The sequence below is a fragment of the Mercenaria mercenaria genome, chromosome 4, assembly GCF_021730395.1.
Source record: "Mercenaria mercenaria strain notata chromosome 4, MADL_Memer_1, whole genome shotgun sequence".
In the NCBI taxonomy this organism is placed as follows: domain Eukaryota; kingdom Metazoa; phylum Mollusca; class Bivalvia; order Venerida; family Veneridae; genus Mercenaria; species Mercenaria mercenaria.
In genome coordinates this window covers 85,974,594-86,046,682 of record NC_069364.1, presented here as the reverse complement: position 1 = coordinate 86,046,682, position 72,089 = coordinate 85,974,594, and the positions used below count along the sequence as shown (strand labels likewise).

Here is a 72,089-nt window from a genome sequence, read left to right as displayed (position 1 = left end):
TAATGTTTGAATCCATTCTAGCACCGAGATTTTTCAAATAAATTGATGGTTTAATCTGAGAGGAATACCACCAGAGTATCCAACAGAAAAGATAAACAATTCAGTAATACCGCCGTATCCAACAGAAAATCAACTAAAACAATTCGGGAATACTGCCGTATCCAACTGAAAAAGCTATAAAACAATTCAGGAATACAACCGTATCCAACAGAAAAAAAAACAATTCAGGAATACCGCCGTATCCAACAGAAAATCAACTAAAACAATTCGGGAATACTGCCGTATCCAACTGAAAAAGCTATAAAACAATTCAGGAATACCACCGTATCCAACTGAAATAAAACTCAACTAAAACAATTTAGGAATACCACCGTATCCAACTGAAAAAATAAACAATTCAGGAATACCGCCGTATCCAACAGAATATCAACTAAAACAATTCAGGAATACCGCCGTATCCAACTGAAAACGCTATAAAACAATCCAGGAATACCGCCGCGTCCGACTGAAAAACAACAAAAAATTCAGGAAAACCGCCATATCGAACTGAAAAACAACTATAACACTACAGGAAAACCGCCATATTAAATTGAAAAAAAAACCTGAAACAATTAAGGAATACCGCCGTATCCAACTGAAAAACAACCAAAACAATTTAGGATTACCGCCGTATCTAACTGATAAACAATAAAACAATTCAGGAATACAACCGTATCCAACTGAATTCAGGAATACCGCTGTATCCAGCTGACAAATCATATATAACAATTTAAGAATATCGCTGTATCCAAATAAAATAAATACAAAACAATTAAGGAATGCCGCCGTATCCAACTGAAAACGAACTAAAACAATTCAGAAATACCGCCGTATCCAGTCGTAAAACAGCTAAAACAATGCTGGATTGCCGCCGTACCCAACTGTAAAAAAATAACTAAAACAAGGTGAAATAACTGTAAAACAGCTGACATAATGCAGGAATACCCTCGTTTGTTACAGAAAACGGCTAAAACTCGGAGTGAAATGCGAATTAACTAACAAATTGGAATCTACTTTTATCAGGAGAATATATAAAAACAAAGTGAAGTAGATTAAATATATTTTTATACATATTTCACATCTATCAGACACGTTTGAAATACAATGCTAGATAAACAATGAACATCATCGTTTTCGTGTTATTGATTTTGCAAGAAGAAATGTTCATGCTGAATGAAATATATAGAGAGTACTGTCTTAAAGTAATCGACTTATTGATCGTCACACACCTGACAGTAAATTTTGTATTGAAAGCATATCAAAGGTTCCAGTGAGCCATGAAGCGCAATATATAATTGATCTAAATGGGCGTCGTTTATCAGATGTGTAACATCTTGTCGTATATCATATTCGCAGGTTATCACTTAGGATCAATAAAGCCCTACAGTCGTTACTTTTAGATGTTCATATTTATTTTATGAACTTAAGGTAGTTCTGCACATTCGGATCATTTTTTTCTACAATGTAGAATTTGATTAAATAAAATAAAAAAAGTGGAAAACAACAAACCTTTTTTTCCTAAACTTCATAATATACTTAGAAAATTCAGCAGATAAAAAAGATAGGGACGTGTGCTTGATCTTTTGCTACACTGATTTTAAAAATTTGGACCTCATGCAAGTTTTCATAATGAGAGTCTATAGGAAAATTACAATTTTCATAACATTTACTAGAACAAAATTTTTTCTACAATATAGATATTAATGAAGCTTCTAAAAGTTGTAAATAAAAGATGCTGAAGTTGACGGCCTAGCGGTCCAGCAGGCTGAAGTTGGCGGCCTAGCGGCCCTAAGTTACCGGCTTAGTGGCCTGAAGTTAGCGGCCTGATATGCTAGTGTATTTCTTGTAGAAGAATGTTTTGTATGATAAGATAAATGTAACGAAAACTATCAATATTAACGTTAGGCCGCCAGCTTCAGCAACATCCTATAGTATAGTGAATTAAAATGTATAGGTCCGAGTCCTGGCACCAGATCAGAAAGAAAATGCCTCCGTATCCCTAGGTATTTTGTAAGAACCATGGTCATGAACGGGAAAATATACTAACCCATTTCAATCGCACATTTCATACCTAAAACGCGCAGTTCGTAAATGTGTACTATGGATATTGAACAAGTGGTAATTTATCTTTCATTATGTACCGGCCATATTTCTTCAATATTATTTATCTTAGTGAAACAACGCGTAGTATAGTGTTTTCAACGTTACAGAAAAAAACTTGGTTGAACTTCCCTAGTGATGTTCTGTCTAGATTATAAAACCACTCCGATTGGCTGATGTGAAACTGTATGTCAGTCGTCGTTTAACTACACGTGTACGCTATATTGCGTATATGTAGCATAAATGTGCAATATGAATTAAATAAACAGTATAGATGTATTCCAATGTATGACTTCAAATTCAAAATCATATCTAAAATGAATTTCATTCATCATTTCGAGTTTTATTGTAAAACTGTGAATATTTTGCATTCTGTTTTGTGTTTGTTTACATTTCGCCTAACATGTGTACATTGCTGTGACCTCTAGACCGGATGTTCATTAGGGAAGTTCACGCAAGTTTTTTTCTGTAACGTTGACGAAAGCATAAAATTTGTGGAGTATCTCAGCAATATGAAATATTGAGACAATGTGACTGGTGCACGATGGAACATAAATTACCGCTAGTTCAATATGCTGGGTACCCATTCACCGAACTGCGCGTTTTAGGTGAGAAATGTACGATTGAAATGAGTTAATGCACTTTTCCGTTCATGACCATGGTTCTTATAGAATACCTACGGGTAGGGTGTAACACATACGGAGGTATTTTCTTTCTGATCTGGTGCCAGTGGGTCCGTGTGCTTGATTTTTGTTTAGGTATTTGCCTATTAATAAAGTGATCCGCAAATTTCAAGCTGGTTTTAAGATATTATTTTGAATTACTTAACGTGTGAACTGTTTTAATATCATATTCTAACTTTAGAAAAATATTGTAGTAAATTTACTCACGGGTTTCCATTCATTCAAAAATGATTTTTATTTCCGTACTCCGAATTCAGGCTTCATTCTACGTTATCCGGATATAGAACGTTACGCCATAACTTCCGGTTTATCAATAGTGCAGAACTACCTTAGATACAGTACATGCCTCTACTTTAATAGGTATAAATAGTTAAAACATCCAGCGCTTGCATTCTGTATAAAATAATAAAAGCATTGAAACCTTGCAAAGCTATAACAGCAACTGGTTCCTGTTATGATCATTTTGTATGACTTGTCGTTGTATTCATAACAAAACAAACATGAAACATATGACATGGATCAAATGATTTCAAAATTATATTTAGCACAGAATCGGCTGCTTAAAGTATGTGGTAATTAATGGAAAAGACCAATGACAGTGTATTTATGATTGCATATTGCTTATGAGTTGTTTTTGTTTCCTTACAAACGATCAAACGAAAGTATGTAACGCTTCTTCCAAAGAATTTATGAAGACTGTAGCATTCAGTTTTCATCAGAAATAAATAATATATATATAAATCAATAACTTTTTCAAAGAAGACATTTCAATACATTCCACAGTTTTAAATAGTTCACACTTCACAGAACGTATTCCATGTAATATATGACTAAATACCCTTTTCGGTCTTTTTATAAGTTTTTCTCCTTTTCTTAAATGAAAAAAAAAAACTATTTAATTTTCTTATCACAACTTTAGCTCACATTTAGGTAGATACAAACCTTGTTAACTATGTAGTATGTTCATCATGCAGGGGCGCCAAAGTGGGGACAAATATTGCTGGTGGAAAGATCGCGTTTCACTAGTATAAACTATTACGTTATTTGTAGTCCGGAATACAAGTAAAGCTCGAGCTAAAAACACATCATCATTTTTTTCATTTCAAACTTGTGTTCAGAATTATAGAAAAGATTGTTATATTTTTAGCTTGTCTGATTCTTGTTAAACGGCTACAGGTATTGTCGTCATTTGATCGTCAGCATCGGCATTGGTTAAAGTATTGTTAAGGTCCATCTTTTCTCAAAAACTATGAGAAACAGCTACAGCTTTGAAACTTTACACACTTGTTTAGCATTAGTAGATGACTGTGTAGACCAAGAACCATAACTCTGAATAATGACCCTTTTTCTACTTAGAAAATTTGATTTTCTTGGTTAAATGTTTTGTTTAGGTCTACTTTTTCAACAAAAAAAACAACATAAGAACCACAGCTTTGAAACTTTGCACATTTGTTTATAATCATACGGTGAGTAAGACCATGAATCATAACTCTAACCTGCGTGTTGTCATAATTATGGCCCTTTTTGAACTGAGACAATCATTATTTCTTGGTTTTTTTTTATACTTCAATTCATTTTTCTTGTATACTTTCTATAGCTTTGAGTTAGAAGGCCAAGAACTATGTCACAAACTGACATACGGGCCTGCAAGTATCTTTAGTAGAATTGTTGAGATACTGAGGTAAATGGGTAAATGTCGGATTTCTCGTTTAGAATTCCATGCGTGATTTTTGCATTTGACAACTTCGATGTCCATATAAATTACATCAAATTCGGTTCAGTTATAAGGTTTTAATTTTGAAACTTAAGCAATTTATATTTTTATCCCCAAAACCACTGTAACGGGCCTGAAAGTGTACAATTTACTTTCGCGGATGATTAGTCAATTTTACGGCTCTATTGTGATTCACGTGCAAAATCAATATTTTGCGGGATAAAAACATACATATTGACAAGTCTGGATATGCATATCGCACACCGAATTACCGACTGACAGAATGTCACTTAAAATTATTCTTTGCAGAAATTGTTTTGCTCGACTGAGGCAAGAAGTTTACTACTTAGTTTTTGGTATATGTTTGGATTGTGATTTCGTGTAGTAATTTTTTGTTTATTATAAAAACTTTTGTGAAGGTTTACTTTTCTGCAAGCTATTACATGTTGTAGCTGGTTTCGAGTTGTCAGGCTAATTGAATCAAATTTTTCTGACTTTTGTAAATTATTTATTTCAAAAGAGGAATTTAGGAGGTTTCACTTGTATAAGGTGTCATATTGAAAGTTACGGAATCCTGTTCGTGCCACTTAAATTGTCGCCTCGCCAACACGCGACAACGCGATAATTATCGCGTTGTCGCCTTGTCCGAAAACATACTTACATGCGAGATTTAACAATCCTCGCGAGGTTAAGAGGGCGACAATTATCGTCTTAATTGTCGCTTGTCTTTTTTAAACCTCGCATCGTGAAATTGAAATCCAGTAGACATAGTTGCGAGAATTAGTAAAATCTCGCATTGTCGCTTTGTCGCCCGGTGATAGGGATTATTTCTTACTACAGCACCGTTGGTGAAATTTTCTGCTACACCGTTGACAAAGGGAAACTACGGAATCCGGTTAGTGTCCCATTGAATGCCGACGAAATATTGACTAAAAACGAGTATGAAAACAATTTTCTACACGCCATCGGAAAAATTTGCTGAACTTTGCAATTTTTGCTTAAAATATTAGCCGTACAATAAGGAAAAAGTGCTTATGAAATATTTATTTGGGGTAAGTAACTGCAAATAAAACTTTTTTTATAGAAAATGACACTATCTGAAAGTCTGTGTCAAAAAGACAATATTATCTGTTCCTTCGTCTGTACGTAATTTAGGATATCAGCTGTATTTCCGTACTTTTCCGTGCGGAAAAAGTCCGTGTTTTTCAATAACCTTTAACCTGCTGGACAAGATTGATTCTGCCTTTACGATCAGTGTAGATCATGATCAGCCTGCATATCCGTGCAATTTGATCATGATCTGCACTGTTCGCCATTCAGTAAGTATCTTTTTGGATAGCACCCTTTGTAACAGTTAATGGTACTGTCCAAATTGAAGGATGGACAAGTTCATTATAGAAATTTAGCAGGGTAAGTGTTAACTTCAAATAATTCTAAAATGTCCAAACACGAGATATTTTTATGAAATAACTTCTTACATTAAATGAAAATTGCTAAACAGACAAAAATTTGTATATTTTGACAAACAGGGTTTTTCGTCGGGGGACGTCTAAACATGTACCTTTTTTCGTAAAATAGCAACTTTTTAAAATTATTAAATATGGGGTTGCCTTTGTCAAAAGGAGTAAATTCTTCATAACCTGAGTCCTATTTTAAATAAATAAATGATACCTTAATGAAAAGGGGCAAGCCATACCTAGAGAAAACAGCCAAATTTGGGTTCAAATCCGGTCGGCTAGGTGTCAAGGTCAAGGTTAAATTTGGGGGTAATAATTTCAAAATAGAACTTTTTAGAGAAAGGCGGGAACAAATTTCACTGATCCAACGACCCCATTGGGCAATTCTCACGGCCTCCCCGGTTGGACCAGCTTAAGTCTTTCCCAACCCTACCGCTTTATAACAAAGTTTGTCTTTACTGATATGTCCGAGCTCTGATGGCATTATATGGATTTGTAATAGCTTAAATGTAAAGCTTAGATCCCACCAACTTTTCATATAAGGAAAGGGTAATACCCGGGTTTAAGAGCTCGAACAGGGGTTCAAAGTCTAACCAGTTCATTAACAATCCGTCCTCCATGTACTCCTCCCCTGACACTAGGCTTACCCAAGTATTTTAACGGGTCTCAATAAATGGATTAAACTTGATTTCCTGAAAAAAAATCGGAAAAATTTTTTTTATATTAAGTGTACCTTAGATATGTCGAAAAAAATTTTTTTTGTTCCGATTTTTGTTATTGTTCTTTTTTTCTTGCAAAAAAAAAAACGAGTTTAATCTATTTCACGAGGGAACTGCCTTCAAAAATAAAATTTCTTACCCTAAACTAATTTTCTGGGGAGGGGGGGGGATGGTAATGTTTTATAGGGGGGGTATTTAAAAAACCTTTGAAAAAACAAAAAAAATAAATTTGGGAAATAAAAAAAATTTTAGTGATGCTGGGCCAAACTTTAAAAAAAAATGAGTGTAAATAAATTTAGCCCCAACGAAGTGACCTTACCTGTTTAATATATAAAAAAAACAAGGGGAAAAATCAAATTCTGGTCGGTTTTATTTTTTTTAATCCAGTCTGCAACATTCATTATAATTACAATATAATGTAAATAAAGTCGTAGCTACAAAAAAAGAACATAACACAAAATGAGGCACAGGAAAAATTACAGTTTAGCACCCTAGCTGCCTACAGCGTGAAGTTGGGGGTCTACACCCGGCGCTAGCACGGAAGTTAGCGGCCTGCAGCCTATACATTTTTTTTACACTTTTGAAGTCATTCACGCAAGATAATAAGCAAACATAGACTTAAATCAACTGCACGGCGTTTATCCCAGCGTTCCCAAATCGCCCATCGAATAATCGCCAAAACGATTTTTAAAATGCAGTATAAGTTCAAATCGGTATAAATAAATAAAATTTTTAAAGCCCTAGCGCTCAACAATTTAATTTCTGCCCTTAGTAAATCATACAATAACCCAGGAACGCTTACTTAAAAATAGGAAATTTCCCCGTTAGGCCATCCCCTTTTGAAGGGGTTTGATCTGAAAACGATACTTGGTAAACGTTTAAAACGCAAATCACCAAACCATAAAAGAAAACGCGACAAAAGTATGATAACGGATAATACGTACTACGTGGGGATACGCTTTTTTCACCACGACCGTCGCGTTTTCACCATTTCCGTTACGATATCGCTTTTAGGTCATCGGTTGTCGGTTTTCGTTACGTACCCGCGTATAGCGGGGAGAACTTTCCTTAATACGTCGGGGTTTTCCTCTGGAATAGAATGGCCCGGGGAAGCGTTTTTTAATTTTAAAATGCCCAAAAAATGTGCAATTTATAATATTACTTGCCTACAAAGGGAAAATAAAATATAATGTAAAATAAGAAATAAAATTTTTTTTTTCGGTGTTCAGCAAAATGAACGACAGAATAGGAAGGCAAATCCTTTTTAAATTTTGCCGATCTATTCTGTCGTTCATTTCGTATGAACACCAAAAAAAAATAGTATCATTTCTTATTTTTACTTTATATTTCTTTTCCTTTTGTAATAATACAAAAAGAAATGTCAAAAAAACAAAAAAAGGGAAATGTCGAAAAAGACATCGCAGCAAACACTGAACCGTAAAATGCCTCCCAAGAATACCCGGACACGCCCGGAGAAAGGCAGAAAAACGAACCGTGATTAAAAGGGGAGATAATATTTTTTTGGCTCGACATAAAAAAAATAAAATTTGGATATTAAAAGCATGTACTAAGTTTTGAAAATCAATTCGGGATACTCCCAAAAAGACTAAATTAAGATGAGAAGGTTAATGGGGGGTTTTTAAAAAAACAAGTTGCATCTTTTGATAACATACTAAAAACAGAAAAGGGTTGATCTTCCCCCGAGACAATTTTATTGAAAAGGTCAAATGCCATTTTTTACCAAATGACGTCAAACTAAAAAATCTTACAAATTTTTTTTACAAAAAATGAGCAAACAAAATGGGGTCACCGACTTCTTTTCGCAGTATTGTCAAAAATTTTTCCCCCTACCCCCCTTTTTTTTTGCATTTTCTGACAACAAAATCAAAGAAAATCTTTTGACAAATAAATGAAATACACTTTTCCAAAAATTTTTTAGCCCATGGGCGCAGATTGCCACGTTTTGAACTGAAAATTTGAATTACCCGAAAATAAAGTTGTAGCCATAATTTTAGCATGTTTGTTCCAAATCTGAACTCTCGGAAGTGACTTTCTTTGTATAATTTGGGGACATCTTGATTGGTCCATAGATTAAAAAAAAAATACACAATTATTTAAAAAGGGCTTTTTTTCGCAAAAACAAATAAAGCCTTGACTACCGACTTTTTTTGCGACCGAAGTCTCAAAAAAAAATGTAAAGTCCAAAGGGCGATAGGGAGGGCTTTTGGCGTTGCGCATTTTCCCGTTTTTTTCTGACTTTACGCAAACCCCTTTTTACTAAAACGCGAACTGTTTGAAAATAATTTTTTAGCCATACCGCTTTATAAAATTAATACTTCTAAAACATACTTTCTTTTTGAATTTACAAATCATTACATTTCATTTTGTCTTTTCACTGAATAATGTGGATTTTTTAAAAGTTACTTACTTAGAAGATTGGGGCTTTTCCGCGTAAATAAAAGCCGTAATTTTATTCTCTCGCAGAAATTTTAGGACATATTTTAAAAAGTGTTTAAAAAGTATAATTTAAGGTGCAACTGGGGGTAACTGATTTTTTTTGCATAAGAATTTTAAATATAAATGATTTCTTTTTATGTGCACCCCCCCCCCCCTTCCTCCATGTTTTGTGGTTTGGGGGGAAAATTTATTTTGCCCGCCCACCCTCCGTCTGTCCGTCACTGAATTATGTGGGGCAATCTCAAAAAGAAATTGACCAAGAGTCATCAAACCCCGGGATTGTTATCACACTTCCTTTTTTGGTATATAAATTTCGCCTGGGATGACATTCTGCCCTGGGTTTAATACAGCGGGGTCAAATGCCCTGTCATCATTTTCGCTGGTCACTATAAAAAAGGTTAAAAATGTTTTTGAATCAAAATTCTTTCTGGGGTAAGGGGTTTTTACATTGTAAAAAAAGAGAGGAAAGGGAAATTTTTTTTGATAGTCAAAATAGTCTTTCCCGGGTAAGGGGTTTTTACATTGTAGACAAAAGAGAGGTATAAAAAAAATTTTTTAATTTGATCCACACAGTCAGACCATGTTATGGCCCTTGACTAGTCGAAATAACATAAAAGTTTGTGTCACAGTACCTTTAAGGCTTCAAGTTTTGTTGCTATATCTTAAAAATAGTATTTGCATGTGAAGTTGAACATTTCGGGTTGAGCTACCCCCCCAAATACTTTTTTTGATAATTTATCTTTTAAACACGCATCAAAACCCAAACTCAAAGATTTAAGAAAGATTAAACCATCAACAAAAAGTTTTCGTTTTTGAACACGGAAAAACGGAAGACCCGCTTTTGTTACTTGTTGAGATGTTGTCAGAAACAAATGTTGACAAGTAATACCGGGTAGGGATTTTCCAAACTTGGGAAACAATCAGTTAAATTTATATATAATTACTACCTACAATACAAAACAAACCAAAAACATCAAAGTTTTTCAAAATTTTTTCATTTTTAATTATGACAATGCGCTTGATAACTTCTAGGGTTGTATGTAATACACAATGTTATAAAAACGAATGAAAAATAAAATTATACACATCAGCTTCTTCAAAATAATATGAATTTTGAAATGCCTTTAAAAATTCTTAAATGTACCCATTGTCATATAGAAGAACTTCCCCACATAACAGCATATATGGGCTTAACCACCAAGATTTCCAGCCGAGAATAAAAAAAAAAATTCCGGTGTACGCCCTCCGCATCCCTTTTTCCCAACGCTTTATAGAACGAATGTCGGACGTTGCGATGCGTAACGTTTGCGTTCCCCCAAACTCGCTAAATTTACACCTTCTTACCTAACCCTAGTTATTTATGAAAAAAAGGGGGATATTAAATCAAATACATAAAATTTGGGCAAAAGGTAAGGTAGATGATAAAATTTAAAAAAAACAATGTACTTAGGAAAAACTACAAAACTTAAAAAAAGCAAAGCATTAGTGCACTAAATGGCACAAACATTGATAACATTAAATTTACTAACAACTTTTCAATTTTTTTTGTAAAAACGTATTGTTGTTTTATTTTCATTTTTGTTTTTAAAACTTTATATTTTTATTGTAGTGCATTTCCCCGATATAAAACACAGCGACTTATACAAAACAATCACATAACTAAATAAGAAACACTTTTGAAATAGAAACCTCAGATTTAAAAAAACAAAGATGACTTTTGTAAAAAAAACGAACATACAATAAGAATAAAGACATAACAAAAAATGTAATTTTAGAAATAAAGACACAAAATTGAAAAAACAATATCAAAGAACAAAAAGAATAACGAAAATAGAAACAATTGGCGTTTTTCCAAAGAAAATCGAACATACAAAAAAATAACGCATATAGAAAAACAATGGTAAGACTTCGAATATGAAACACGACATTTTAATAAAAAATATCAAAGATCAAAAATTACGAAAAATAGAATAACAATAATGACTTTTTGAATATAAAAGACAAGACATTTAATAACAATAACAAACAACAATAATAAAACAACTAATAATTTAACAACGTTTGACAGCCAAAGCGGACTTAAAAAAGTTTTAAAGTTTTAGTTAAAGTTTACGTCAAAAACTCATTGCGCAACTTTTTGACCCAAGGGCAACGCCACTACATTTGACCGATTAAATGAACCTCGGTAGAAACTTCCACCGTTTTTTTTCAGTATTGTATCTTTTTTTTCAAAATTTGAATAACGGAATATTTTAGCTGGATATAGAGCTAAATCCTGTCATTTCAAATTTTAGCTTGAAACAAATCCGGATGATATGAAGAAAATAGGTATAAATTGATAATCGGGCCGTTCCAAAATTTTTCGCAAAAAATTTGAATCCGGGGCTCCCCAAACGTGACCGCCGAGTCGTTTTTAAAAAACACTATAAAAACGGTAAGAATTTAGTAGAAAAACGGGGGTATTAACAATGAACTTTCACTTTTAACAGTTAACTCTAACTTAATTTTTCTTTATTTTATTATTTTAAACATATTCATTCCGTTTTTTTATATTATAAGATTTTTTCACTGGTATAGGGGCAGATGGGGAAAATCCGGGTCGAGGGGAAATGTTTCTGGGGATAACGAGGGTCTTTCCGAGTTACCGCTTAATCAGTTTTCCTAAGAGCCGGATATTTCCATCTTCACCTACCCCCTATTTAATCTTTTTCTTTCATGCTACACTCAACAAACTAGTAAAAATAAAATTTAAACAGATTTTTTATAGCACTTTTTTTTCTTTTAGTAGGTATTAACAAAGCCTGGAACTTTACGTCAAAAACAGAAATACGTCATACGTTCAACACAAAAAAACGTAATAGTTCCGATTTAGTTTTATCATCTGCAGTAAGACGTTATGTTTTTCCCCCAAAAACCCCATTTTTTTAAGGGAAAAAATGTTATAAGGAAAAACGAAAAACTATCAAGGTATTTGATTTTTTCGTAAAAAATTTTATTACTACACAAATCTTCTGTACATAAAAAAAAAGAGTTCTAAAAAATTCACCAAATTTTTTCCCTTTCATTTTTTTTTATCAGCTTCAGTGTCAGTTTAAAAGCTTTTTTAACATATTTTCACAGAAAACAAGAACTGCAAAAAAAACCCGTAAAAAACCTACTGCAAGTTCGGCTCTTTTCCTGTTTTTCACTGGACACCTAAGTTTTTCTCCGGGGAAAACACAAAAGGGCCTACTTTTTGGGTGGGTGAGCAGAGAGGGGCAATTGGACATTTGGTTTGAGTGGCGCGGGGCTGGGGTGTTTGTTTGTTTGGTCGGGGGGAAAGGGGCAAAAAGTCATGTGAGGAGATGGGTGGGGGTTTTACCTGCGCAAATCGTCTTTTATTACCTTCTTATCCGAATTAAAAGTCAATACCTGAATAGTTTTGAAATTGTGATCTGGAAACAAAATACATAGGACGCTTTTCCATTTGAACTAGTTTGGACATTGAACTTTGACCTACCAATCATGTTTATGGGCCCGTACATCATCTCTCCCCCCCATTCAATGCAGAGTTTAAGTCAATATTTTGAACGTTTTGAAGTTATGCCTGGGCTCGAAAAATAACAATCTCCCCCTTTGGGGGGTAACTCGTCCCTCGTTTTCTGCCCAGCGTAGGGGCCCTCGGGACGGATATTTCTACCGATTTGTAAACACTGACAGATATTTTTATTCCCGGTGATTTTATTCAAAAATACAATTTTTTTTCAAAAAGGGACAAAAATTTTGAGCCAAAATTTTAAAAACGAGGAATACCTGAATACAATACAATAAAAGGGATAGACATTTGCTTTCAAAGTTTTTGACTTTTGCCATAAACTCGCATTAAAAATGGGAGATACGGTCAAAATAGACTTGATAGAATGAAAGACGTTTTGAAATTTTCGGATCAAATGATTTGAGGATATTTTTACTTCATTCTGAAAAGTAAAAAGTAAAAATGTTCGAAAAAGAATATTATAAATATTTTTGATCGTCCTAGTGTTTTAAACTTTTGAATTGTTTTTATCAAAGAAGTCAGACCTTTAAAAAGATTAGCTTGTTTTATAACTGCTTTAAAAAAAGAATAACATTTGTGAACTCTTTAAATCATAATTACGGTTTTAAAAATAAATTTTAGACCCGATGTTGAACACAACCCGATCATTTTATATATATAATATAAATTTTAGCTTTCATTTGTTTGTGTACTTTTTATATCGCACAACGATTTTTCTTTTAAATTTTCAAATTCACTCCTTTAATCAATATCTTTGTATTTATGTTTGATAATATACATATGTATATGTGGACCTTGAAAAATAATATATATAAATAAATATAATAATATATATATATTATAATATATATAAAAAATTATAAAATTAATATAATTTGTTTAAGGATGGGAGCTAACTCAAGTCTTAAAATAAAAGATTTGTTCTGTTGTTCGTTGTTCTGTAATAATTTTTTACCCAAAATGATAACCCCCAAAAACGAAAATTGAAATATAATAGCTTACCCGTATCGTGAGATATACTCCTTTTTACTTAAAAGCAGGAACCCATTTTAGTCGAAATTAGCAATTTTTTGGCAATAAAATAACAAAACTATTTTTTTTTATCCACTTTTCAAATTTAATGTTTGGGAGACTAATAATTTGAAAATGTCTTAAAACAATTTTTTAAATTTTACTACAGAACAAAATTGAGGGTTTTTCTCCTTTCCCCGATCTAATCCTCATTTTCAAAAATGGCTTTCTTTAACTTTTGACTGTAATTTATAAAATGAAATTTAACTTTTTTTCGTTTTACTGAAATTTTCAATATGTTATAGAAAGCACGTTGTTTTAAAATTTTCGTAATTAAAAACAAACAAAATATCGTTTTTTGGGGGTTTTTAAAAATATTTTCCAAAATTTTAAACATAGCATAAGAAGATGTGTTATAATAAGTGTCTAACCCAAAACAAAAGTTAACTTTCCCAAATTTAAAGGCAAGCATTGTTATTCTGTTTTGTTTTTTTTTTCTCCATCATCTTCACCTTACCACTAACATATCCATGTAACAACTGAAGTTAAAAGTTAAAAGGGGCTTGATTGTAAAACTAAATACAGTATCAAAAAAACTATAATATCTTTTAGTTCTGTTCATTGTCCATATATCATTGATAAACTATGATCAAAATTTTCACAAACGATTTGGAATAAGGGGGTAAAGTAAATGGTACGCAGCGTTCTGCTTTCCTATGAATGTCACAAACTAAAAATTATGTAAATAAGGAAAAATCAACCTGTTATTCATAAATTTATGTTAGTTTTCATAGATATTTTCTTAAAAACATATTTTTATTACAAAAACTTCAAAAATCTATCAATGTGGTTTCGAAAGTAACCATAACTGATAACATTATGAAGCCAAAAGTATTATGGCACTATTATAAATTATCTCTTTTGGTGAGTGAGTCTCCAGTTATATGTGTTTAAATGTTAACGGGACAGTGAAATGGGACATAAAGAGCTTAACTAAAAGGTACAGGGGCCATGGGTTTGGCAGACAGACTCGAGCTGACTGTACGTCTGAGGGGCTTCCGGATTTAGATTGTTTTTTCATAGAAGAATTGAGAAGTACTAAGGGGCTTAAATTTTGAATTCCAATTATTTTGGATACATGACTAGGTTCAATTTTGATTTGTAAAATACGTAAGAGGGATGATTTAATACAGCATTTATCATTGGGAAACACTAATTCATTTTGCAGACATACCGTGTAACCACTTAAATTTTACTAGGTAGGACGGACCAAATGAATGTTAATTGTCTCCTTATTTTTCTTGACTTTTCTCCTAATGATATGGATATTATGCTTGCCTAATGTAGTGTTAAATATCGAAAACAATCACAAAACGGCATCGGTAATTATTCAATTCTGTGTAATGCAAGTTCAGTAAATTTGAATTTGGTAACGTATATATATGTGTCCTGTTACGGATGTAACAACAGGTCAAAACATGAGTTTACAGGGTTTAAACAAAGTTTCTTGTTAACTATCATTTTCATACTGCGCTTGTCTGTTCATTTTTTTTTCATTTTTAATTTAGAATGTTGTTGTTGGTGGTGATTCTGCTGTACCTATCTGTTTGTTACTATTAAATTGTTTTTCTTTTCTGTAACTAATTTTATTTCAAGTGCTTGTTATATACAAGAATATGATATTGCAAATACAACAGCACCTTTATCAGTTACTAAGCAATCAACTGAAATATACGCTGTCAGTAGTGTTATATGGTTCTGATGTTTCTATAAATAGGAAAATCCCAAGGATCTCCGAGCGAAAGTCATGTGATACTGTGAATGCCCATCTAATGAACAGCATAAGGCCACAGAACTTTGAATAAACCCCACTACAAAGATTTTCAATTTTTTGCAAGGTAAATAGTATTGACATTTGACGATGGCGGCCATTCGAATTTTCTTTAAAAAAAAAGTTTCCCCCCAAAAATGTCATCCGGTGGATTCTCATTTACTGAAGTCAAAGAACAGGAAACTGCAAAAATACCTTGTATAACCTATTACAAGGGTTTAGTTCAAGTTTTTACCGGACTATAGGTGGGTTGTGATTAGTCGAAGATTTTAAACAGTGCAACAATGCACGTAACCCTCAACCATACCCAACTTTTTCTTCTTTGGCGTCTTATCAAGCTATCCCCCAGCGGGTGCGAGAACAGCCGCCGCAGAGACTTTCTGATACAGACAGACCTGTCATTTACATTGAAATATAGAAAGGAAATAAATTTTGTTTTGACCATTTATTTCCTGCTTTGATATTTTAATTTATCACTGTCCTACCATAAAATCATTTTCTAATCTTTTTCCCCTGTGGGATTTTTTTTATGTAACACTATTTCCTTTTTCCCTTTCTTCCAAATTTTATTTGAAATCCCAAACCCTTTTAAATTTTTTTCCCTTTTGTAACCCATTTTAAAAAAAAAGCCAAAACCAAAACCCCGTTTTTTTCCCCCAACTTTAAAGGGGCAATTTTTTAAAATTTTTCTCCCTGAAACAAATTTTTATCACGTTATGACGTGAAAGGATAACAAACAAAAAAAGAATTTTATTAAAAAAAAAATATTTAAAAATAAAATTTAAATTTGGGATCCCATTTTGCAAATTTCTAAAAAAAAGGCTAAAATTTCATTTTTACCACTCTGTCCAAAATGTCCGAGTTATGTTCGGTTAGCTGATAAGAGTCTTGCTGTCTTGCTTGAAGTATTCCGTAGTAGAAGCAAAGATGTTAGAATTATTATAGCTGGAATAAATTGTATAGCTAACGTTTTTTTGACTGATTGTTTAAAATAAAGGTTTAAAATATTGCCTTTATCGCATTTTGCGTTACATATCGTTTATTTTATGTAAAAAAAATCTGGTGTCAAATATTACTGTGTATTGCGGTCAATGTCACAGCCAACATGTCATTGTTACGGTCAAAAATGTAAATTGTCGCAACCATGATGCACGTGTCACTGAAATATTCGGTCTTAGAATGTAACAGATTGTTACATGTGAAATGTCAAAAATCACATGTTTATAGTTTTGTAAAATTTAAACATCCGCGCTACACTGTGACTGACAGAATATATCGGTTGCATTTTTGTAAAAAGTGAAATAAATGAGATATTAGTGCATGCGAAATAAAAATAGTACAACGTTGAGATTCAGTATAGAGATTATAAACAAAATCAGAATTCTTATCGGCTTTTACAGGGTTTTCGCTTCACAGTTATTTATCGAATCGGATCAATGCATAACAGAATAAATCACAGCTATATGACACACAACTGTATTATTTTCACTGTTATTATATGTATTACAAGATTGCTATATGATATAATTGACTGATAGATAAATTTAACACTACTGAAAGTATATATAAAATTAATACTGACACATAGATTCGAGTACTTAATTTTATTATCATGTTTACGAACTTACAGTCTAACAAATAGTTGTCAAAACTATTCTAAGTCTAAACGTGAACATTGGACTGACATGATATATCATTTAACTTGGTATCTTTTAATTTAAAATGGATTTTTATATTACATTAATATTGATTACAATAAAATAGCATATAGCAGGTTGGCTGTTTTGCTTAGTATATAAGCGTGTAATTGTGTTTCTGATTAATAGCAAAGTGTCAAGTATGGTAGCTCGTCAGCATGAACATACCATAAAACTTCTGTAAACACAGCAGGTATCCGCGCCTGTATATGGGTCAGTTAGAAAAACCTTTATGATGAAAGAAATGAAAGAAAATGAACCAGATTTTAAATAAATCATCGAATTTCAATTCTAAAAATCTATCCTATAACGTTGACTTTTTCGGAAATAATTTTGTGAATACTTTTGATCACAGAAATGCGAATTTACATAACTGCATGCAGTGTGCGCTATCCATACTGATATACAACCAGATGTTCCTTTGCGCAACATATTATACTTAATTAACTAAGCAAAATGCAAATGAGATAGCGGTCAGATAAACCTAAAATTTTAATACTTAATTATTTGACTGGTTGTCTTTAATTGTTATTTCTTTCTGTACTATTACATATTGTAAATACATGTGTTTTTAATTGCTGCAAGTAAAAGTTTCCAACATGTCAGACTGCCTTAGTCCATTTCATAGCTTGTACTCAAAAAATGAATTTCATTTGATAACCAGGTATCTCCACATCGAAAGAAAGCCTAGAAGCAAAATGTTATTTTAACACTTAATGTTACAAATGGAGTTTAAAAAGCTGTTGATGAATCAAAATTATCTTATCTGGATATCTTTAATTCACAATTTGAATGTTTTCAATTAAAATTTCAATCACATATCACTGCTGAAAGTGATTTTTATGATTTTAATTTATATGATTATATTTACATCATAGCTATGTTTTCATAAGGTTGGTTATTGATTCTGTTCATATTTGAGGGGATCATGAAAATATTTTATCCAATATTCTTGCATTAAATATATATAAACGGACTCCCATTTCGTCCTTCCTATTCTTTTTAGATGATAATGACAACACTGTTTATTAGTGATCATTCTCGCATACCAGAGCTCTACCATGGTTCCCCGGTTCGTCTCGGGTACCATGTCGAACATCTGATGAATGAGAATGATTGGTGATAAGATAGTTATGTTACCTTACGGGTAGATAAGGGGAGAAACTCGCATATCTAATTTGTCTTATCAACGGTAATTACAGGGTATTGTCCCTTGATGAAGGAAGACTTTAGTTTGACATGATACAAATTAACCTCCCCATCCTGACCAATTACTTCAATTCTTGTGTCTTAGTCTTCCATCACCTCCGCCGTACCAACACCCAACCCAACCAACCGAGACATAACACACTCCGCCACCCCTCCTACACCCTTGACACACATCCGAAAATGTTTCTTAAATGTTACTTCTTCTTCCTCTTTAATCTAACGTATATTGCCCCGCTTTGCGGAGCTACGTATTTAATAACAAAATATAAAACAATAACATACTTAGTATATTATGTGGTGGCTTATTTTGCCATTTCGTTCTGTGACGTATGTAATGCAATAACATTTGATAGCGTCCCCGAGGTAACTTGATCATTGTTTCATCATAATTTAACCACTTAGCATCAAAGCGGAGCCAGGTTTATCAGTGAATTGAAAGAGTTAGCCCGAATGACCTGCTTAGAAGCCAACTTTACGGTAACGTGAATGTATTTCTACACAGTGATGAATTTGGGACATTCGCCGGAAGTTAGCAAGGCGCATTTAGCGGCTAGGAAGTAGTTTTCTTACAGTGAGGAGAGAACTTCATTCGACCGCTCAAATTGTATATATCGACTGTTATGGCACATTGATATGGTAAAAAACATGGTCGCTATGACTTATTTTCTCTAAATGCCTTGTCAAAACAATTTAACGAAAACGATATTTCAGGGAAACTGTTGACACTATGATTTGTAAAATGTGATGGCCGCTGGTGGCCGTGACTTGCTAGAAACTGTGTGTGTAGTAATATCTATCGAGCGGTGAAACTCAGGTGATCGATCTAGAGACCATCATGACCTATTTGTTTTCAGAAAAACATATCTCGAACGCTCGATATGGCACTGTTGCGCTCAAAACTATCTCGAGTGCACATCTTATTTCGATCGCACGACAGTTATCTCGAGAGCACGAATCTTTTCTCGAGCGCGCGAAATCTTATCTCGTGCGCACGACATTATTATGTCGAGTGCTCGAGATAACTTAATCTAAAAATGTGTCCTAAACATACCACCATATAAAAAGACATGTAAAGTGTTATTTTTCAACTTATACTAAGGGTTTCGTTTTTGTTCAGAACCCATCTTCATCTACATACGAGGGGTTGCAAGACACGCGAATTTCCTATTACCTGAACAGAACTCCGTAGTAAGGACCTTAAATAATTCAAGTTCTGTCGCGATACCGCGCGAGGTCACCGTAAATTTTCAACAAAAAGATGTATGTGTAGCACCTTAAAAAGCAACGTGGGTTCCAGAACAGATCCCTTTTTTTAAAAGTTTTAACGTTTAAAGGGTGGGCGAAATTAACGGGGCTCCCTTTTCATGTTTTTTTTTTTTAGAGGTATTCCTCAAATTCGATTTGTTAAAACCCCGTTTTGTGCAGCCAAATAGAATCTTTTGAGCATATATATAAATTTTACAGTTTTTGTAACATTTCTGGATGGAAAGTGTTTTGCACTATCCCCCCAGAACATTTTGAAAGTTTTGGGGGATATCCAATGGGCTAAAAATAAGTTTGGAAAAACAAAAAAAACAGAGAAACCCGACAACCTTTTATCTGTTGAAATCATCAGAATTACAATATCAGCCCTGTACCGCACTCCCCCCCCCCCCCACCCCCACCCAAAACCCTTCCCCCTGCAAAAAATTTACAAAAATGCTTAAAAAAAGGAAAAACACTTCTTGAATAAAAAAAAGGCAAGAAAAGTAAAGTGAAATAAAAAAAATTTATAACAAAACTTTTTAAATTTACATATTTTCCCTGAATTATCGAAAAAATGTGTGGATATATCTAGATATTGACAGTGAAAAATTCAAATGTAAAAAAAAAAAACAAAAAACCACTAAAGAAGTTCTAAGGGTGGGGCCCATTATAATTGGTTTCACAAGCAACCCTATACATGTTTTAAATAATTATTATTTGAAACTGATAACGGTGAGCCGATCTAAATCCAGAAGATTTTTTTAACTCTGAGCGCCAGTGATTTAATAAGTGGACAAGATAATGTTAGGTACTAGGCCAGATGCGGGCTGTAACTTCAGACGCCATGGGTAACGGGAAATGAAAAAATGGATGTCCGGAAAAAGGAAAATATTTTTTAAAAAGGGGCTATTTGATTGATATTTCTTTGATGAGAAGGCAAACAGCCCCTTTCAATAAATGGTATTTAATATTGTTTAAATAACTATCTACATTTTAAGGTAGGTTGAAGGTGCAAGGATCCCCCCAGAGGTCACAGGAGATGAAATATGAAACAACTACAGCAAAAAAAGATGAAACACAGTTTTTTTACCTAAACGAAAAGTTTTGCCCTTTTTCGAGCCTCTGTGATCACATATCCCCTTTTACATAGATTGACTTGTATGGATCATAGTACGTTCAAAAACCAATTTGGGGGTTTTTGGATACCCTCTGAGGTAGGACATATAATAAATTTGGGGAAGGGTTTGGAGTCAAAACGCATTTTTTTTATCAATATTTGGGCGGTTTTAACCCCCGGGTTTGGGTGCCTGGACCCCGGATAATACTATGTTTATATAAGATAGGTATAGGGCCTTGTTATCGAATAATTCAAGTTTGGTATTTGAATACCATAAAGGATGGCAGGTCCTTAAGGTCAGGGTTGGGTTTAAACTTAGGAAATACGCTTTTTCATGTCTGTACGGCTTTAGACCGGTTTGAACCCCTGGACCTGACTAGTAAATTATTATAATGTCTGTAGGCTGGTCCTAGCAAAGATTTAGACCCAGTTAGTACCTAGTGTAGCCGAAGAGTCGGGCAGGTTGTAGAAGGTCACCCAAACAGTGTTCGAAATTTTAAATTTCTTTTTTTGACCCGTCGGAAAGGTTTTCGATAAAATCCTGGCTATGATTTATGCCTGTCGAGTACCCCGGATGCCCTTGGGTTTGGGGGAGTTGAGTCTTAAATCCGGGTCTTTCCCCCACCCTATATGGTATGTTGGTAGATGTCTAAGCTACTTTTAAAATCAAAATGATGCATCAGGGGCTCAGGAAGGGATCAGAAAATTTCCAAACTTGTTATAGCAGAGGGGGCAGACCCAAAACTAACTGGCCGGCCGGGGGAGCCGAGAGAAATTTTTCCCAAAGGGGGTTTTTGAAATTGTGAAAATTTTATTTTGTTTTCAGGACTGCTTTGATGCTGTGAAAAATTTATATTTTGAGAAATTACCCCAATTTGACCTATGACTTTTGACCCCTAGCCGACCGGTTCGAACCGACTTGACCTGTTTCCCCGAGGTAAAGGCTTGCTTTTGCATTTTTTAAAAAACAGACTAAATTATAAGATATAGTTCTTGACGGGGCCCCCCCCTTATTTTTATATGAAGAATATGCATTTTCACCCAAAAATGGTACATTTTAAAGGTCCCCCGACCCCCGACGAAAAAACCCTTTTGGGGGTAAAAAAATTTAAATTTAAAAATTTTTTAGACATGTTTAGATTTATTTTATAAAAGAATTCATTAAAATATCTTTTGCTTGGGGAAAACATTTACAATTTTTTGAAAATTAATGAAAAAAAAGAACTTTTTTCCCCATTTTGGAAGTAAGAAATACGCTTTTTTTCCCCAAAATTTCGTAAATACGGGCGAACAGAGTTGTCTTTTTTTTCACAAAGCAGAATTATAATAGCGATAGTCTCTGAAAGTTGATATGCTGAAAAATTTTATATGTAGAAATGTCGAAAACTTTACTTTTGTGAAAAAAAGTACATCGGGTTTAGTGGGGTTTAGCCGCAGGACGTCATTAGAAATTTTTTTCGGGTTTTGATAAATAATACCCCGAAGAATTATATCGATCAGTTTGTCCAGAAAATTTTTCCCAAGCGACGTGCGACAATGCGAGATTTACAAAATTTTCGCAACTATGTCTATTGGATTTCAATTTCCCATGCGAGGTTTTTTAAAAAGCAAGCGACAAATTTAAAACGATAATTTTCGCCCTTAACTCGCGAGGGTTGTTTAAAACTCGCATGAAGTTGTTTCGGACAAGGGGATAATTATCGCGTTGTCGGTGTTGGCGAGGCGAAATTTAAGTGGCAGAAAGGGTTCCGTAGAAAAGGGGTATTGTAATGTTTAGTAAAGGGTTTTTCATACAATGATTTTTCATTTTTTTTTTTGAACCGGTCGCATTGTGGTTTTTTTATGTTTCGTAGATTCTTATTCCAGCACCGTAGTTTAAATAAAAGAAGGTTTGACTGTATGGTAAGTTTAAATTAATATTTTATTGCAATTTTAAAACCTTGTGTGATGTGTGGTGTAACCATGAAGTGTCCGTGTTCACATTGTAGTCGATGATTCAGTTATCGTTCCTTCAGGCTATTGCATTACGTTAGTTTGTTGTTGTGAATAATAGCCGCAGCAGTTAATTATCCTTTTGTCTATAAAAGGAATTTATACTTGTATGTTTTGTCATCATTATATTCTCACATCCGTATCATACTTTAACTTTAGTTAGACTAATAAGTAATTAACTAGAGAATTGATAGAAATACGAAGTGCCGTATTGTATTCAAGTGACGTATTAATTTAATAGAACGTTTACTTTGTTGTATTACTGCTAAGTATTATTTATGGGAGCCGGCAGAGGTATGGTGTACCCAACATAGCAGTTTTTGCTTTTATTTGTATTTGCTATGGTGCTTACCATATGTTATATATTTTATCTTCTTCCATCGGACGACATATTTTCGGGTAATGTCACAACCCGGAAGTGATATACCCATATCTCGTCTGAATATGATTTCCCAGAGCTGAGCATCTTAGTTTCATGGTTGTGCCTTATCCGCCCAGTTATTGATCTTTGTACCCGACGGAGATAGCTCAGTGATACAAACACCGGATAGCGGGAGCCGTAATGGGATCAACTTCTTCGCGATTTGATGGGACAGTATTTAAATTGTGTAATTCTTTTACGTAGATGTCAATGTGAAAACTTTTAGCAGAGATTTCGGACTGAAAAATCTGTAACTGTGAACTCTATGATAGGAAATGAGCTCGTCATTGATTTTTTTCGTTTCTTTATTAATTTATGTTTTTTCCATGCCCTTTGTAAGTAAATCTGTTCTTACATATTGTCAAGCACTTCCAGACGAGCGATTGCACCCGTAGTCGGTGCTTTTGTTTTATTTGACTCGTTACAGTTACATGCTATGGCAAAAACATGTTGTTTCAATAACGCACTTCAGGACTTTCATTCGAGTGGTAAAGATACCTTCTCGGCAGCAGGTAGCTGGTGAAACGGTTCGAAATAGACACAAGACCAAACTGGACCTCTTGTTAGAACTGTCTCGCACTGTTTATAATACTTACGGAGCCTTTAAGATAAGGCCGGGTATTGGATAAAAATATAAGCAACTGCTAATTTTGTGTACCCTTGAAACGTAAATAATTTGCTTGAACATGTTGTGTCTACGTTTAAGATGCAGACATTTTACATCTATCAAACTTTTAACAGGCTTTTGTGTTAATTTCGTCATACATTGCAGGATCCGGATAAGAGTTATTACACCATTCCAGTGTTCTTCATAGGATAATGTAGGAACGTATTCAATTTTAAAGATATTCTAAATAATATCAATTTCATGGTGTAAGATTCTGCTGACCCTTGAAAAATTATATATTTATACTGGAAAATGTTGCTTTAATTCTAACGGATATTTTGAAAGTTTTGTAACTGTCCACTAACAAATAAAGTCAAAACTGAAAATTTAAAACTGTTTTATGTTGAAATGGCTTAAATCAAACTTGTTTTTACGATAACATTTATAAAAGTCGCTGCAATCATCTTTTGAGATTCTGTTTATGATGTATAATATGAATGGTGCTGTCTTTTATCTGGAGCTAAGAGTATGCACTCCGTCATGGTCATTGATTTGAGTACTCGTTCGATAAGCTTAATAGGGACTGTCCAGATCTTCGGACCACATGGCCAAGCAAGCCGAGAAACTGTGGAGAAATTGGCTGTTACGAGGAGTGCACGCCATTTCCACGAGGAATTTCACGTCGATGTTTATACAGCTGGTTACCTCATTTCAATATCTACACAATGGTATATACATGTATCCATTCAATAACAATTTTACTGAGTTGTCGCCATTTTAATTTGGACAGCCGTTGACCACTGTAGCAAAAATGGTTGGAAAACGAATAACAAATGCTGAAGAAATTCGGTCAGATATAAAAGTTCACAGTAAATTCGGTTGTTCTTTTAAAGAGCTTTTTGCCGAAATAATCCGTGTTTATGGATCTAGTAATGTGTATTATGAGAAGGTTCGCAGGTGGAAAAAGAAATTTGATTGTGGTGTAGAGTCTGTTGAAAATGCCCCAAAATCAGGTCGGCAAAAGACATCAACGTATGACAACAATGTTTTAAAAAATCACAGAAATTCTTCAAAATGATGCTCGATATAGCACGCATTGTTGGCATTTCAACAGTTCATTTTATTTTAAGGAAAATCTTGAAAGTAAGAAAGATTGCTAAAAATGTTCCAATAATACGACAAAAAGGCTTTTGCAATTGTTGTTAGTGGTGATGAAACGTGGGTGCATTATTTTGAACCTGTCAGAAAGGCTGGGAACAAAATAAGTAAAAAAGAATAGAAGTGTGACTGGTAGGTACTACCGTGACGTTATCTTGAAAAAATAGAAGTACTACAAAAAACGTCGCTCAGTCACAGGTTTCAAACATGTTCGACTGTTGCATGACAATGCTCGAGCGCACACCTCTAGTACAGTAACACAGTTTTTGAAGTCGGAAAAAGTTACTGTGCTACCACATCTACCTTATTCCCCAGATCTGGCACCATGCGACTTCTTTCTGTTTCCAAAACTGAAAAACTTCTTTCTGGTCGTTGATATCGATCGCGACCAGCTCTCGATTCTGCTGTCCATCAGTAACTCCGTAGTATACAAAAGTTAGCCTACCGTGACGCTTTCCGGAAATGGACCCATAGACTAAAATTATGCATTTCTCACAACGGGGAATATTTTGAGGGTATGAAATGACAACATGCACGTTTATATCAGTTTTCAAGGTTTCAGACCACAATACGCAATACTTTCGAACACTCCTCGTACTTTCGAAGAACATTTATTTTTTTGTTTTGGTACAGAATCCAGGAACACTGGTCAGTTATCTGCCTGTCGTTTCATAACTGAAACATTACTGATAAACGGCTATAAACCCAAATCAAAAAAGTCATTTTATTGAAATCTATATTGCGACAGGAAAAGTGTCAAGTGCATATTATCTTGATGCAAGTCAAAGATCATATATAAAGAGATATCGTAAAGGGGTATCATATGAGCGCAGGTATCCTTCGTGAGGCAAATTCTGTTTCATGTGATAAACGTTATAGGAAAACCTGTATCGTTAGACAGAATGCTAAACCAGAGGCATCACGAAATTAATAAGGGACCTACTTCGTAGAGCAGCTAAGTTCGCTATCTTCGAATTGTTTGTCCCTCACTGATGTGGGTTCTAACCTTTGTTTGAGTGTAGTATAGAATTCATCAAGCCATGTTTGAGTGTAGTGTAGAATTCATCAAGCCATGCTTGAGTGTAGTGTAGAATTCATCAAGCCATGCTTGAGTGTAGTGTAGAATTCATCAAGCCATCCAGCTAGCTTAAGAAAGTTCGGCGGAACTTCTACCTAGGAACCAACAAATGCTTGAAGAGAGCCAAGAGCGACACTTGAGGTCTTCCTTCCTCCGCCATTAGCAGTTTGAAAAGTCGCCATGTTATCTAATTCTGTTGGTGTGACACTAATTTAAAACTGAGCAAAAGAAAACCAAACAGTTGATTATTAACTGGAAGAATAGTCTTAAAGTTTCTAAACGTTTTTATTGCTAAAATGACTGCATATCACTTGTATGTAGCTTTAATATGAACTGGTATTCATCAAAAAGTTTTGAAAAAGTGACAACTATTTTCGAGGGTTTACTCAGTCTTGAGAGTGGCGTGTATGTTTATTGATTATCGTTTTGATTTACTTGCTGGTTCTAATAGATTTATTTAATTTTTTCTACAGGGGTTAGACAATAACGACAATAACGACAATGTCCGGTTATAAGTGTTATATGGTCAGTGAATGTATGTTAGAAACATATGAAAAGAAGAGTTTGTCCTGTACTTAGCAAGAACTTAAGTGATAAAAGTGTTCTATCTGATGTAGCAAAACGTTCAACCGTTCAGGACATATATGGACACTTGTTACATAACATCTAAGTGAAACAGTAGAAGTAAGTCTGACAATATCCATTTAATTTGACTATAATATCGTTATCTTCAAATATTTCAGATAAAGCATGAACATTTTATTTAAAGATTAAACAATACCGATGACAACTGAGCGTGACAATAGCACAATTTCTTCCAAATCTGGGTTATATGCAAAGGTATTTAGAGATAATCGTTATCAGAGATTCATGTGTATCAAAGTTTCAGTGAATTACATGCGCGCTATCCTTCACACTTTATAATAGTTTAGGGTTTGCTATTATGCACAGTTTCTGTTTCATATAATTGTAGTGGAATTTTGACTGGGTAAGTTCGTTTTGATTACTTGTCGGGCACTAAATTACATTATTACAATTTAGATAATCTGGAGGTTTTTCTTATCTAATGGCTGAGGAAAAACCGGATGTACTTTTTGACATGACCTTAGACACAGGCGGACACCTTGGTAGCATTATCGACTGGATTGCTTACTTACATGAAAGACGTATTTACCCCAATCGAGATTTTGAGCTAACAGCAGTGCAAGGTGGTAAGTAGTCTTGAGCATACACCACGTCGCCATAGAGTTTTAGTGTGTAGATTCAACTTTGTTAGTTTCAATGCACATGTTACAACTATTGCACATCTGTTGGAATTTGTAAAGGATTTAGTCTTAACAAGAAACGAATAACAATAAAATTGTAAATGAGGAAACTTGCGTGACAAAAATGTCGCCATTTTACAAAAAAAAAAAACACAAAAAAACGGTAACATTCGCGACATTTTGTGCAAGCAGACAACTGTAAAATGGCCAGAGGTTTACCGTGATTTCTGAAAAATTCCCATGGCCTTTACATTAAGAATTAAAAATTCTACTCTGGGAACGCAAGCGACGAGATTTTAAAAGTTGCATTGGTCTTTAATTTTCGGCTTTGAAGTCAGTCCTAGCAAAATGGACTGAAAAACATGCATGGTACAAACTGAACTTGTAAAAAGAATCTGTGTGTAAGATATGAGAATCGGCAGTAACTAATGTTCGATAACTTTGTGGTTGAGCGCTTGCTTTGAGTTGGAGAGGTCGTGGGTTAGCTCTTATCCGCGTCATACCAAAGACGTGAATAAACGGGACACAAACAATATAAATCTAACACACTTGTTGTGTTATCAGTTAAATAAAATCATTATGTTAAGATATAGATCAGAAATAGAAATTTTGTATTTCTTTTAATTTGTTTATCTAACTGATCTGATCGGAGGTTAAGCCTTGCAATGTTTTAAAATTTCTGATGGTAACTCGAACAAACCTCGAAAATGGAAAGCATTACATAATTTCGGAGGACCATACTACAGCATACGATGGAACGGCCGAGTACAAAAAATGAACCTGAAGTTGATATTCAAGATTGCCTTAATTGCGTGTGAGAAATAAATTACGAAAAATAGACAATTAAAAATCTATGGAACCTGCTCTTGAACAAGACAATGAAGAAAAATGCAAGGAGCACTTGTAACTTTGGCAAAAAAGCCTATTGATAAAGTCTTAAGAAGACAAAACGCACTAAATTAAACTGCATAGAAACATCAAAAATCCAGAAACTGTTCTCCTTAATTCAGCCGCCTTGTTCTCATTTAAAGAGTTGTGGATTCAGATTAATGTTTTGCAAACTTGTGTTGCGTTTCTTAGAGCTTTCGAATTCCCTAATGTCACATGTACCACTTAAGCCTCTCGAAGTAAATGACAGCAATGCAGTTCAAATGATAACCTCGGGGAGAAAATGGCGTAAATTTGGTACTAACTTTTTGCTGAAGTAATTATAATAAAAGGAATCGAACTTTATGCATTGTTTATTCTCCTGAAATGAACAAATTAGACACTAAATACTCCCATGAAGCGGGAAATATTCTTTGAGTAATTAGTAATATGTAAGTGGTTAACATAAATCGAGTTCTTGCTACTATATTAAATTTCATTAAATCTTGTTTCAAATACCCTTTCAGTGATTGGGACATGTACATTTTCCTACCTGAGTAATCTGGTTAGAAGTTATTTGTCAGTTTTCTTCCTCCTTTCGCTTTCATTTCTGTGAAGCAAGATCAAAATAAACATTTTCATGTATCAGTAATTTTAAGGCTTAGTAAAGCGCGTTTATGAGTCTACGATGCAAGAAACCTTACGATATCTTCTTGTTTATTGAATTCAGTTTCGTATCTTTACATTTAGTGACACGAGCGTACGAACGGGAGATAAAAGTGATAATGTTACTACCTAAAATGATAATAACCTTGACTGATATGACTTCGTAAATTCATGGAATTGTAGCATATCTAAATAGCACATGACAGTACATGACTGATAATTTGACCTAAAGTTATGATAAAATCATAACGGAAAAAGCAATTTCTTATTACACAAATATAGGCACATGTTGACTATGTCAGTTTTGCTACTTATGTTCAACACAACTACATATTGATACGTCCTTTGCCAATATTTTTTCAGGCAGGTCAAGAAACTACATATTGGCAGACACATATTGCTATATTACATACCCACGATGCTAAATGTATACCAGTCTTCACTTCGTTAAACTTACATGTTTTAGTCGTTATTATGTTTTGCGGAACCGTGTGTGCGACACTCCCGACCAGTCAAATGAGATGAGTGTATTTCAGCAGGTTATATTTATAAAACCAGAATGAGATGACATAGTGTTCCAAACAGTCCTGTCCGACTACGTTACTACGTGAGTAAGATGCCCCGCTATTTAATCTAAAAAAAACAATCAAATACTAGGCTGGTAATGGAGCGTCTTCTATATCTTGCACAATCCTCCCATTTAAATTGATATATCATGCAATAAAAATCTCCAATTGCTTGATAAAAGCTTACATTTAAATAGGATAGTATAATAAATGAGATCCACGGCCACAATAAGATTAAACAAAGTCTTGGAAGACGGTTGCTATAAGTTAGCACTACAGTTCTAGATTGACACACGGTAGAACTTTAACGCCATTTCTTAAAAACCGTACTGTACCAGCACATTATATTTTGTAGTCGAACATTGATGAACTTAGTGATTAGTGTGTAGAATATTTGTATAAATACTGTGATTTCTATTTAAAACATATATTAAATATAGAATGAAATTAGGCTACATTGATGTAGAGACAATGTGTTTTGACTTGCGTCTTTTCAATCGTTAACGATTAGGTCCATGAACAGCAACAGATTATACAAGAAAAGAGTTGTTTTATATGGAAATTGAAAAGTATAAAAACATGTTTATCATTTTTAAACGATTGCCACTTGACTGATATAATGTGTTCATAGACGTATTTGGCCATATCAACATTTTATAAAAGATAAATTGATAATAGAGCTATCTTTCAAGGTACGCTCTAGACACTTTTGTAATTTTACTTGCAGTTGAAAATGATCATAAATTTAAGACGTAAAAAGTTCAGTCAGCCTTTAGTGCGCTACTTTGGTTATTTATGAAGTACGGGATCCGGTTTCCGATGTCGACATTTCAACCAGATAGATACGCGACAACTTGAAATTAAGCATATAATTTCAACTTGTCGCGCAATAAATTTTCCCACATAATGTCAAAATCTTGAAATCTTTAAGGCGACAATTGTCTCACAAATTTCAACTTCTCGGCCAACAATTTACACAAAAAGTAGCGCTAGTTTCAACTTATCGCGCTAAAATATGTCCCCGAAAAATTGAAATTTCGGAGTTTGAAACATGATAATTGTCGTGCAAACGGCAACTTGTTAACTGAATTGTAAGTCTTAACCTCTACTTTTCGTGCCAGTTCTTGTATCCGCGACAAAGCTATATAAGAACTCTTTTAAGTTGTTACAGCACCATTTATCTGGAATGTATCATAAAATGGCGGGCAAAGGAGATGATGCAGGTACGAAAGTTGAAAATCTAATATCGTCATCTAAAGACATTTCGACAATAAAAATCGGTGACAATATACATTTTTACCAAGACACCCATTACCGGTGTAGAGACTTCGAACCCCGATAAAAATCGTCCTGGAACGACAACGCGAAATTTAAGCGGTAATATCGACCAGAGTCGTAATCGGAATACTGAAGACAGTCCTCTTAATTCCAACTTTGATGTTTGCACGACCAACTCGTGATTTCAAGATTTCTAATTTTGCGTTTGAATCTAGGTAGACAAGTTGACGTACTTCAAGATTTCTACTTTTCGCGGTGAATGTAGAAATTAAATGCTTAATTTCAGGTTGTCGCGTATCTATTATGTCGAAACGTTGATGATGGAAACAGAATTCCGTAAAAAGCTCTAAATTGTATAGTGTGACGTCATATTCTACTTAAATGAGTACAGAAAGCGGACACGTTACTGATCATAAAGATACCAGTTGTGCTGAACTGCACATAACCTAAAATCTGTCTACGTACATGTATATGATGTATTCAGCGGTATTTTACATGTATGCTATCTTAAATCTGATATAAAGTACTGTTTATACGCACGAACATGTTGAATGCAAGTATATATAAACTGTGTAATAAGTGTTCATAATCTCAAAAATGACGGAACAAAAATTAGTTTTCACGTGACTGAAAGTAAATGCAAAGGTGAGTGTCTGATAAAACATAAAAACGCTGAAGTTAATCAGTTTTATCGGAAGTGGCTCTTGACCGATCCTTATTAGATAGATACAGGACAACGTTTCAGTACATTCAGGGTACATTTCTTCATGTATTATTCAGAGGTGCGATTTGAACATTTTACTCCGAAAAAAACAACAAAAAAGTACAGACACACAGAATGAGTTTATTTTATTATTTTTTTTTTTTTTTTTTTGGTTGGGTTTAACGTCGCACCGACACATTTTAGGTCATATGGCGACTTTCCAGCTCTGATGGTGGAGGAAGACCCCAGGTGCCCCTCCGTGCATTATTTCATCACGAGCGGGCACCTGGGTAGAACCACCGACCTTCCGTAAGCCAGCTGGATGGCTTCCTCACATGAAGAATTCAACGCCCCGAGTGAGGCTCGAACCCACATCGATGAGGGGCAAGTGATTTGAAGTCAGCGACCTTAACCACTCGGCCACGGAGGCCCCCAGAATGAGTTTATAGTTGAACAACTTCACACCCTTATTAAGGACAAAACACATTTCAACACACACGTAGGATGCGAAAGAGTGGATAGAAATCAAAACATTTATTATTTGATGCTTTCTGTTATATGTATGGAAGCTTTAACATTCCTTGCAGCCTGATCATGGTTTGCACTGTTCGCCATTCAATCAGTATCTTTTGGTAAGCAGCCCATATTACAGTTAATGTTACTGTCCACAAGTTTATTATAGAAATTAACAGGGTAAATTTTAATGTATCGGACTCGTAATGATACCCGGTAGTTCTCAATGATAATGTTTTCTCATTCGGCGATTAGGCATTCTATGTTAACGTGCACATAGCTTTCCATAAAAATTGTAAAAAATGCCAGAAAACACATAATATGCCGATTGCTATTACGAGTCCAACAAGATTCATTTCTTTTTAGTTTGGCCTAGCACTTCAAAGCAATAATGGACGATTATGAGGATTATTCACCGGAAGACTTTGGAGACGAGGTTGATATAATAGACACCGATGACGGTGGCCAAGATGTAGTGATGGAGGAAGCTCCCGACGGTGGCATGAGAGCTTGGCTTATCGTTCTTTCATGTTTTGGGATCAATCTTATTGTGCAAACTATGACGTCACTTATTGATATTGGTATTATGGACGAAAACGTGACGAAAGAGCTAGACTTAGAAAAAGCTGAAATTCTTAAAGCTAGCAATTATTTCAAGAGTCTGTCGGATCTTTATGGTATGGCTTTTCTTATTTATTACGCCGAACCATTCGAAAGCACATCTTGTAGTTTCTTTCTAATGAACAAATTTTCTTTTAACTTTTCTCAAATTTAAAATTACTTATATCAGATATCAAAAGTTAAAATGATAGTTTGCGATGCAATTTTTTTTAGATTTAAAAAAGAAATAACCCGCTTAAATATATGAATAAATAAATAATAATAAAAAAAAATCATCATTTTTTTTAATATTACCGTTTCATTAAATATTCAAGAAGTTTTCAATTGTGTTTAATTGAAGGTTAAGCTAAAACAAAAAGGGCAACTTTCTTTATAAAACCGATGTCATCGCAATAGACTTAACTTTTTTAAAAACAAGATAGATATGCAAGAAATGATGGGATTGACTCCATTCCAGTAGAAATTATTAAAAACTTATCACGTTATTATTGGACGGTAATTACGAAAGCAATACTTAAGAAGTAGTGCATCCAGGCGTCAAAATATTTGAAGTGGTTTTAATAGTTATAAGAAGTGAAATTAACAAAAATCTGTTAGTGGAAGAAAAAAATATATATAATCAGCTATTCTGTATAATATGTGAAATTGACTCAAGTACAGAATCGTCCTTAAATGTAAAATATAAGAGGCATACGTAGAGTATGATTTAAACCAGATTGTGTTATATGTAGTAAAGCTCTCCAAGAACGTCAGCCGTTACGCACATTGAATGTTATGTAAAATAGATTGAATTTAACAGTACTTTAGCTCATAGAATGAAAAAATAATATCCACATTACATATTTTATAATTTTATACAGTTTACAAACATTGTTTAGTTTATTAGGTGTGTTAAAAAATGGGTGTTCATCTTGAGGCATCCTGCTTTAATAATGTTCTTTTGCAAACCGAAACACATTGTGAGTCAAAACTCCTTTATTAGGTTACAAATTAATTTTAATACGATGTTGTTTTGCTCAACATTACGTAGAGGATGATATGATATATTTGATCTAACTACGTTTCAGCGCCTTTTGCCGTGCTGGTAATGATCAATTTCGGTTACAAGGTCACGGTTGTCGTTGGTTCGTTGATTTGTTGTTTCTCTTTCACTAACATGTCTATGTTGGGTGGTGGATCAGGTTGGTAAAATTTTGAAATTAACGACGCATACTTTTTTATGTGTATATTGTTACATTGTTTAATTTTCGAAACAACTTACGGTATGCAAATGAAGAGTCCTTACACAAAAGTAAGGAAGAAATAACATTGTCTATATGAGCCTTTGTCTTATAGTAATTTACCAAAAACACTTCTGGAATGGAATATATAAAATACGGAAATGTAATGTACAGAAAACATCAGAAACCTATTATACACCTATGTGATGTGAAGACCTGAAAAAAAGAGCATAAAGACAACTAAATAAGACAACAATATACCTTGAATAAAGAAAAATTGCTAAATAAATGTGAAGTAAAAAATACCTTCTCCAAAAGATAGTAGACTGGCTCAGTGTCTGCCAGTCTTACCACCCGTACTTCACTAGCTTCAATGTCAGAATTTGCCGTGAAATAGTATCTTTTTTGAGTAATGAAAACTAATCCTGAAGGTACCATTAATTTGCACATTATAAACAAACAAAGTGCGGCGTCTTTGATGACTTGCAAATTCAACAGTTCTCTTGTTTTAAATATTTTCTTTTAGAAAAAAGTATTGGGGGATACTGGCAATTTTGGCTCTGTGGACCAGCAGGTTTGTACTGACTGTTATGTACTTAAAGAACTTTATATCCCTTTAGGTTACGTGGATTGTGAAATTATATTAACTATTCTCGACACCTTATTCCTTGTGGTATTCATTGCCCACGAGAAGTCAGATTCCTTTTTAATGTCGAGTGTCAGTCAAGCTATTTGTAACATTATTCACATCTCTGATATGTCTGGGAGCGAACTCACGACCTGCAGCACGGAGAGCGGGTGCTCTACAACTATGCTATCGATGTAGTTTTATATATTGTTTTAATTGAAATTCGTACATTATCTTTGGGCTGTTCAATATATATAACAGGTAGGCATTCTACAGATTTCTTGCTAACATTTGAGGCATTTTAGAATAAAACAGTAAATCATTTTACAAATTCCCAAACATTTCAGGCACTTCACAAAGTGTGTAAATATAGTGAACGTTTGACACATGCGAGGGGTGATCGCAAATTTCGTATAAACATACTGTGATTTGTGTTCTATGCGTCACTCGGCGCACACCAAAAACCAAAAGTCATCGCACAAGGGTTCACATTTCTTTTGTTTGTTTTGGGTTTAACGCCGTTTTCCAACAGTATTTCAGTCATGTAACGGCGGGCAATTTACCTAACCAGTGTTCCTGGATTCTGTATCAGTACAAACCTGTTCTCCGCAAGTAACTGCCAACTTTCTCACATGAATCAGGGGTGAAGGACCAATGATTTCAGACACGATGTCGTTTATCAAATAGTCACGGAGAACTCACCCCCGCTCGAGGATTGAACTCACGACCCCGATATCCGTAGACCAACGCTCTAACCTACTAAGCTAAGCGGGCGGGCGGTGTACACATTTCTGATGTCTTGCAATCCATTTTGGTAAATGTTTCCCGGTACCAGTCTGTGTCAAGTTGTGAAACTTTTCGACAGGTTGCCAATGTCAAATCAGCAACGTCTTGGAAGGCTTGTCCACATAGGGAAGTCCTAATCTCGGGAAACGTTCTGAAATCCATGGGCGCTAAGTCAGAGCTGTACACAGGGTGTTCCGAGAGTTCAAATCCCAGTAAAGTAATCTCTAACTGGGTTGAGTTTGCCCTATGTTTCCTGTTCCGACACAAAATTTAATGACGCTCCTGAATTCAATGTCTCCTGTTGACGTCATGCCGCTAATACGGTTTCCTTGACTGTTCAAAGTTGGTTGTTATTTTCAAACCGATTGTAGTAAACAGTGTTGAATTTTACGGAATTGATGTTATCACGTTGCCGTTTAACGTGCAAGATTTGCGTGGATTTTCGCCGTGAAGAAAAATGTAAAAATGACATTTTGATAATGCAGTTTAAGGTATATTGGAATAAAATTAATAAGTTACAAGTTACCGTTATAGTATTGCGCAAGGTGTAGACTGCATATTTCTGAGCTCCTAAGTTTTTATTGTTTTCAAGTGTTTCTGCTTATGTAGAATATTGAAATTTGGCAGTTGTGAGCAGAAAATAGCTAGAATTGTGTGTTTGAGTTTACGTCTTGGATTCATTGTGTGCTTTTTGAGAAATTTAAATTTTAAGAGCAAATGTTGTATATATTGTGACATTTTATACATGTGCATTTTACCTACATCAATGATGAGTGAACACGTACCAGTGCGGATTAAATATGAAAGATCAACTTTATACAATATTGGAAAATCAGTGCCTGCCCAGGGTAGTCGACCTAATCCTATTGTCATAGAACAAACAAAGCAATTACGCATTCAGAAATACTAAAGAGGAAAGAGAGGTGGTCAAAATGGTGTGAGAAGGACATTGGATAATAATCAAGGAGTGAATGAAATAATTGGCAAACTTTACTACAAGAAATTCCCGCTGTGATTCAAACAAGACGCTTCTCAAACAGGAATAATAATAAATATAATATGAATAATATTAAAAAGACAAAATATGAATTTCTAAACAAAAAATGTCAGAAAACACTTAAAGTATGTTCTATAAGCCCAAGATCTGTAAAATAAAAGCAATAGCCCTTTATGATTTTATTCTTTCAAACTATTTCGACGTTGTTGCCATCACAGAGACATGTCTTGACAATACCGTGAAAAAAAACATGCAGTAGTGAGCTTGTCCCAGACGGGTATCGCATGAAGCAAGTCCCTCGTCCCGGGAAAATGCGCGGAGGCCGAGTCGCTAATATTTATAAGTCTAATATAGAATTTAAAATGCTGACATCTACCGATGATGGACACTTTTCAACATTTGAGCACATTGATTGTAACATTGCTACAAATAAGAACTCCTTGCGACTTTCAGTCGTATACAGACCACCACCATCACAAAAGAACGGTTTCAGTACTAATGAATTCCTTCAGCACGATTGGCCTCTGTTTCTTAGAAAATACGCAACCAATGACAAGCCAGTAGTTACTGTTGGCGGGTTAAACTTTCATTTAGACATACCTACGGATCGTGACGCTTCCAAGTTCAACAGCTGTCTAGAAACATTTGGTATGGAACAATATTTCCCTACGACAACACATGATGCAGGACATACTTTGTATGTTCTTATCACAAGCGACACTGAAAATATTGTATCAAATATAGAAGTTACTGATTCTGATGGAAAGATATTACGTGACCATTTCGCTGTGATATTTCATATTAGAGAAGGAAAACCTGCTCCAATAAGGAAAACTGTGACCTTCTGAAAGTTGAGATCCATAGACATTGAATCATTTAAAAACGAAATAAAATCTTTGGGGATTCTTGATACGAACACGTTAATTTCTGATTTTGACGAGCACGTGGAATCATTAAACAACAGTTTGATATCACTTGTTGACCAGCACGCCCCTTGGCATACTAAAACAATAGTGCTTAGACCGACTTGTCCATGGTATAATGAAGAACTACACGAAACCAAACATTTGAAACGAAAACTTGAACGTAAACGGAGAAAAACATATCTGACAATAGATCATGGGATATACAGAAATCACTGTGTTTCTGTGAATAAATTTCTGAACTAAACACGTGTTAATTTCTATTCTGAAAAGATAAAGTCCTAATGAGGCGGTCAGAAAACTTTATTCAAAGTGACAAAGAATCTTCTTGGTAGACACGAGGAGACCGTGCTGCCAACATATTCCTCTTCCAAAGAATTAGCGCAAAATTTCAGCGATTCCTTCATCGATACAATTGATGGAATAAGAAATACAATTAGGTCAGAAACAGAGTTACAAACCGGTGCGGTTACCACCGAGGAAATTTCGAACACGCAAATAGATAAACTTACTCCAGTCTCACAGGATGAAGTGCAAAACGCTATTTCAAAATCTGCAAGTAAATCGTGTGAGCTAGATCCACCCCGACATGGTTTTTGAAAGAATGCTTAGAAGAACTGCTACCATCTCTTGCTAAAATAATCAATTATTCTTTAGAGAAAGCATATGTACCGAAATCCTTCAAAAGTTCGTTGATCAGACCATTCATCCAAAAGCCGATGCTCGTTTGGAAAGCCACTTGTCTTTGAACAGTCTCCACGAAGAATACCATTCTGCATACAGAAAATTTCACAACATTGAGACTGCATTACTGAATGTTCAAAACGAAATAAATTCTCAACTCCCTTTACCAAAATGATGTAATAATGTTAGTGATGCTTGACGTATCAGCTGCTTTCGATACCATCGACCACAAGACACTATTGCACCACCTCCACGATCACTTTGGTATCGCCGGGAAACCACTCGAATGGATAACTTCATATCTAAGTGATCGCTACCAAACTGTGACCATAAATAGTGAATTGCCAAAACCAGTAAAAATGACATGCAGTGTCCCAGGGGTCCGTTCTCGGACCAAAATTTTTCACAATGTGCACAAAACCAGTTGGTGCAATATGGAAGTAACATGGACGTTATCACCATTTTTTACGCCGACGATGGACAGCTTTATTTATCTTTCAAACCAACAAATCCGGCCTCTCAGAAGGATTCTTTACGCTGTGTTGAAAACTGTCTCGTAGAAAATGTATCTTTGATGAACAGAAACATGTTGACAATTAATGCCGATAAAACTGAAGTCTTTGTATTTACCTCTTGAAGAAACGACAAACATATTGAATCGGTTTCTGTGAAAATTGGAGAAGAGAACATTAAACCATCTAAATGTGAAAGGAATCTTGATGCTTTTCTAGACTCTGAAATGAGCATGTAAAACATATTAACACAGTTTGCAGATCAGGATACGGACATCTACGTCAATTAGGCCACATCAGAAAATATCTAAATACAGATGCTACAAAATCGCTAGTAAATTCACTCGTCACATCACGCCTTGATTATTGCAATGCGCTCTTGTATGATGTTCCGAAGGCCTTGCTGAATATACTTCAAAATCTTCAGAACACTGCAGCTCGAATCATAACGAGAATATCGCGTTATGATCACATTACAACGGTATTAAAAGAACTGCATTGGATACCAGTTACTCACAGAGTGGACTTTAAGATTCTAGTTCAAACATACAAAGCATTACATGACCAATCCCCGATCTATGTTAAAGACATGCTAGAACTCTATCAGTCAGCAAACGTTTTGAGATCCAGAAACAACTCAAAACAAAAAGCAAAATTGTGAGGTACGGTAATCGTAGTTTTTCATCAGCTGAACCGAAGTTATGGAATGCTCTTCCGGCTATCATTAGGGACTATAAAAGCTTACATGCTTTCAAAAGATCGTTAAAACACACTTTTTCTTCAAGGTTTATTGAAACTAACTTTGCACTGGAAAACAAGCTGTTATATGACTTTGAAATGGAAATCATTTACTGTTGTTTATCGGTTTTTGATATAAATAGTACAATTTAAATGTAATGTAAAAAAGCCTGATTCGGGCTAAATACCTTTTATTGTTGATATATTATTTGCGTTGTATTATGTGTCCATATCATCCTGTGTTATGTAGTTTGTACAGCGCTTTTGAACGTTTATTTTATAGATGAAAAGAACGCTATAAAAATCTGGTAAATAATAACAATAAGCAATTTATACGAACTTGGCGATCACCTCTCGTATACATCATGAAAACCAAAATGCTATAATGTATGGAATTCTAGATTGAACATTCATATAACGCTTCTAGTGTGTTTTCTGAAATTTATGGCTATTTGGAGAGACAATTACAGCTTGGGTTATTGTGTTATTCCTAACTGTTTAACTTTTAATTTTATCATATTCAGCAATAGGTATAAATTTTCTGAAGTTGGGTGCTCTGGTTCCTGTGCTAGAATATTTCACCGCAAAGAGAATGAAGGCGCTCGTTTTATCAAGACTTGGCTTATCATTAGGTGCATTTGGAACTATGGGTCTAATCTTTGCAACCCACATTAAATGGAGGACAGTATTCCGGTAATTGTTTCATTCTATTCCATTGTTCAGGGGGAATCAAATATTTAAAATGGCTTTGAAATAAACAAGTGGAACGTTGCAGTACACTAACCCAAATTCAATGTTGATAAAATTGCTGAGTAAACGCCTGTGCACAGGAAGAAATGGCATTCAATATCCATTAGGTGCTAGCTTATTATATGGTTTATTACAGAACTGGAGCTTTGCTGTAATATGTCCTGTCCTTTGGGAACGTTGAGTCCGGTCAATATCTGGCTAATAGAAGTCTGTTCTAGCCGGTGCTTGAAGGCGTGAGTGGTGTTGCATTCTTTGATTCCAAAGGATCTTTTAAGGTTTAGGAGTATATCACCAAAACACAGAAATATTTTATAAACGAACAACATCGTTACCAATATTTTACCTGACCATTACATGTTCTGCCGTACTGTCCCGTATTAAAAATATTCGAATCGGTTTCTGTGAAAAAAAGTTGTCCCCCTTTGAAAATGAATGCCATTTGTAAAGAAATAGAAATAAACAATTGCTGAAAACTGTGTTCCACCTAGTTATGTGAAATTTCAAGACTCGCACGCTATTACAAATGCATCAAAACAAACATGTGTAACAGTTCCTTGAAAATGGTGAGTTTTTAAAAGCGCTTGATTGTCTGGAAGTGGGGCCTGTTTAAACAGTTCTTTTTTCAGAATTCAATGCTTATATCAGTATTCTGACACTTGTTTTGTAGAGTAATGTAAGTAATATACACGCTATCATTACAAAAACAACAAAACAAGTGTCAGTATACTAATATAAACATTGAATTCCGAAAAAAAGACTGCCTAAATGGGACCCACTTCCGGGCAGTCAAACGCGTTCAAAAACTCACCATTTTCAAAGAACTGTTACACATTTTAGTTTTGATTCATTTGCAATCGCATGCGAGTGTTGAAATTTCACATAATTAAGTGGAACACAGTTTTCAGCAATTGTTTATTTTTATTTCTTTACAAATGGCATTCATTTTCAAAGGGGGACAACTTTTTCAGAATATTTTCAGTACGGGACAGTACGGCAGAACATGTAATGGTTAAGTAAAAAATTGGTAACGATGTTATTCGTTTATAAAATATTTCTGTGTTTTGGTGATATACTCCTAAACCTTAATTGATTTTATTTCATACTTGTGCTAATAAGAAGACTTTTGAGATTTCAAAATTCTAAACATTATCATTTTTACAGGTAAACCTTACAAGTTCTGTTTACGTCTTGGTGTGTGTAAGGCGAACTTCTCAGACGCTTGATACCACGTATATTAACATAAAGGCGTATACGTGCATATAGAGGATATACATGAGTGTCTTTCCATGCTCCTATTTTCATTCTAGTTGAATAAATTAATAAAATGCGAGGCTTTGCTGAGCATTTTATCAATTTTATTCAACGTGATTAATAAATTCGATGTGGAAAGTAACAAGTGTAATATTCTTTTTATTACAAATTGGCGTATCCTGCCGAACATCAAACATTCTATTTTTTAACTATTAGAAACTAGTCACCTGGACCAACGCCCCCTACCTCCCTAATAACTACCATTTTGTAAATGTACACTGTCCGTGTCATTTGCAATGGTTTAATTTCCAGGTAGGTACCACAAAAAGCCAGACATGATATATTTAGGACTTTGTCGTTTTGCGAAAGCCCTTGTATTTATTCATTCACACTCTCCACTATATTCAGGTAGTTTTTCGTCCGCCATTGTCTAATTATGTCTCCCACACCACTGTGTGATGGAAGACATATTGTTTTACTCTTGTCCGTGTGCGTGCGTGCGTGCGTACCTGTGTGCGCGCGTGTGTGTGTGTGTGTGTGTGTGTGTGCGTGCGTGCGTGCGTCCGTCCGCCTCTCACAAATCCTGTCCGCACTTTATGTCAAACAATTTTCATCCGATCTCCACCAAAACAAAATGTGTTTGCAAATAAGTCCTCGGCCAAGTTCGGTAACAATCCAAATCGGCCCAGGCACTTTTTAAGTATGGCCCTCACTATGGGAACCACTCTCCAAGACTACTTTGAATCACTAAATGATTAGGCAGATGTAGGAGACATGCGCTTTTCCAGCTGTAGTGTTTTTACTGAGGTTAACATTAAAGATTTTTTATGTGTGTACATAACGAACATCTTTGTTTGATTTTATAAGGAATACAGTCCCTATCGTACTATTTAAAAATGTATATTCCTGATTAAGTGTGCTCTTTTGTGGACAAGCAAAGGATCTATAGCTCCTGGAACTGGTCTCTTTGTTCTTTTATCAGCAGAAAAGGAAGAGACCAATAAGTAAATGTCCTTTAAAATCTGTATTTCAATGTTAAAGTTTACAGCAGGCGTTTCCCTTATGAAAAAAAAAATGTATTTATTGTTTTACATGTATATATGTATTATCTAAAACATTGTTTTCAGAATTAACGCTGGTTTGTGCATTCTGTCTGTGGCAATTGCTTTTACATTGCGGGTAAGTCAATTTCTATGTTGAATTGTCCGCTGTTAATTTAGCAGCACTTATGTTTAGTAAATGGTGTCTGCTATAGTACAAAAAGGCATATCCCTTAAATTTGTGTGTTAAGTTCATTGTGTTTAACACCGTTCTAACGGTATTTAAATCCGTTAACGGTTTTTTATGGATTATGTACGTTTGTTTACCTATCCTCTGCTTCCCTAACATGAATAGGCCGTAGGTGATGATTAATTGACATCAAGCTCTCACGGGGCTGGACGGGTGTGACATAAAAGGAGCGGGAAATGTTACATTACACATAAGTCATAGCTCTGATTTGACTTTTAATATATCTTATTTGTAATTATAAAAATCATGTTTCAGCGAAACTAACCAGATTTAATGATTACTTATTTCATTGAAGATAGAGATGCGACCAACCTTCAAACAGAGACGACTCTTTGTTTGCGAAATCATATCTCCTCTACCAAGGAGAGAAACACTGTTTAGCCTCATCCGTCCTTCTGTCCGTCCGGGTTGCAAAATATCTTGTCTCCACATCTCCTAAACCATGGATTAGATTTCGAGATTTCGATAAAACCCCAAAGAAATGATCCGTATAAAGTTTAGTTTAGTATGTCGGCTCGGGTGATATTGGGACACAATTATTGCCTCGCATCTCCTCCTGAAGTCATGACAATGATTAGCATGAAATGCAGATACGCATATCGCCTTCACGTTTCGATTTGTTTATTCATTTCGGAATTATATATTCTTATAGGTCTTTTTTTATAAAATGTAACTAGATTACTTCTCCTATACTAGTGATGAGACTTGAATTGAGGATCATAAATGAAAAGAAAAGATCAGTAACAAGCTTTGTTTTGCATACTTTACATGTTTTACGGCACGACATATTGTCCTTTATTTTGAGTTCACCTTAGCACAATCCGCCGTCCGAGCGACGTCATTTATAATTTGACTGGCTACAACTTAGACATAATCTCAACAAAGCTTTGTCGAAATACTAACTTAATAGTGTCTCGGATGAATTTTCTTGTGATTCAGCTTGGTGTCCAATACTAGGTCACTTGATATAAGAATAGATAAGCCTTGTTAACACACAATAGGACATAGCTTTTACTTGAATTTTATTAAACTGTTCATCTTTCAAAATCTAGGTCAAATTTGAAATTTGATTGTCTAAGGTCAAAACTTGGTCTGTTTGACGAAATAAGAAAACAAAACATTTTAAAACCTTAGAGCCCACATTTTTACATCATCTTCAGGAAGCCTTATCAGTAAGATTGTCTCTATAAAATCTAGGTCTGCTCTAAAACTGGGTCATACAGGATTAGAAACTAGGTCAGTTTATAGCAATACATTTTAACACTCTTTGGCCACATGTCACATGATCTTTATGAAGTATGATTACAGTAACTCATGTCATGTTAAAATTTCAACTACTAGGCTAAATCCCATAAGCAAATTTTATCACATTCCATAGGTCACACTTCCTACCTGATATTCATTCAATCTTGTGAGAATATTTGTTTTAATGAAATCTAGTCCAGATTTAAACTAGTTCATCTAAGCTAAAGCATACGCCACTAGTTTATAACAAAGACAAAAGTTGTAAGCAAATGCCATAGTTTCGATCTGAACTTCATTACACTTTTGAGAATGTTTGTTATGAAAAAAATCTTAATTAAGTTCGAAGCTGGGTCATTTGGTTTCAGAAACTTGGTCAAATCATACACTAGATGCCACATTTTATATATGATCTTCATGAAACCGTGTCAAACTGTATATCTGCATAACATCCCGGTAAATATTGAACTTCGGTCATCTTGGATCAAAATTAAGATCACTAGTTCAAAACGTAGGAGAACTTTATTAGCACTCTAGAAACCAGATTTACTACCTTATATACATACAACATGAATACAACTTATGTCTATATGAAATCTAGCTCAAACTGGATGCTGGGAAAAGACCTAAGTCAGATAAGCGGTGTTGCAGCAGTGCCTTTTTGATATATTTCAAAGAAAGTATTGTCTAGACTTCGTCTACAATAACACCTGTCTAGATTGCAATAAAATTTCGCGGGAGGATTCGTATCAGGTCTCGTTTTGTTTATTGTTGGCATATTGTTTTTACAGGAAGTTATTGCCCTCTGATGAGGTCTTATTAATTACATCCTATTTTCTTTTACAGCTTGCATGGAGATACATGATTTTCTTTTCAAAGACAACCCTTTAGTAACATGTATTTTCAGAACATAGGAAGGACGAAAATAACAAAGAACGAATCAAAAAGTAAAGCAAAAGGAAAAAATAAAATATTCCAGCGAATAAAAGGAATATTTGACATTCCCCTCTTCAAGAATAGAACCTTTTGGATCGTTATGGGAGTGTTTTTCGTCTTCAAATTTGGTACGTATGAAAAAAAAATGGACTTATTTTTAAGATTTCACACATTGTCAGTGTCGGTTTTAAAAAAACACACCTTACAATAAATATACTCACTGTGGGGAATCACATGACCAAAATAATCTCTAAAACAAAGTAAATTTATGAATAATATGGAATGATATTGAAGCAACTTTTGCTGTATATCTGAAATATAGCAACATAGATGTATCCTAAAACTACATAGATTTCAATTAAAATCACCTTCTGATTATCTGGAACACTTCAAGAAACTGAGACTTCTTGTTTTCCTTAGTGTTTGTAATCACAAGGTATCTATCAATATTGTCAACTACACAATGATTTAACAATTTTCATTGGACATATGTTAGGCTATGTTTAAATTTCATATCTTATCATGGCAGGACATTTATTCATGTTCTTCAAAATATAACTTTTGTTTAGAGATTATTTTGATCATGTGCTTCCCCACAGTGATACTTGTTTCGTTAACTGAATAAAATTGGTACAAATATTTTACGGATCTTTACAAAACTTGTCCATGTAAAGACGGTCAGTCACATTTTGGTTAGAGGTATAAAAGGGTTATTACAACAGTTGCACGATTTGTCCTCGTGGATTTTGCAAAACCGGATCACACTTGGCGTATGAGCGTCTCGTGAGATTCGATCTGGCAAAATCCGCTTGAGCCGAACATTATCTGTTATAATAACCCTATCATATTCTTTGTGCCTGAACAAGCTATAAATACTGGATAAATTAAATATTTGTTGTTTTCACAGAGTTAGACACTGATTGGAATTGTTTTCCATTGAACTGCGACTTGTTAATATGATATGAGGCCATTATTCATTGTATAATTATGAAAATGATGCTTATATTGTTAACTTGATGTAAACCTAAGTTGGAAAATATAGTTTTGAAAGATATTTTTGAAAATCACACCTTCTTTTCAAACCCTTATCAAAATAAATGCATCATGTATGAGTATGACTGAAGTGTTTTGAATGGATATTAACATACTTATATGTTTGTTTTCTAGGGCTTACACCTCCTGCTTTAACTTTGCCAACAGTTCCAATGAAATTGAGTAGTGCTGAATCTATATCACCTTCTGAGTCTATCGGGGGAATCGCGGCAGCTAATGCCGGAGGTCTTGGTGGGATGGGCTCCGCCTATCTATTCAAAAGGCTAAAATGGTTAAAAAGGTAAATTGAGCTTATAAATTGTGCTTGTAAACATCTAGTTGGTTTGTTTGTGCTGGGTGTATGGCCGTTTTTAACAGTATCTAGATTCCATTACTTGTAACTATATGCCTTTGTGATAAATTCTAAAAATTGCTACTGTTTTATATTTCAGTGCTAATTTTGCTGGTGCGACTGAAAAAGCATATTTTATCTTTATCTTAAAAATTTTACAGGATCTCTGTATATCTACATAAAGTAAATAATTCTATTATCAAACAGAAAAAAACGAGAAAATATGAAATTACCTTTTGTATATACCTCGTTCTACTTGGATTACCTTCCGCAGCGTTGTAGTAAATCAGAATTCGGCGCAATTTGAACGTTGATATCTGCATCCAATGACTGAATTAAGCTAAGATGATATCTTTAATATAAGGACATTTCATTGCTATTTAAGCTTTGGCTTTATTCCAAAGCCCTTATGATAAATTTATAACATGTCTTGGTACCAGCTGATGTATAATTTGGTTTTCGAATATAATAATAAAGTGTCAATAACTATCATGAAATAATCATTGAGACACCATAGTATTCTTGCATTACTTACTTACAAGGTCGCCATCAGAGATTGACTTAAACCTTTTATCTATTAACTCAAATAGATTAGATGGTGACAACATTTTTTATTAGAATAAAAACTTAGACAATATATTAGTAATAAAACCGCAAAAGGAATACATAAAACGTTTTGAAAAGAGAATTTGTTCTTTCAGTTCAATCATACATAGTTATACAAATACGTTTTTCTTACAGGTGGCTAAATACGAATTAACTACCGTTTAGCAACACATGCTTTCATCAGTGTTCAACGCTTTATATATTTATTTAATAAGAGGTTAATATACGGCTCGGTTGTGCCTTCTAGAAGCTGTTTATTGACCTTTTAATTATATACCTACACTTCTTAGTATTTTCATTTCACATATTCTAAAAGACTTAAAACATTATTTGTATTGCTTTTTTCATCAACAATGCCATCAGTATTTGACAATCGATCTGAAAATGAATCAGCACTCTTTCACCCGCCATAATGACGTTGCTACATGACGTCAACGTCAGAACGCGCTGACATTTCGGTTACCCGGGGCCATTACGATTATGGCGCGTGAGGTGCACTGCGTCATTATGGATTCGTCAACAGAAGCCGTAATGACTGTTTTTAACGGTTTATTTATTACTATTTATAGTAACGTATATAATAATAAACTTTATTATCGAAGGCATGAATAAAAGTTTCCCTTAATTTTTATTATTATATACCTTACTACTAATAAGATCATATATACGGCTTAGTTGTGCCTTCTTGCCATAATGGCACACCTAGTGTCACAATTGTTCGAAGGCTTTAGCCCGAGGGCCATTATGAACCTAGGTGTGCTATTATGGCTAGTGGGCACAACCAGCCGTTTATTGACTTTTTGTGCCCCCCCCCCCCCCCATGAGTGGTGGGGGCATATAGATTTGGTCTTGTCCGTGCATCCGTGCGTCCGTCCGTCTGTCCGTCCGTCCGAAGTTCGTGACGCGCCTAGCTCGAAAAGTATTTGATACAAATTGATGAAACCTTGCATGAATGTTTATCATGATAAGAACTTGCGCACCTCCTATTTTTTGTCTGGCTCCGCCACCTATTGTCAGAGTTATGGCCCCTGAAATACTCAAAAATGCACATTTTCACCTTGTGACACCCCTAGCTCAAAAAGTATTCGATATAAATTGATGAAACGTTGCATGAGTCTTAATCATGATATGAACTTGCGCACCTCCTATTTTTCATCTGGCTCCGCCCCCTATTTTTAGAGTTATGGCCCCTGAAATAGTCAAAAATGCACATTTTCACCTTGTGACATGCCTACCTCAAAACGTATTTGATATAGATACATGAAACCTCGCATGAGTCTTGATTATGATATGAACTTGCGCACCTCCTATTTTTCATCTGGCTTTGCCCCCTATTTTCAGAGTTATGGCCCCTGAAATAGTAAAAAATGCGCATTTTCTCCTTGTGACACGCCTAGCTCAAGAAGCGTTTGATATAGATTCATGAAACCTTGCATGAGTCCTAATCATGATATGAACTTGCGCATCGCCTATTTTTCATTTGGGTCGGCTCCCTATTTTCAGAGTTATGGCCCCTGAAATAGTCAATAATGCACATTTTCACCTCGTGACATGCCAAGCTCAAAAAGTATTTGATATAGATTCATGAAAAACTTGCATGAGTCTTAATCATGATATGAACTTGCGCACCTCCTATTTTTCATTTGGGTCCACTCCCTATATTTAGAGTTATGGCCCCTGAAATAGTCAAAAATACACATTTTCACTTTATGATGCACCTAGCTCAAAAAGTATTTAATATAAATGGTTGAAAGCTTGCATAAGTCTTTATCATGATATAAACTTGCACACCTCTATTTTTTTGGCTGGCTCCATCCCCTATTTTTAAAGTTATGGCCCCTGAAATGGTAAAAATATGCACTTTTTCACCTAATTATGTGCCTAGCTCAAAAAGTATCAGATGTAAATTCAGGAAACCTTGCTGGAGTCTTTATTGCGGTGTGAACTTGCACACTTATTACAGAGTTATGGCCCGTGAAATAACCAAAATAGTGGATTTTTTGTTTGTGATGCTCATAGCTCAAAAAGTAAAGAGCCTAGAATAATGAATCCTTTTCATAAAATGATTGTTGAGGCTATACCCCATTAAGACTGCAAACATTTGAATTATTGGCCCTCATTTATGACAAATGTACCAGTGGGGGGCACACCCTGTGTCCTACAGACACATTCTAGTTTATTATATACATTCGCTTCAAATTCATCTTTTTATTTTTATTTTACATATTTTTTCTACAACGTTATGGGGTCTGTGAGGGTACGAGAGAAGATCTAGAGGCCAGGTTCCCTTTTAATGCTGAGCTACTGGTACCATTTTCACGTCTTTGGTATGACGCGGCCGGGAATCAAACCCACGACCTTCCGCACTCGAAGCGGACGCTCTACCACTAGGTTATCGAGGCGGTAAAATTATCATTATTTGACAATCGATCTAAAAATTATTCAGCACCCTTCCATCCGCCATAATGACATTGCTACATGACGTCAACGTCAGAACGCGCTGACGTTCCGGTTACCCGGGGCCATTATGATTATGGCGCGTGAGGCGCAATGCGCCATTATGTAGTCGCCAACAGAGGTCGTAATGACCGTTTTTAAAGGTTTTTTGTTACTATTTATAGTCAGGTATATAATAATAGTAACAATTAGCCCTTTAAAACGGTCATTACGGCTCTTATAAGTAAGGGCAACGACAATGTCGTATTTTCTTTACTTATTACCTTTAAGCTAACAGTTACTGTCACTGTGCCGAGTGTCAAAGTGGAATATTCGACTACCTCAAAGAATAGTATATGTATTACCTGACAGTGGCGACTATAGCGTAAAAACTTATGGTTAATTCAAATGCCGTTATTTATAAAGGTTGTTAAATGGTAGGTCTTACGTTGTGCATCCATCTCTATTTATGTAGTACCGTCACTCCTTTTGTAGGTTTTCAAAGAAGAGTTTGATGTTTGTGCTCACCATGGTGGCAGTTTCCGGTCCTATTATTGGTATATTCTCTGTTATCACTCCGGAAAACAGCGGATTTTACATCTTTTTCAATCTTGTCGTCACGATTTTTCAAGGTACACGTCTATTATTTGAAACTCCCTCTATTTCAGTCGGATGTACGTCATAGGTCTGCTAAGCCATTTTTGACTCATTTTTTCAAAAGCTCACACAAAAATCTGTAAACACCTGAAATAAAGATATTGCAACATTAACATAACTGTATGTCTATCGTTACAAACCATCTGCAATACATCTCTAATATCTAGTTTCCTGTTTACAAGACCTGATATTTGTGCTCTCCCGGTCGCGGAAACTGATGACGAAAAAAGCTAAATTTGCCAATATTCAAATCGCTGCAGAAAATCCCCTGCAAATGATAGCCCCAACTGCTATACGGTTTCATACTCCGATAACACTGTAAATTCTGAAAATAAGCTCAAATATATGTACTTTTTTCACTATTCTAGTTTTCCTTAGGCCCATGCTAAATGACAACTCCACTTTAAGCTAGCTCAGCGGAGGCATGTATTCGCATCTGCAAGTCATTACGTCATAATTTCAAGATCAAGGCTACTCAACTAATTTTCTTTAAATAAGTGAAACTCAATTCTAGCCAGTGAAACTTTAATTCTGGCAATTATTATTATTTTAAAGTTCAAAAATGCACTTCAATCCGTAAATTGCCTCTTATTTGTAAATTTGACCCTGGCCAATTCGACACTAACAGTTGAAAACTGTTTACGGCCTCCTTTCCAAAACCCGGTCTGACTGCACATTTTTCTCCCCTTGTGAGAAATCTGCTCTTTTATTCTACCATTCCATGATAACAACCCTCTTGTAGTTATAGTAATACGTTTAACAACTAACAACTAAAATGGAAGGTACCGAAATACAATTTTAAAAAAAAATCACTAATAGTGTTTCCTGTATTATTCTTTTTAAGCTCTGTCGGAAAACATGCGTGATGAATCAATACCATCAGTTTTCGGCCGGCCAGATATTCGGATAACTGAGAGCTTCCTTAATATGTTTGTTGGAGTGGCCGGCATGATATCTGGAGCAATACAACGTAAGTTTTATATATCTATAGTGTTACCACGTATAGAAAGAGATAAACGTTTAAGATATTTTGATAATTTTACCAATATTAAGTTCTTACATTAGATCTCGTCACCCTCTCTCTCTCTCTCTCTCTCTCTCTCTCTCTCTCTCTCTCTCTCTCTCTCCAAGAAGAAAATATGCTATCAAATGTTAAACAAACCAAAGCAAAATGAGATTTGAGACCAGTCCCAAAAAGAAACATTACTGAGACTGGTCTACATCCAAACTCATTTTAAGGAAAACAAAAATTGTTCCAGAGTTGTTTATTGTTCACCGATGTACATTTTAACGAGATGCGAATCACTGTTTGTTTCTACTCAGTGGTCTACTCTTACTATAAAGTTATCTCCAGTAAACATTTTAGAAGAACTTCATAAATGAGGTTTTTGACATTGATTTACTTTATATTTCAGTTATATTGACATTGCTTTTAGTGTTTTGAAGAAAAAGCATAAAGTAAATAGTACTGGTAGAATGAAAGTATTAAATCCTTCAACAGTAATTTTCATTGTTTTGCATTATGCTGCTGTAAGGAATTATAACCGGATAAAAACACAAAACAAGCGTCTAAACGATTAATTTCAATCGATTGTTAAACAACCGTGAAATGATGAAACAGTTGAGAATACAGTCTTGGTGTAATTCATTTTTAAATCGGTATCGGTGTAGTAAATAGTAGTCTATATGATTATTGGTTTGTTTCAGTGCAAATCAAAATAAATGGCTTCAATTATGGCATGTCAAACGTTGCTAAATTATATATGTATGTTATTATTATTGTATGTTTGTTATTGTTATTCAATGTCATGACATTCATATTCTAAAATTTTCTGTTGTTATTGTATATGTCGTTATTCTTATTGTATGTTCGATATTCTTATGGTAAAAGTCATTATTGTTATTCTATGTTTCGTTATTGTTGTTGTATATTTATTATTGTTTTTGTAAGCTTGATATTCTTATTGTATGTGCGATTTCCCGCGATATAAATAGCACAATGACGCTATACAAATACAATCATATAACATAGAATAAGAATGACACGTTTTTTAAATAGGATCGTCAGATATTGAAAAGCAATGATGACTTTTACCATAAGAATATCGAACATACAATAAGAATAACGACATATACAATAACAATGGTAATACGTATAAGTTAGATAATACATAAAAGTGTGTTACCGGCTAGTATCATCATGCGCGGGGAATCTAAAGGAACGTAATTTGGGTAGCAAACGAGCCTCGTAGAGGCGAGTTTGCTATCAAATTACGTTCCCTGAGATTCTCCCAAGCATGATGATACTCGCCGGTAACACACGAGTATGTATTGTCTAACTGATTTATTGCATGATTAAAAAGAGTAAACTTAACACATTTCTAAATATCATAAATTTAAAATATTTAAAAATATTTCCCCTCTTAAGCCTCCCTTAGAAACATTTCATGATAAACCCCCAACTGCCTTATAAAAGCCAGAAGATGGCGCTGGGCAGGTTTTTATATAAATTATGCATGCTTCACATCAGAGATCCCTTTTTCAAAATTTTAAATAAATTACTGAAAAAAAGTTACAAAAAAGTGAAATACACATTGAATCATTCTTTATTGATTGTTGTAATTATTTTTTAAAACAAAAAGTTGTGAAATACAGTTCCAGATTAAATTTAAAGTAACTGCTAAAAATTTGAATTTGCCAAGAGGCGCTAACGATGTCATGAACCCTGGAGAAATAGAGAATGTAAACAATTCCCACGTGGCTAATTTTATCAACAAACCTGATGAGCAGAAGGTTTCATGTATCAATGGAATTAACACCTAGAGCACATTTTTAAACTGAATAGAATATCATAATCATTTTTGCAGTTATATTTTTATGTTACTTAAAAATCAAGTTTTAAATCAAGACGTAGAGAACTAAACTAAAGACATACAGTAATCAATTATTTCAAATAGCTTATCATTTTCAATACCTTATCACAGCAACACTTGCTAATTTGTGTATTGTTCTACATCCCAGACAGAGAAAACTGTGAGCGATACCTGTGTGCAACGGAATTTAAAGCACGGCTAACCGTGGCGATACCACAATTTAGAAAACAGAAAACTTCAAAGGAAAACGCCGCAGTCATGCAATAATTAGAATATGAATGGCACGACATCGAATAACAATATCAAAGATACAATAAGAATAACGAAATATAGAAAAACAATAATGACGTTTACTATAATAATATCGAACATACTATAAGAATAACGACGTATAGAATTACAATGGTAAGACTTAGAATATGAATGACACGACATTGTATAACAATATCAAAGATACTATAACACTAACGAAATATAGAATAACAATAATGACTTTTAGAATATGAATGACAAGACACTGAATAACAATAACAAACATACAATAATAATAACATACATATATAATTTGGCAACGTTTGACATGCCATATTCAAGTGAAAATGTAAAATTTGAGGTTCACGGGTTAAATATATCTTGCTCTCAGATGAAAAAAAATCACATTCCTTTCAGTTTTACTAATTTCATCCGCAAAACGTGTTTTTCTTACGAAATGTCCGCACATGTGTATGTTGTAACGTTTTGACATGAACATTTTTACATTTTAAATTTGTTGTTCTTGTTGGACATCATGTAATCTTAGTCTTTTCGGAAGTTTATTTTTATCAGTGAAAACTAATGTAATGCATATATTGCATGTTGTAGAATTAAGTCTTGTTTGATGCCTGTATGCTATAAACACAGTGTAAATAGTGGATTTATCAGGATATAGTCTATTGTGATATTTCAGAAAACAACTGAAAAACAAATAATTTATCCTGATGTAACCTGTCAATTATATTTCAGTAAATCTCTGACAGTATTATCTGGATATAACCTATCGTTATATATTGGAAAGCATAACATTTATCTGGATATAATATATCGTAAGACATTGGAAAAAACATAACGTTTATCTGGATATAATCTATCGTTAAAAATGGGAAAACATAATATTTATCCGGATATCATCTATCGTTATATATCAATAAATCATTGAAAGCATAATATTTAATACAAAGTTATTTCTATTTTAACGTTGGAAGCCGTCAGCACATTTTTTACAAATGACATATATTAGAAGAAGTCATTGTCCGAAAAGTCTGCCCAAAACTAAAAGTGGATGCATTAGGAATTTTTACATCGGTATCATCAGTCGAACTTTGTTATTTCATAGAAAATTGCCATTTTAAAGAAGAGTTGCTTTTCAGCATTTCGTCTAATTTTAGATGGTGTTGATGCGGCAGACAAGAAAGATGGATGGAAGGTTAACTTGAGATTAGGTGGAAGCTTCTTACTGATGGTTGGTGTGGTTACAGCGGTGCTCATCATACTTCACAAGTTAGGAAAATTTAAACTAAAGGAGAAAGCAGGTGCCCGACAGACTCGCAAATCTACAAATAAAAATGAAAATGAGCCATCTGACGACCAATTACCCGAAGACATAGAGGACATATCAATGACAGAAGGTAGTGGTAAAATGCAAAATATTGATGACTACAAAGATGTTCAACAGCGAAATGTTCCGATGAGACATGTTAGATCTGCCGGCTCATTGGCCGATGCCAGTCACCAAGATGGAAATGTGCCACATGACGAAAGAATGCAGCAAGTGTATGGAATGCCTCCAAAAACAAGACATTTATCAGTGGGCAATTTTACTGCAGAAGCAAACAATCAAATGCACCCTGATACAAGAATGAGTCGAAGTTATTCCGCCAGTGAAAATGCATATGAACAGCATCATGTTCATGCATTCAATCAAAACATGCAAGGACATTATCCATTCCAAGGGAGAAGCCAATACGTAGCCGGACATAACCAATTCCAAGGAAACAATCAAGTAATTCATGGACACTATCCATTTCAAGGAAATATGCAGGGACACTATCCATTTCAAGGAAACATGCCGGGATATCAGTTTCAAGGAAATGATCACAACATGCAGGGACCTCCTGTCCAAGAGAGAGGAAAAGGCAAGCGGGGACGGGATTCGAAACATGGAAAAAGTCAAAACTATCCATTCAATGGGAAAAGACAACCTATTCCGAGCAATGATCCGAATAGGTCAAAAGTTAAGACAGATAACTATGTTGAAGAACAAATAACGGATGAGGGGACAGTTTTGTATTAAATAATATTTCTGTCGCCAACATGCATGTTAAATCAGTCTTATTAAATTGTATAAATGTTGTTAGAACAATTTGGAAAGAGGCAAAACATACTATTTAAGCTTTTCAAGCGGCCATCATACCGCGTCTTTTATTTCTACAGAATATTTATCCTTTTCAATGTTGACTACAAAGAAAGGAATCCAGCCCTTATTTTTGCAATGAACTGTTAAACATGCAGAGACAATCATTCCAAGAGACAGAATAAAAGAAGAACGGGCGGGATACAAAACGTCGAAACAGAAATTTAAAATGTACATTACATTGAGAGACAACCTATATCAAGAAATAGTCATAATAAAACAATTATTAGTGCAGATAACTATGTTGCAGAACAGTTAAGACATGAGGGAAACATATCGTATTAATTAATATTACCCTCTCCTCTTGACATACATGATGTTAAAACAGTCTGATTACGTTGTTATCTACGCTGTTGTTAGAACTCGGGAGGAGACAAATTATAATTGTACGTTTTCCGTACGGCTAACATACCGTACCCTGTTTCAGTATGATATTCATCCAATATTCTGAACAAATACAGGTTATTAGCTTCATATTGCGAAATATGCATGACTTCTGCAGCCGAAATAATGTGCGACATTTAGGACACTATATTTTTCTACTGAAGAACGAGTACATATTTCCCGATGCAAAGCTAATACGTAACTACAAGTATTAATATTGTATAGATATGATGAATGACATGAATAGATATAACGCAACGACACATTAACGACGTCAATATGGAAAAATACTGACGTTTCCGGTTCAACTGTAACTTATTAACGGAGAGTAAAACATGCGAGTGAAGAAACTTTCCTTATTGACTACACAGCAAGGAAACCCTCCAATTGCTTTTCAAAGAAACGGCCAAATCTAGGAAAGATGTTCATTCCAAATGACCAGACAAAACAATCCAGTGCGGGATTCAAAACGTCGACACAGGCAAGCTACCTATCTCCCGGACAGAGAAATCTGTGCCAAATAAATCCAAATAAAAGAACAGTTAAGTTAGATAACCATTTTACAGAACAGGTAAAAGATAAGGATATTGTTTTCTATTAAATAACATTACCTTCGTACAAAATCATGTCACTTTCCATGTTAAACCTCTTGTTATACAAAGTAATCTTTGTAGAATATGGTATCCACTTTTTATGAAATATTTCATGTTTATATTATAAAGAACAATGATTTATGAAGTATAGAATTCCAAAATAAAAGTTTTCTTGAGGGGATATAGCAAACCAAAGAGACTGATTATACCGTCAATCTGACTAAAGTACTTGATCTTCTAAACGAAGATCTGAGAACGACCTATTCACATTCGTCTTCTGTATATTTTGGATTTCCAGTATTGCTATTTTTATTTTATCCAATCAGACGACTTGTTCGAATGTCAAAGAGTAAGAAAAATGTGCAGTTATTCTAGGGCTCGAACCCGGGACCCCTCGCTTACAAAGCAAGTGGCCTACCAACTGAGCTAACCGGGTATCTGATACATTATGACATAAGAATTGTAAATATCAAAAGTCAAGGCTACAGGTAGATTTGCAAGATGTTGTAAGTTAGGCTCTGATTGGCTAGCGAAAGGGTCGTCAGAACGAGGCAATGAATAGGTCGTTCTCAGATCCTATGCGTAGCGTAATAGGATATGTACTTTAGTCAGATTGATTATACCGTTAGCTTAGGTATTGTTAGAACACATGAGAAGGAAATAGACAGTTTTCCATGTGACTAGCATGATACCTCATAATTTCATTTCTGGATGATATTTTTGCTTGATGATATTCAACCTGACTAAGAAACAAACTTCTTCCCAAACACTTGTTTAAATCCAGTCATAGTGGTTACTGAGTTTCGTGAAAGTCATAATGTCACTTCATGAAAAGTCTTTCCGAGTCATAAAATATATTTAACATCGAGGAGGTAGATATTTTAGTCAGACAGAGTGTGTATATTTTGCGGGTTGCAGGTTGCGGGCTACGGGTTGCGGGCTGCAATGCAATATATATCAAAGTGTTATTCTTTTTATTTAACTTTTTTTTTACTTAGCCTTAGACAATTTTCAAAACTCGTTGAAAAATTTATTATGAGAACCTTTCAGTCCCATTCTAAATACCAAAATTAATTTACAAGTTTAATTGTTTTATTAGATGAATTCTTTCAACAGCATTTAATTTAGCATAAACAAGAGTAATTTAAAATGACATTCTCACCCAACATCATGGTTGATGTAAATTAAATTATTCTGTGCAACAGTAGGAGAGAAGATGCATGCAAAATAAAAGTGAGGACTGTATCAAGTGTTGACATTGAATTTTGAGCTGAGAACTTGAGTGTTGTTCACCACACACCATCCCATTATGCTGAGAAGAGTGATTGAAATAACAGAAAGAGTACAAAAAAAGTATTATGGCACATTGTATTGAACTATAAGCTGAGTGCATGACAAATTTTCCATTGTATCTACCCGCAACCCGCAACCAGCTATTTAGTGTATATATTTTGCGGGTTGCAGGTTGATACAACGGAATATTTTTTACCTTTATAGCAACCCGCAACCCGCAATTTAGTGTTACTGAACCTCAAATGGATAGTTGAGACATTCGTTATGCATAAGTTTATATTCAGTGTACAAATATGATATAAAAAGTATTTTTGTATAATAATGAATATTTGTTTCATAAACATTCCGCTATTTCACTATGTCAATTGTATGCTACCTGCATAATTAAATTTCATTTTCTAATACATGTAGATCAGATATTTTTATTGTCATAGCAAACTGGACTTACACTGCGTATTTGCTTTAGCTATCATTTGTAATTGAATGATCTAGTTAAGAGTACTTTCTAAGCCAAAATTTTATGACAGAAGCAATGACTGATTATTGACTAATTAACACGTTTTAATGATAAATGAGTATGAATTTATGAGCACCCACTATACATGTAATTTAGATGATAAAGTTATATTAAAGACATGCTTATTTAAAATGGCTTTTTTAAGTGTGTGTGTGTTTTTTTTTTGTTTCTTTGATACTGATTTTAGTGCTAAGATAAAAATGTATGTGACCAAAGCGTTAGCGAAAGTCTGTGTTATATAAAAATAACAGGTTCAGTTTTTGGTAGTGCAATCTCAAGGGTTCAAGGAAAGATAACTCGATAAGTGAAGTGTAATGTTGTACACCAAAGTTATTTCCCTGCACTGCAGAGTTGTAATCATTTAAATTTTCTCTTTTTCTTGCAATTAAGTAATTCATGATGTTAAGTATATTATGTACAATTACAGATTGTATCAATAACAAAATACATATATTTCCCTTTTTTATACAGAAAAAAAGCAACATTGTATTTTAACTGTCATCTGCCAATGAGTTTGTAATGTAAACAAATATAGAAAAGAAAACAGATGGATTTGTGACAACATGCAAAAATATGCGACTGACATTAACGGGACAAATGACAAATTTTCATGCGAGCATAACACGTGCCAAGTAATTTACCGTCATTCAGATGTTTATTCAATTGGTGCACATTGCTTAACACCTGTTCCAGTCTTGTATTCACATATATGAACTCAACTCCTACACACTTTACAGTAACACTTATGGAAATTTACTGTACTTGAATGTTAATCTAAAACACTTTTATATACATTATACTTAAACATGCCGCGGATTCAATAAGTAAAACGGGACCCCTTATTCTTAGCTACACATGTAATGTAATTTTGATCAATGTAGCCAAAATCTTCTAGTGGTTTAGCAGTTTAGATTCGAAGTGCCATATCTCCTTTTGTCCTTATATTTGTGTAGCCATTTTACAAAAGTTTTAGTCATCTTAATACATCTGTATGAACATGTAAATGTAGTTGATTGTATTATGCCCAGTTTTTATTTGCCAATGCAAAAGTACTGTTACTATCAGAAATGTAGTCTTTATTTTAGCGCTATATTCTTAGAAAACAAAGTATTGTCAACTTATTTATACTTTTATGTCCAGCAATACAATACCATGAGTTTTTAACGTCTTAAATAGATTGGAACATTTGAATACTTTAAATACTACATAGTTCTACTTACTAAACTGTCAACAAATTTGTTTCTAATACAGTTTATCAATAATTACCCAATTAATGTATATTAAGAGTTATTCTATATAATAAAGCCGATTGATTAACAGCTTTCTCTTTATGTTTCCAATATTGATTGTCACATTCAAAGCAATAGCAAGTTTATGTAATACATACATAGGCTCCTGCCAATGTATTTTTTATAAAATAAATGATATTTTAAGTAGGTGTGAATACATTTTCCTAACCTAACCGACTTGGTGGATGTGCTGTATTTCACAAGTTTTCATTGTAATATTATTATTCATCCGAGAAGAAAGATTTGTACACAACTATAAAAGGATGTACTATGTGTCACAAAAAACACGGACACAGATCCAATAGAAATAGTCACCTTGCAAGAACGTAGCCTCCTAAACACGGAACCCTACAACATTGTATGCATGGATATGTAGAGGATCGAAATCTACACAAAACCAGATAGACAAAATAAAACAAATAGTACCAAGGACAAAAGCCATGTACACGAACAAATGGATGGGACGGAGCGGGCACCGCCTTAGAAGGGTCAGCGGCAAAAACGTCATTGAGCTTTCAGGAACGTATCATTCTAATGTAAGGGACACAGAAATCTGTACTTTCCATGGGAATTAGTTGTAACTGTTCCAACACTATCATGCGGATTTTTAGTAATGCCCGATTAGTCACCCTGCCTATCCTTGTGATTCTTTAGGGCATTATAAATTATGTAAGTTTGTAACCACAAAAAAAAAACAAATTCAAATATATGTCAACAGATTAATCTAGATAACTCAAATTGATTAGAAAGCATTTCCTTTCACACCAATGTCCAAATACAAAATTGTAGCTTTCTTTTGTGCATAAATTGTTCCCACGTGGTTTAAAGGGCTGAGATCTTGATAACAGAAAAATCATTGTACGTAATAACTTGGCTTATTCATTTAAAAGTTGGCTGACCTGATTTTGTGCCAACAAAACGCAATGTTTAAAAGTAATAAATTTTCCTAAGTGCATTAATGAAGTTCAACGAGATGACTGGGTTACTGTTCAAATGTTAGCAAAGTCGAATGATTAATGTTCCCCGCAAACTGTACTGGCACTTAATCTTTAACTCATAACTTCATTCATATACTACGCCAAGAGGCCCACTGGATCTGAAATGCTTAGAATTTTGCCTTCTGTCCTGTTTCGTTGGATCCTTAATGGTATTTCTCCTTTGCTCCGCCTTCTAATAAGGCATTGGACACATGCGTGCATAGTCTTAAGGTTTGCCCGCGTAGACAAATATTTCTACAGTTATTTTGTTATCATTTTGTATAACTGGGTATCGCATTGCGGTGATAATTTTCATTTATAGTATCATGTAAGTTTCCAACGTGGTGGAAATTAAGTGTGTTGTTTCGTGCGCACCGTTAACTGGTTAAATCTCCCCAGTGGTCTTTTTGCCATTGATCTTTCCAAGACGGTGTCCAACCACTGTGCTTCTTTATTTGTATGTTAGCTCACCTGTCACGAAGTGACAAGGTGAGCTATTGTGACCGCTTAATGTCCGTCGACCGTCGTCAGTCGTGCGTCGTCCGTCAACAATTTAAAAAAAAAATCTTCTTCTTGAAAACCACTGGGCAGAATTACACCAAACTTCACAGGGATGATCCTTGGGTGGCCCTTTTTCAAAATTATTCGAAGAATTGAATTCCATGCAGAACTCTGGTTGCCATGGCAACCGAAAGGAAAAACTTTAAAAATCTTCTTGTCCAAAACCACTGGGCCTAGGGCTTTGATATCTGGTGTGTAGCATCATCTAGTGGTTCTCTACCAAAATTGTTCAAATTATCCCCTAGGGTCAAATATGGCCCCGCACTAGGGGTCACATGGTTTATATAGACTTATATAGGGAAAACTTTGAAAATCTTCTTGTACAAAACCACATGGCCTAGGGCTTTGATATTTGGTATGTAGCATCATCTAGTGGTCCTCTACCAAGATCATTCAAATTATTCCCCTAGGGTCAAATATGGCACCGCCCCGGGGGTCCCAAGTTTTACATAGCCTTATATAGGAAAAAATGTTTAAAAATCTTCTTGTCTGAAACCACAACACTTAGACCTTTGATATTTAGTTTGTAGTATTGTCTTATGGTCCTCAACTAAAATTGTTCAATATTTCCTTACGAGACTTCCGGTTGGATGCAACAAAATATTCAGCGGATGTTAAACAAGGAATATAATTGATATATTATTGCTTTCTGGAATTTAAACTTGCGGATTTATTAGGATTTGATCTTATAACTGAACGGTATTTGCATTTGATTGTTTTTGAAATGTGACTTTTGAGAACTGACAGTTTTTCGTTTGCTATATGGGTGGGGTATATTAGAAAGACATTCAAACACCCCAGACGTTTGAGCAAAATTTCGTCACGGTTGATTAAACATGAGATTAATTCACGGAATAAAATAACGGTTTTTATGGGAAAGCACAACAAGAAAAAACGCAAAAAGAGCAGTGAATCAGACAATGAAGGATTAACCCTGTATAAGATGTTTAGGCGAGACGATGAACCGTTACCATTAGGAACAGACGACAGTGTTTGTATTAGTGACGTCATAGGAGAAGCTAACTCTATTTTGTTTAATGATAGTTGCCAAGACAATTCAGTCAAAAAGAAAAACAGTATGAAACTGAACAGGAACAGGAAACAATGGCCACAATGAATGATCAAAATAATGACATAAGCTCAAAATTAGACCTTGTTCTATCAGCAGTAACTGACATCAAAAAAGTCAAGACAATTTCAAAAAGATGTTCGAGAAAAAACTTGACAGAATGAAACATGAACTGATGGAGAACATTGATTCTAAAGTGCAATCGTTACGTGATGAAATTTCGAGGGACATAAATAAGGAAAGTGGTCGGATCGATCATGTTTTCAACGCCATTCAGTCGATACGGTCCCGTCTTGACGTGGTGGAATCACGTGACCACGGTACACCGAGTGAAGGATCCGTGGAGACTCGAACCAGTGCGAATCGCTCTAGCCAAGACTATTTAAACGACCCGGAAGTAACAGTTATTGTTAGTGGTCTACCACACGAGCAGGGGGAGGACTTAATAGAAAAGGCTACACAAATGTTAAGTGCTATAGGTGAAGAGGTCTCTGCCAATGTATTCATCACAGGAGCGATACGATTAAACAACAGGTTTAATGATAAACCTGGATATGTGAAACTTAGCTTCCAAAATAGAACGCAAAAAGTTTTAGTTTTACGTCATAAGTATTTACTGAAAAACTCTGACACTTGCAAAAATGTATACATTAACAGCAGTAAATCGCACACAGAACGGTTAATTGAAATCAATGCACGAGCAATCTTACGTCAAATGCAGGGCAACAACGGTAGATTACGGGTAGACGCGAAGGGACGCATCCGAGATCGAACGGAACGTCCGGCACCAGCAGGAGAAAGGATGTAGGAAATAACCCGTTCTTTTGGGCACATTAAGTTTGCACATTTAAACGTTTGTGGATGGACAAGAGAAAATCATAGACTCCGTGAAAGTATAATATGTGCTATTGACGCTGATGTAGTGTCTGTGAGTGAAACACATTTATCAAAGCAAGATACTTTAAAGGTTGAAAATTATTTGTGGTTCGGATACAACAGATCTGTTCAACATCGAAACGCCCCAAAAGCTTCCGGAGGGGTCGGGTTGTTAGTTAAAAAGTGGATAACTGAACAGTATGAAATAAGTGTCGTTGATCGAAATTTTGACGGCATTTTGGCAGTGAAACTGACATATAGGGTAACGAATAGTGAAATATTGTTCTTCTCATGCCATTTACCTCCTGAAACCTCTCCGCATGGTAGAGATGCAGAGGCGTTTTTTGCTCATCTTCTAACGCAGATTTATACACATAGTGACTGTGATAAAATACTAATTGGAGCTGATTTTAACGCAAGAATAGGGACTCTTTCTGAGATTCTAGAAACATGTGACTCAATCCCAGTGATAGACAAGACAATAAATCAACATGGACATGAACTTATAGATTTTCTAAATAGTGCCAGGTTTTGTGTATTAAATGGGCGATTAAGTCCCGAAGACGATAACTTCACCTGTATCTCAAGTAAAGGAAAATCGGTTGTAGACTATATTTGTGTACCGCACGATAATTTCAATACCTGTAAATATCTCAAAGTGTTAACGGTCCAGACTATTGTTGAATCCCACGCACTGCACGGTTTACTCGGAGAAAGATCACGGTTACCAGACCATTCGGTGATAATAACAGAAATTAAAACGGATTATACTGACAGCGATCACGCACCCATGCATGCCCCCAGCGAAGTACGGTACAATTTAAGGAAAATACCAATCGATTTTATGAACAGTGATAAAGCCCGTACAGCGATACTGAATCTTATTTCGCAACTCGAAGTAGCACGCGAAACGCAGGAAAACATAGATCATCTGTACGAGTCATTATGCGACGCTATTTGAAATGAAATGAACGACAGAGTGCCGAAATTTTCAACTTCAAACAAATCGCGAAAACGCTTTAAGGTTAAGAAACCTTTCTGGAATGATGAGCTAAGTACTTTATGGAAAAATATGACCGAAAAAGAAAGTTTATTTCTGAAATGCAGTGATAATAAACAGCTATGGAGAACTTTAAGGTGCGAGTATATCAGCGCACGAAATGTGTTTGATAAGAATTTAAGAAAATCTGAACGTGCGTATAGACTATCAAAGGTCGCCGAGATTGAGGAGATGACCACAACGAACCCCACAGTTTTGGAGAAAAATTCAAAAACTAGGGCCGCGCAAAGATAAAAGTATCCCGATTGAAATCATTAACAATGATGGAACAATATCATATGATGAAAATTCGGTATTCGATCGTTGGGCGTTTGATTTTAAACAATTATACAACTGCGACAATCAGGACGATTTTGACGAAGTTCACTACAATCGAGCGAAAATACACAAACAACTTATTGAGAATACAATCAGTGACCCCTTATATGTGCCAAACACAGACATGAACAAAAACATAAGCATTGATGAAATAGCTTACTTAGTTCAAAAAGCAAAGTTGGGCTCAGCGTACGGGTACGATAATATACCATACAACGTCTTGAAATTCACACCAGTCATTGGGGTTTTACATACACTATTCCAGTTTATATTCGACACGGGTTTAATCCCCTCTATATGGAGAAAAGCCATCATCTGCCCAATTCTCAAAGACAGAAATACGGATACTAGAATACCTATGAACTATCGTGGAATCAGCTTGCTGTCATGTATAAGCAAGTTATACAGTGCCTTCATAAATAAAAGACTAACATTTTATTTGGAAAACAATAATATCCTCGCAGACGAACAGAACGGGTTTCGCGCCAAAAGATCATGTGAGGAACATGTTTTCACGTTGAACAGTGCTATACGCAATAACAAAAATGTTTTCACAGCGTCCATAGACTTGAAACGTTGCTTTGATTATATTGATCGGGATATGCTGCTTTATAAACTGCTATTAAATGGAATAGACGGAAAAGTGTATGACTCGATCAAGAATATTTACGCAAGCTCGGTTTCATGTGTGAGGATAAATCAGAAATGCACAAGCTGGTTCGATTGCTTGACGGGCGTAAAACAGGGCTGCAATCTTTCGCCGACACTATTTTCTATATTCACAAACGACCTCGTCAAGGAAATAAATGACCTTGACATTGGTATCCTGATGGGCGAGTGTAAGGTGTCGCTTTTAATTTACGCAGACGACATAGTTCTTATGGCGGACTCGGAAGAAAACCTACAACGTATGTTAGATACTATACATGAATGGTGCAAACGTTGGCTCGTGCTCATAAACACTAACAAGTCGAAGTGCATGCACTTTAGAAGAGGAAGAACCCAATGTACAGACTTCTCTTTTAAAATTGGAGACAATATTCTCGAAACAACTGATCGATATAAATACTTAGGGGTACTTTTCCATGAGAAAAATGACTTCTCAAACTATAGCGACATACTAGCTAAAGGGGCCAGTAGAGCACTAGGGGGTATCATAGACAAAATACACAACCTGAAGGAATTTGGATTTAAATCGTTTGAAAAACTATATCAGTCATGCGTTATTCCAATCCTAGACTACTGTGCCTCCGTCTGGGGAAACAAACAATATCAAGCAATAGATAACGTCCAGCATCGTGCAATGAGATATTTCCTTGGCGTCCACAGATTTACACCTATTTTAGCTATGATAGGAGATACGGGATGGATCCCAAGTTACTACAGACGCTGGATTGCTATGCTAAGATTTTGGAACCGTCTTGTCACAATGGATGATACTAGGCTTACCGCTAAAGGATGGATTACACAAAATGTACAAACAATTGGTCCAGTGATATTAAGAGCATTATGTTAAAATTAGATATACCTGATTCTTTTACAAATAAAACAGTAGTGGACCTGACATCGATACCCTCAAAAATAAACAATTACTACGTAAATATTTGGAAGAGGGACATACAGACTGTATCAAAATTAAGGACCTACACATTGTTTAAAATGGATTTAAAGTGTGAAGACTATTTAAGTATGAAACTGAAAAAAAACGAACGGTCACTCGTGGCTCAGTTTAGGTCAGGAATATTACCATTACGTGTTGAAACCGGAAGATTTGTCGGCGAGTCACCGGAAAACAGACTTTGTACATTATGTACATCTCAATCAGTGGAAAATGAAAAACACTTTTTACTAGACTGTAGCTTATACGAAGATATAAGAAAAGGGGTATTTGATCATGCGCTCAGGGACACTGTATATATAAACTTAGGAGAATCCGAAAAACTGCCTTTTTTTGTGAATAACCATGTTAGACAATTAGCCAAATATCTAGTACAAGCATTTGTAAAACGTAGAAACACAATTTATACAAACTCATAACTTTTTTGATATCCTGTAAATATAATGTATATATGATTATGATTAATAATGTGTTGCATCTAAACATGGTATAATGACATGATTTATCAACATGGGTGACTTATAGGCCCAAGAGGCCGGGTGCCTTTTTTACTGTATAAAATACTGTATTATTTATATTACAATGCACAAGTCACGTTAATAAACAACTTACTTACTTACTTACTTATATAGGAAAAAATGTTTAAAAATCTTCTTGTCTGAAACCACAACACTTAGACCTTTGATATTTAGTTTGTAGCATTGTCTTATGGTTCTCAACTAAAATTGTTCAAATTGTACACCTTGGGTGAAAAGAGGTCCTGCCCTGGGGGTCCCAAGTTTTATATAGACTTATATAGGAAAAAGCTTTAAAAATCTTCTTGTCTGAAACCATACGACCTGGGCTTTTGATATTTGGTATGATGCATTGTCTACTAGTCATCTACCAAAATTATTCAAATTATGCCCCTGGGGTTAAAAGAGGCCCCGCCCTGGGGTCACTTAGTTATAGTTGTGAGTTATATAGGAAAAACATACTTAAAAAATCATCTGATTCTTTTCCCAAGACTGTTTAATTATAATTACCTGATGACCCCAAGTAATATGATGTCACTTGACTGTGACCTTGACCTACTGACCTACTTTCTTGGTTTTTAAGATACAGCCTTGAAATTTTGATGACATACACAGTTTTGCACACAAATCGTAAAACTGAATTTCATCGACCATGAATGTGACTTACTGACTTTCTTAATATTTTATCATCATTTTGACATTTGAAACATGTAGCTCATATTACTCAGGTGAGCGATCGTCATGACCCTCTTGTTTTATCCTCATTTGTTTTACTACTTTGTCTACGTATTTGTTGTGTACGCAGGCAAGACTGTCTTGTGTGATCATCTAGAGGAATCCACAAATTATGTAACATACGACAGCGAATCACTTAACACGCTCTTTCAAAATCAAGTTACATTACACTTAGATTTCTATACATATTATTCGTCCTTTTGAGTGTTTCGAACACCTCGAAATTTCTTAATCCATTTGAGCACTTAGAACAATAGGCATATTTTGTTACCCTTCGAAGTTTCTTTATCAACTTCTACATTTCATTTTTCAACAACAAATGACAAGACACTTAGATTTCTATACATATGTAGACGACATTATGCCTCCATTTCTGCGTTTTGAACAAAGAAAAAGATTTTGTCAATGTCATTGACAAAATTGCATATCTAAAGTGTTTTCCATATTTATACCCTCAAAGTTGACATGTTTAATTCCATTTTCAGAAGTACAGATATCACTTCATGTAAATTGATGCGATATTGTATTAAAAAATACAAAATTTCCTTTGACTGTCTTTGATGCAACTCTGCAGTATAAAGGCAAATTTGAGGGGTAACAGTGTTTTATTCACGCAATTATTACAGTCATATAAAATGATATTCGCTAACGTTATTCACTTTATAAATAGAATATATAAACAAAAACACATTTACATAGCGTTATCATAGCAAAAATGCACCATGTTCATACAACAAAGTAATATCTTTTGCAAATGTTCTTGAAGTAATCTTAACATTTAAAGTGTTTGTTAAATACGGAATGTTTTACACAGAAAACTTTATTATACTGCATAAAAGAAACAAGGATCATTCCTTGTAATATGTGTTATTGCCTGAGGACTATATAATTTCCTGATGAGCTAGTCTGCATAACAACTCCGTCATTTAAAGTTGCTTTGCAGACTTAAACAATCGAATAGGTGATTTAGACGACTTCATTGTTGGGAGTTGATGATATAGCGGGACGGCATGCTGTTGATTTTACAACTAATTTTCATGGTGGCAATCTCTTAGAACTTTTAACTGATTGTCATGCGTGTGTTTTTAATGGTCGTAATCATATCAAGAATGTTTTTACATTTGTTTATGCAAAAGATAGTGCAGTGGTAGACTACTGTATTACTTACCTTGAGGTTTATTCAAGAGAATTTAGCGTACTTAGTGTAATGAACTCATTTCTAATGTTCATTTGAAAACTGGATTTACACAATTATTGATATCTGGCAATTCTGTACTGTCATTATGGGTGTCACGATACGCCTGAAGCGTACCACGATATATTGCAATACATTATTATGCAGTACATGCTTCAACAACCGTAGATATGAACGGAGATTCTTTTATTACGCAAAACCTTTACACACCTCCATACTCTTCAAACAGTCTGTCATGTACATATGACTCTCCATTATTTGGTGTATTAGTATATGATAATTCACCGCAATCACTGTTCAATAAGCCTTATTAAGATTAATTCGTTATAAAATAAATACAGATAACTTACTATGTACAAATAATTTTGTTCCATCTCTTCAAGAGAAGGTATTCAGGCAAGAAGTCTAAGACTTCAGAGTGATGTTGATAATGCTTTTACAAATAGTTTATAATTATTGAAAAATTAAATGTATGATAAGCTGAATTATAAAACTGCCCATTATGGTATTTGCAAAAAAAACAAAGAAAGGTTGGAAAACCTTGCTGGAAAACAAACTATTCAGCTTTTTGAATGCCCTCTGTGTAAATTGGTTGTAGTGTACTGATATGTATGTTAAGGAGCACGTGAAACTGGTTTTCTCACAGCAACGAAAACCTGAACGCAAAGTTCAGGAAAGTAAAAGACGCAGGAAAAGATATAGGAAAAAATGAAGCATTCTACTTTCTTAACATTTATATGCTTAAAAGATGGCCTATAATTTTATAGAAAGAAGTACATTGAGGAGTAAAATTAAATAACCCCAATATAAGTGCTAGTTGAAAACTATTAGCTGGTTTGGTTTGATGTACAATGTGGCCTCAGGCAAGGATGTTCTCTTTCACCGTAACGTTTTAATAAGGTTTTGAAATATAGGCTGCTGATAAAATATAGGCTGCTGATAAAATTGTATGCATAGAAAATGAAAGAGTTTGCATTCTTCTTTACGCAGACAATATAGTACTTTTAGCTGAAAATGAAGATTAACATTCTAAAATACAATAATTCTAAATCAATCTAACAGTAACATCATGCATTTTAGACCAAACTGTGTCAACAGACTACATATGAGTTCACGTGTGTTGATCATGAACAACAGATGACAGACAGATACACTTACCTTAGCCTTTTATTAGAATATTATTTTGACTTCAATATAACAACTAAGTCTTTGCTTAGAGTGCTGAAAGAATCCATGGGCTATTGATAGATTGCAAATACAATGTGTTTACAAAATTTTACGATAGTACAGTTAAGCCAGTTACAGCTTACGATTCTTCAGTCTTGGTAAGGGTCGATCTCTCGGAAGCATAGAGCATCCCAACCACAGCCAAAGAGCAATGCATCGCAAAGTAGGCCCACAACAAAAAGAATCTGTAACGGAAAAAAATTGTTGACGGGTTGATTTAAAAATCCAACAAGTTCATACAAAAATTATATGCAAAATACAGAAAAAAGGGGAAGGAGGCGGAGTGTGGGATGGGGTGGGGGTAAGGTAAGGAACAGATAAAAGGGTCGGATGTTGGGGGGAAGTGGAAAAAGGAAGGATGAATATTCAACAGAGAAAGCCATTTTCTTAAAACTCAGTCTCCCTACACCGTAATCCACAGAAGCGCAGACACGCACGTACACAAAACAAACACACACACAACTTAAATACACAGATAAACAAACAGACAAGTAAGAAAAAACAACACAGTTGAGCACCGCCAAAGACAAACACACACACACACACACACACACACACACACACACACGCAACACACACACACACACACACACACACACACACAAACACATGCACATACACACACAAGCAGGAAAGAATAGGTGGAGCACCGCCCATGAACGGCCGGCAGCCCAAGCTATGGTGGGCATGACAACTTACTTATATTAAAAGGAGCGGTGTACCAATGCAAGGGGGAAGAGGGGCGATGGGGGAAGGGGGGGGGGGGGGGGGAGAAGAAATAAAACGCCAACAACAAACAAGACAACACGCAATAGGGACACCGCCTTGGAACGGTCAGTAACCAATATGAAAGAAACTGGGGATGTAAAGGCGTTTAGGGCATACCAACATCGCACTTGTCCTACAAGTGTAAATAACATTAGGAACAAAATACCAGATCATATAAAGCAAAACATGTAAATAGGGCAAATCTTAAGGTATAATTACATCAATGTACTCAACAACTTGTCTGAGGTCGGAGCATCAAGAACCTAACTCTTAAGGGCATGACTAAGCAAGCTGCAAGACAAAAGTCTACCCTCTGTCCGTTTTTGTAAGATTTAGGAGAAAAGCATCAAGGAGTCTTACACTTTATTAGTCATCACACCATCAAATAGGATAATTTGTGGGACAATCACCAAACATGCACTTTAACAGTATTCGCATTATATCCTCTTGATAAAACTTTTTACACATTTTACAAATATCTGATTAAAATAAGCATTACGTTTAATTTTCTGAATTTTATAAACTACATCACCATAGTATACCGGGTGTGTAAGATTAAGTAAGGTTTGTGTAATATTCCTTTAAAAGTTCGGATGATTTGTAGTAAAATTTAGTGGAAGCCTTCCGTAGTTTATGATATCGGTAACACTGTTGTAATAACATTTTGGTGGTATCCTTAGAACACCAGGCATATGTTCATGCAATCTCGCCAGGCATATGTATGTTTTTGACAACACAGAAACTGACGTCACTCGACTTTGCCTTTTCTTATTTCCTAATGGGTAGTCAATTTTCAGCACTTTCTAACGATTTGAAAATACCTGGGCTTTAGCACGACATGTCAGCTTTTCATCTACGAGCAAATATTTGAACTTGGAATAAACCCAATTCCACAGGGGTCCGTAACGGAGCACGGGTATATGGAGACTTTTGGAACTTAGTCAAATCGTTCAAAAGGTTCTGTTTAATGTTGTCTGAGTGTCAGTGTATGCCTGGGATGTAAGATATTTCCGTATTTGAATGCTGCAGACCTAGACATTTCAGAAATGATTTCAAAATGAACTTCGTGCAATAAATGATGATTCTACGGAGGGATGAAAGGGCCATCTGACGCTTATACGTTTTATTACGTTACAGGTACGGAAAGGATATGAATATTTCTATCATTAAAATCCTCTAACTTTGAGCAAGCTCTTTCAACACAAATTAGTTGGGAAGTATAGAAACCGAATGATGTCGCTCGAGGGACATTTCCATCAAGGTGGGGGAAGTTGAAAATTTCAAAATTGAAACTATCCCATTTTTCTTATATTTTGTTTCTAAATGACTTATAACAATTCTAAAATTTAAGTCCAAAAATGACGCTTCTAAAGCTGAAGTATATGCCTTGTTAAGCTGTAACTCTTTTCGGTAAATGTATTTCACCATTTCTGAAAAATATAGAATGTCCATATCTAAAATATCATCAAGGTACCACGAGGTTTCAAAAATACTTTCAATAAATGTCAAATTGTGTCTCATTTGACAAACTGAGCACGCAGTCTAGTTCATAACAGTATAAGACTAAATTAGCTATGGGTGGGGCGCAGTTAGTCCCCATCGGGATACCAATTATTTTTATAGCCAAATTTAATAAATATGTTATCTAACAGAAACCTTCACAATACCTGATCACAACTCCATAGTGTGTATTTGTTAAATTTACTTTTAGAAAAAAATGCCTTAGTTTAATTACACGCCAGATAATCAACGTTTTCTCTTGCAAATGTTTTCTCAATTAAAGTACCAGTTTTTCTTTTATGAGATTATGTGGTAAATTAGTATAAAGGGTAGAAAAATCATAAGTGCTTATAGTCAAACATTTGTAGTGTAACAGCTTTTTGATAACAGCTCCAGAATTCTTGATGGACCAAAACAGATCGACCCCTGAGTTCTCATATACCTTGGAACAATACTTCTGCACATGGTCTTTTATTGCAGTCAGTAAATAAGTCAAAAAAAGGAGGAAACAATTTTATAGTGCATAAGGTTGAATTTGCAATGAATCGGACTTTATATGGGGTTTTGTATAGTTTAGGGATTCAGTAAAGAGTAGGGAGCTTCATCGGATTGTCGTCAAGTCCGACATTAAAATTTATACATTGATCTTCATGACTTTTTACAATATTATTCTCATCTTATGG

The 72,089-nt window shown here is 34.8% G+C and overlaps 1 protein-coding gene across 3 annotated transcripts; it reads left to right on the top strand.

Annotated features, from left to right (window-relative positions):
* The first annotated feature begins 26,912 nt into the window (after window positions 1-26,912).
* LOC123552362 (uncharacterized) lies at window positions 26,913-58,368 on the top strand. 3 transcript variants are annotated; one of them, XM_045341973.2, is made up of 11 exons: window positions 26,913-27,058; window positions 32,295-32,605; window positions 33,617-33,730; window positions 34,296-34,343; window positions 39,562-39,730; window positions 42,166-42,217; window positions 44,478-44,634; window positions 45,674-45,839; window positions 49,428-49,564; window positions 50,434-50,559; window positions 53,887-58,368. In XM_045341973.2, the coding sequence occupies exons 2-11, from the start codon at window positions 32,320-32,322 to the stop codon at window positions 54,789-54,791; spliced, it is 2,160 nt and encodes a 719-aa protein (XP_045197908.2). In that variant the 5' UTR covers window positions 26,913-27,058; window positions 32,295-32,319; the 3' UTR covers window positions 54,792-58,368. The 3 variants fall into 3 exon arrangements, with proteins under 3 accessions (XP_045197908.2, XP_045197909.2, XP_045197910.2); XM_045341974.2 differs by lacking the exon at window positions 26,913-27,058 and adding an exon at window positions 27,112-27,281; XM_045341975.2 differs by lacking the exon at window positions 26,913-27,058 and adding an exon at window positions 29,352-29,475.
* The last annotated feature ends 13,721 nt before the right edge of the window (window positions 58,369-72,089 follow it).

What these genes read in the sequence shown, in the direction of transcription:
- LOC123552362 (XM_045341973.2), top strand. Translation starts at nt 32,320, where the DNA reads ATGGACGATTATGAGGATTATTCACCGGAAGACTTTGGAGACGAGGTT. An exon ending in GAGTCTGTCGGATCTTTATG is followed by an intron (nt 32,606 to 33,616) that starts GTATGGCTTTTC and finishes ACTACGTTTCAG; the next exon opens with CGCCTTTTGCCGTGCTGGTA. An exon ending in AGGCTAAAATGGTTAAAAAG is followed by an intron (nt 45,840 to 49,427) that starts GTAAATTGAGCT and finishes CTCCTTTTGTAG; the next exon opens with GTTTTCAAAGAAGAGTTTGA.